Here is a 60,948-nt window from a genome sequence, read left to right as displayed (position 1 = left end):
GATCCACTCCACCGCTCACCACCACACTCTGGCCCCCCTCCGGAACCAGCAGCGGCCGTCGATGCCCGGCTCCGGCGCCCCGATCCGGGCTCATTCGGCCACATCCCTCCCGGTTCTCTCCAGCCTCTCTGCCATCTCTATCCCTCCAATAAACCTCCTTTTTCCACCCAGTTTTGCCTGGTAGTGTGGTTCTCTGCTCGGGTCCGTCCATTGAGTTTGTGACAAATCTTATAAAATAAATACAGAGATAGATGTATGCGGTACAAATTGTATTTATTGATGCCACAGAGGTTTTTAAATAGTACAAGACATAAATGGAGTACAGTAGGACCATGACAACAGAGAGTCTACGGTGAAGTAATAAACAAAATTAACAATTTGAAAAACAGTAGAGAGACATGTATACATACAGACATCATTGTTAGCTTACAGTTGTGTTTTTTTTTGTAATGACAATAAACTCACTATCATCTTGATGGTTACAAAACAGAGAAAGTGAATACAAACACTGTTCAAATACTACTTTTGTTAGCCACAGTCACTTAGTTTAGTTTGGCAACAAATGGTATAGGGATGTCAACCTCCACCTGTCTGTCGCTTACTGTCACATATTGTTCAGCAACTTTGCTTTTTTCCTTCAGGCTCATAATGACATTGTTGTGGAAGGTGTTAACGCATTTTACCATTGAGTCAATCCAGGACTGGATGTCTGCAATGAGCTGTTCACAAGACATGTCGGCCACAATGTTTTGGAATTTAGCTTTCACAGCTTTTAGATATTCCATTACAATGCTGTAGGCTTCTTCAACCTGCTTCAAAACATCAGCCAGGACAGGAGAGTGAACGGCATCGTTGTATACTTCAGTCATAAAGGTGGAGAGCTTCTCTACATTAAATGATTTAAGAGTTTGGAGAAGCTTCTCACATTGTTCAGTGGCAAACTGTGTGAGTGCTGAGAATTTGTTAATGATGTCCTCCAGCTGGATGTTTCCAATTTTCCTCACTGTAACAATCACCTGGTCCTGGAGTTTCCTCAAAGGCACTGACAAGTCATCAAGAATTTCTCTTCCACTGACAATGTAAGTGGAGCCAGGAAGGGTGATTTCAATGGACTGGAAATAATCAATAACTGCTTTAAACATGGAGGTAAAGTACTGTGGAATCTTCTGAACAGCTTCCTCAGATACATCAGCAACAAAAGCACTGAATTTCTGATAGATCTCAAGACCAGACAACCTCTCTTCAAAGCCAGGGATTTGGAAGCTGGTCTCTCTCAGGAATTTAACAACAGCATCAAGAACAATTTTAACCTTCTTTTGGTACTCTTTGAGGATCTCAATGGTCTTGTCTGTGACAGTGGTCATAATATTAGATGGATTAAATGCTTCAAGTTTCTCAGCAGCCGTATTGAACATCTCATTACTTTGCTTTTTAACCTGATCAAAGTGAACCCCAAGATCCCTAACTGCACTGTTGATTTTTTTGTATGCACTAGCAGCAGGATCAGACACCATTTTCATGACTTTGGGCACCTCCTTCTTCATTGTCAGCATCATCTCATATGGCATTTCCATATTCCAGGTTGTTTGGAAGTTCAGCATCTCAGAGTTCTTCACAGACATCTTCAGGGCCATGATGTCAATGTCTGTTGTTGGCTCAGACTATTGAAAAAAGCAAACAGACAAAGATTGATTAGTTTAAAAACACCATTTACACTGAATTCAAAATCTGCTCTGATGAGAAATTAAATTAGTAATTAAATGTTCTCTTACTGGGTAGCGACCATAGAGTCTTGCTTTCACTTGTGCTGGCCGCTTAGCCTGCATCTGGACTGCAATGTGTCCTGCAGATGGAGTGGACATGGAGACAACAAGGCCTTCTTCAGGATTTCCAGTGATCTCCTGGTAGATTTCCATGGTTTCAAGTAGATTGACCTTTGCTGAATTGGTGACAGAGGTTTCTACCCTGTCAGAGTTTAAGAAAATGGTGCTGTCATGCTTTCCCTCTAGCATGGGATGTTCTACAGCAAGGATGGAGGCCATTTTAAATCCATGTGCAGTGTTCATGTTGATGTTGCCTTCAATCTTTCCATTCAGAATTTTAAATAGAGAGGATGAGGAAGCATCAAGTTTGATGCTGACGCCATCCTTATTGAGGATGCTGGCATCAGTTTTGAGTGTGATCACTGCAGTTTTCATGGAGAACTCATAAGTCAGATCACCCATTACTGGGATCTTGATGCTCTGAACTTTGGGCAGAGTGATTTTTGGGAGGGTCAGCTTGCTGAGGGCAGATGGAACATGCAGAGCAGGCATTGTGATTAGGGTGAAGTCAGGCAGGGGAACTGTGAATGTAGACATCTCAATGTTCATCACTGGAACTTTATAGGCAGGGACTGTAATGGTTTTAGGCAACTCAATGCTGTATTTTTCATACTCTGCCTTTGCTTTGTTATAAGATGAAGCAAGGATGTCAGCAGCCTTATCTTTGCCAAGAAGCACTTTTTTGTGCATTGCCCTGATGTTGGTATTAATGGCAGTGATGACTGGATCCATATCGATGTCAATGGTGATCATTTCAGGGTTCTTAGCATACTTCAGGTTGGTGTTCATGTCAAATATCTGCTCAGGTGTGGTCAGGCTGTATATGCTGTGTACGCTGATTTCTGTCTCACCGTTTTCCATTGTAAATTGGTGGGAGTATTTGTACTGGTTGAATCTAGCCTCACCTGTCCAACTAGCTTTCTGCACTTCAGAGTTCAGGGTAAAAGCGATGTCATTCTGGAGGTCCATCTTTCCAGACAGCTTGAATGGAAGGGCGACTTTGACATTTCCTTTGTTCTTGGTATCAAACACAAGCTCCGTAGGTTTGACCGAGGCAAGAGCGGAGTTTGAGAGTGTTCCCTCAATCTGACCAACAAGCTCTGCATTGTGAGAGGCAGTGAAATCAATTGTCATGTCTTCAATCTTCGCCTGAAACTTGACCTCTGCAATACTGTCCTTCATGAAAGGTGTTTCTGTGTCAGCCTTGGCCTCAATAATTACATGGCGGAAAATGCATACATCAACAATAGCATTTTGATTCATTTTAAACTGGTCGCCATCTGTTTTTGCATTGAAGGTCACCTTGGAAGTGTGGAGATCCATGATCACTTCCATTTTACTATTATGTTTTATCTCATCTGAGAAGGTCTGAACTGCAAATTTTTCATTGCCTATATTGTTTATGGTCAAACGTGCAGAACCATCTTCAAGCTGGAAAACTGTCGTTTGATTCATGCTTGCATCACTGAAGGTGTTGAAGGCTGGTATGCTGATGTTGTGTTTATAGCTTGTCTTCACTGTGGCAGAAACTGTATTTTCCATTGTAAAGACTGCTCTGTTGTTCAGCTCTGCAACATAAAGCTCAGTTGTGGCCTTTGCAGTAGTCTCAGCAGAAGCTTGACCTGACAGGCCATAGAGAGTCATGGTGCCCTTGTGGTCAAGTTTAAAGGATGACTGATCAACCTTGATGTTCTCAGTGATGGCCAAATGGCTCATCTCAGGTGCAACAAAATGTGCTTCGGCGTCCACAGTGAAATCCAGGATTTCCGAAGTGGATGTGGCCTTTGAGTTGAAGTTCATTTTGAACTCTGGTGTGACTGATGTAGTTGTGGTGTTTTCCAGGTCAGCGGTGGTCCTGAGATTGTAATGAGGGGAGACTACTCTAAACTCACCATAAAGTTTTCCAAAGCAGGGGATCTTGCTCATTTCCACCACCTTGTCTTTCAGCTCCAAGGTGAATGTGTCATAGTCAAAAGATCTGATATTCTGGATCATTCTCATGAAATAGTTGGTCATGTCATCAATCAGCTGTTTGAAGTCAAATGAATATAGTTCATTCATCAACTCCTGAACAGGTGCCTTAACTTTGTTCAACAAAGGCTGGATGTCAATTGACTTGAGAGCATTAAACACATACTGAATCTTCTCCCTCACTTGATACTGCTTCATAATTTTAACAATCTCATCCATGATGGCCCCGATCATTTTCTCAACCTGATAGCTGGAGATGATCTCCTCCATTTTGGTGTAGATTGCATTGAACTTATTAGAAATGTTATATTTCTTGATCCAAGCCATGATGGTGTCCTTGATAGATTTAAGCAGATTCATGACTTTGTCAGTTGGGAACTTGGCTGTCAGGTTGATCATGTAGTTTTCAATTGAACTGACAAATTTTCTCAAATCTTGGACAAACAGGTTGAAGTCAAAGTTGTCAATGACCTCCTTCAACTCTGCCACCTTGTCCTGAAACTTATCACTGATCTCATACCTGGTGTTTATGTCTTTCAGCATCTCAATGCCACTGTCCATCAGTGTTATCACAGTGGTCTTCATGTTTTCAATTACTTCAGGCAGATGCTCGATGAAGGGGATCTGGATGAAGTGGCTCTCGTCATTCTTGTTGTACTTCACAAAGCCAGAGATGATGTAATCTTGACTGTCATCGCTGAAGAGGGGAGTTGAGACGGTACCTGTCATTTCAATGCCCATTATGTCTTTTTTGTTATAGGCTGTCATATCATGATCAAAGCTATGCTCATTTAATTTAGTTGAAATCTTCATTTTGGCGCTTTGCTCTTCAAGGCTCAGCATGCTGTTTAACTTGTTGTCCATATTGGTCTTGATAGTGGGTCCGCCTTCCAGCTCATGTGTGGTTGAGGTTCTGTACTCAAATGACTGTGTGAACAGCATAGGTTTTGCTTTCAGGAGGAATTTGCTGTACAGTTGACCACTGTGCTGTCCATACTGATGCACTTCACCATCTGAATTGAAAATGGCATCAATGTCCAGTCTGAAGGGTGCAGCTACAGTTTTAACTGTGCTATCCAGACGGAGAGATGGTGAATTGATGGTAGCCTTGTTGTTAAACTTCACGGTCAGACCAGCAACTTCCATTTTACTTGCATGTCTCATGTGAGATCCCAGGAGTTTACCATCAGTCTTGCACTCTGCAGACAGGACCATGTCAACAAATTTGATTTCATAAATGTGTTTCAGCTCTTCCTCTGAGATGGCTCCTATCACTGTACCAGTCAGCTCTATGTTGTAGGGCTCTGCCTTGAACTGGGCATCGTTCACAAATTTAATCATCATCATCTTCAGGTCATTCTTGACATTGACAGAGGCAGTGAAACGCTCCATGTTGACTGTTATCTCATGCATGTAAGAGTTTCTTTCATCAAGGGTGTTGTCAGTCTTGGACTGGAGGTTGAAAGACCTCAGTGAAAGAGACAGAGAATGGGCATTCTCAGTCCTCATTTCTTTGAAAGATCCAATCATGTTGCTAGAGAGGACCAAGCCATCTTGATTCATTTCGAGCTTCACTCTGTTCCTGCCATTGATGTCGAAGAGGCTACCCTCCAGAATGCTGTTGAGATACACTTCAGTGCTTGCAATCTTTCCGTCAACACTGAACTCAGCTTTGTTCTCTTCAATGGCTCCCTTTGTTTTCAGAGACATGGTAGCACCAGACTGGTCAACTCCACCTTGGAAAACATTCTCAAATGTTAGCGGACTGAACTGGGCAGTTGTTGTGCAACTGGTGGTCAGGCCATTCGTGTTCAGGGCCAAGGTTGCTTTGTGAGAGGCAAGGCTCTTAAAGATGTTCAAGGAGGCATCAGCGTTGATCTCAAGACCAGAGGGGTTCAGGGACCCAGTAAGCAAAGAGTAGGCACGGTTTTCTGTATCATCAGCTTGATTCTCAATCCTGAGGCTGGCCTGACCTTCAGAGGCAGAGAACTCCATCTGGCTGCGAAGCATTCTCTCCTCAGCCTTGGTCACTGAGTCGGACTGGACAGTAAGCTTGACATCCTTGTAGGTAAGGCTCATTTTAGTGGTGTGCTTGATGGGGTCGCTGTTCATGTTGGTGGTATACTCAAACAGAAGTCCCTCATCTGCATATGATGCCTTCATCTTGTTTGCAATCTTCAGGATTTCAGAGTTCACCCTCAGTGTGCTCTCCATTTTTGCTTCTTTCTTTGCAGGCTCAACAGAGAAGGTGTGCAGATAGGTGGTGCTAGCAGTCATGGGTCCAATAGTCACACTTCCATCTGTGTTAAGGTCGCCAAAGAGCATGTTTGAGTCTAAGGTGAACTGGGTGGTGATAGTCAGAGAAGTGTCCAGCCCCATAGGGGAATCAGCCTGAATGCTGTAGCGCCCTGTTGAGAGCACACTGTCTGTGAGAGCAACAGTCTCCAGCACACTAAAACCTGTGTTGATGTACAAGTGTTTCAGGGAACTATCAATGGTGAACTCCATAGTTTTATCTGCTGTGTCAGTGACTTTTGAGGCTCCTATAAAACAGACAAACCAACAGAACAAAAATAGTATCAACTTAATGCTTTCTGTTATGTTAAATAACAATTGTACAGTTCTTAAAGAATCTAAATTTAAATACCCTTAGCTGTGAAGATGAGGACTTCGAATTGACTGTCAGTTGAAATCTTGTATTCGGCCACGTAGTGAGGAGAATCTACAGTTTTGTTACCAGCAGATACAGTTGCCTCCCAATTGTAATAGTTGCTGTCAAACTTGGCAGACACCTCCATCAGTCCAACCAGAGGCAGGGTCACATCATATTCAGATGGAATGGTAAACGTTGGGATTCTGATCTCCTGTGGGGCCAACTCCACACCCAGCTGAGGAACAGAAACTTGTGGGGAGGTGATCATTGGAGGAATCCTGAGCTCATCAGATGATTTGCCTCCATAAGGCAGAGGAATGGTAATTGTCAAATGGTCCTTGTTGAACTTGTATGTGAATGTGCTTTCACTGGTGAAATGGCAACAGAACACTTGTTAAACTCAAAGCGCACAATTGAACACAGAATAAATGTGGTGCTGATTTAATAATAACAAAATAAAATGTTTTATTAAAAATGTGTGTTTACACTTACAGGTTCATGAATAGGCTTTCAGGCACAGATGGCATTTCCACCTTTGCTAAGCTGCTCCTCAGAATCTCAACATATGGGACATCAGCGGAGATCTTGTCCATCCAGATGTTGCTGGCCTAAAAAACAGAATACCACGTTTCTCATGATTTAGTCAGAAAAAATAGCACAAGAACTGAGTGTTGTTGTTGCCTGCTAAAATAGTTGCAATTATTGTATTTTATTCACCTCAACTCCCTTGTTGAGGATGTGGCGAAGTTTCATGTCAGTCTTGACAACTCGCTGGTCCATAACATCATCTGCAAACTGCCTGAGCCAGGTCTTGAGAGCATCGGTGTAATGCATTGCAACCTTCATATCAGCCTCCATGTTGGAAGCCAGCTGAACCTCAGCCAGTTCATCACCTGAGATGCAGAAGATGTACCATTTAATTTTCACATTTTAGATGTGTTTGGACAAATTCCTGAATTTTTCAGTGCTATAACACACATACCATATTTGAAGGTGACTGTCTGTAGGGAGGTGATATCTGAGAGCTTGACATCATTCTTGAGCTCCATGGTGAGTCCCTCAGCATTGTTCAGAGTAGCAGTGACGGTGGCATTGGTCCTGAGAGATGGGACTAACAGCTGAACCTGCAGCATGCCATCAGTCATGGCCTGAAGCCTGTGATAAAATAAGAGAAAAATCAGTGCCTGTATATGAAATCATCTGCATTAAAAGTGTTAAATGTGGAGTTAGTAAGATTTTAGCGCCTGGCTTTAATTAAAATACAAGCATGTCAAAAGATAGTACTGGGTTTACTCACTTAGCACGGCCAATCAGAGAGAGCTGGGGCACCTTCTTGTTGGAGATTTCGAAGATGATGGATTTGCCTTTGGCACTGCTGTCGCTCATGCCAATCTTAACGCCGGCCTCAATATCAAAGTCAGGAATCTGGATCTGAGTGGTCAAGACTTTCCTGTTCCTGTTGTACTTCATGGTGGCTGTAGCCTCGGTAGGCTCATCACCTAAAGTCACAGGGTTAGAAAAAAGTATAGCTTTATGATTGATCCACGCAGCTGCCTCCACAAAATGACACAGAAGGTGTAGCTCATGAAAAAACTTAACATTTTCAGAAGCAGCGCTCATACCTTCAGCTTTCAGGATCATTTTCAGAGAATCAACCTTCTGGCGACCGTCCTTTCCTTCGCTGAGGAGTTCATAGGCGATGGTGGCTGTGTACTCGGTGACTTTGTTTGTAGGCTCAATGTCAATAGCAAGCCTACAGTGAAATAAAGAAATAAAAAAATAAATCTTCTGTGATACTGCACTGTGTATCTACAAGGTCATTACAAAAACATCTCTTACATAGTACATGTGCACATAGAAATCCGACAAACAACTCAAGCTCATATTTTCAAAGTTCTTGGCCTAATATCATATTAAATCTGTTAGCATGATGGTGGTGCTCCTTTGGTTATTTATATATAACCCTTCTACTTCTTAGCTGTCTTTCATTATGGTTTTCCAACCAACTGTTAAACTGCTATATGTTACATTTCATAGGCAAGGCTCTATTATTGACATTTCTTTATGACTTCAAGAATGATAATCGTTCTGCAATTATCAATATCATAGCGACAAACACAAAACATTTAAGCTACAACTTACTGAGTCTTTCCAGTCAGGGGCATGTAAGGAGCATCAGTCTTGTCGTCATTGTCGACACTAAGGATTCTGGTGCAGTATTTGACTCCAGTGAAGAGATCGCCGCAGTTTTCTTCAGTTTGGGTGCGTGGGATCAATACAGACTTTCCAGCAACCATAATCATCACAGTATTGCTATTACAAAAAAGAAAAAAGAACATTTTTTGATGTTCTAATAACTCCATTAAGCTTGCTGCTTATAAGAACACAAGTGATAAAATATAGTGTCAATAATAGCATTTTCCATCAAGTGCTGAAACCTTAGCATTTGATGTATTCAACAGAAAATCTGAAAGTGCTTTATTTTATTACCTGATTCTGAAGAACTTGGTTTTGCCCTGGGGAGCAGGGATGGAAAGTTTGACCTGGTTCTTTTCCATGGTTATCCTGGCGTTGAGCGCGCTCTCGTGGTAAAAATTGGTCTGCATCTGAACATCTGAGGCAACAAATTCAGGGATGTGGACTCCCATCTTTGTCTTGAACATTACTCCAGCAGAGGGCATGAACACCATCTCTTTCTGTAAATCAAAACAAGTCACGTTAACAAAAATTTAAAAAAAAATTATATGACAACTGGCACTACAATTACAATGTCAGATTATCACATTTGACATTAATCAGTATCATTTAAATATCACTATTTTTTCGTTTTATGGGGCGTTTTAGACAGAGAAAATTTACCATGTTTGGAGCAAAGCGAATGCCTCCCTTTGCACCAGGAGTGAAGGTACCGGACATAGCAAATGTCAGAGGGAATCCAGTTGCTGTTGGCAAGACGAATTTGTTGTCCATGAAGATGTAATGGGCAAACAGCTCATTGTCGGTTCGTGAGATCAGGTTAGCCATGAACTGTTGGATAGAATCAAAATTTTAATTACTCTCTTGCTATGGAATGGAAGAAGTGTTCATATCACTGGATAAATGGAATACAGAAAGGTACCTTGGCGGGAATGATCTTCATGAAGATGTTTGCATACATCATTGCATTGTCAGCCATAGACTTCAGTTCGGTGCCCTTGATGTAGCCAAGCTCAGCTCCCATGATCCTCAGGTAGGCCATGGCCTCTGGGGACTCCTGGCTCTGCAGATCTTTAACCAGCTTGTTGAAGTTGCGGGTAATTTCCCTCACAAGATTTTCAGGAACCTTCGAAAAGAGCATCATTTTATTAGTTGGTGGAAATCACTCAGGCTTAGAGTGTTTAACGGAAACAGCCCCATACAAAACTTACCTTTTGTCCATCTGATTTCAGGGGGGCAATCCATTTCTCCAGAACCTCTCTGACCTTTGGTGGCATCTTGTCTTCAGCCCAGTACAGAGCCTTGGACACAGTGTCAGGGAAGAAGCCGTTCTTTCCAAACAAAGCCTCGATGGTTGGCTCAAAGCCTTTTCCTTCCACGCCAACCTAAAACCAGAGAGGGTTTTTTTGTTAGAGTTTGAATCTGTTGCCTGTTATTGATAGAAAATGCCTTTGTTTTAGTTTCTAGCAAGTGTAAAACCACAATTTCAAATGACAATAAATGCCTGATTATCGTAACCTGTAATGTGACATACCTCCCAGATATCCATGCTGTATCCAAAGACCTTCAGGGTAGTTTCCAGCAGGACCTCCCTTGGCAACTGGCTGCTGGGATCAAAAATGACGTTGCCCTGAACGCCGCCCTGCATGCTCTCAAGTGCCATGCCCAGCTTGTAGTTGCGAGACTTTGTGGTGTACTCATTGTGGGTTTCGACATCAGTGTCCTGCAGGGCATCCATGATTTTCTGACCGAGGCTAAGGTAAAGATTAAATTGTATGTAAGAAGGTATGTTCTTGAATCAGGGCAGAATTTCACAACATAATGATGCAAAAAGTTTCATTCTTACTTTTTGGTCTCCGAATCAGTAGAGGAAATGATGTTGTAGACGTGGGAGGTCACGAAGGCCTTGACCTGTGCGTTCTGCTCCTGTTTAACCAGCTTCTTCACCATTTCGATGTCACTGTCCGTGGGATTCCTCATCAAGATCAGGTAAGCTGCCAGGCGCTTCTGCACAGCACCCTTGGGGTACTGGCTGACTCTCTGGAGGTTGGAACGAATCTGGACAGAAAAACAGAGGAAACTTTCTTCACATAGGGAAAGTTGTGTGTTGTATTTTGGGAAACTCTACACTATTAAACAGAGGAACCAGAACAATGACCATGTGGAAGGGGAAGTTAGTTACCTCATCAGTCATAGTCATGCGCCTGAAGGCCTGGATGGCAGCCAGCTGCACAGACAGAGTGGTTGCAGGCTGTCTCATGCACTTCAGCAGGGTGGTCTTAATGGTATTGTCAGCGGCCTCCATTGCATCTCCCATATTGCCAACAACCTGGACAGAATAGCACAGGAGATCAGGAAAAGCACAGAACTGGAGGTTGCCACAAAAAATTAGATTCTTTATAAGAGGTGTTTGTTTCCTACCCTCAGAGTCAGGAAGGTCAGGTCTTTCTCTCCAGCACAGTCAGCACCCAGAAGGGAAGCCATGTACTCATAGACAGCAGTGATCTCAGGGGTGTTTCCTTCAGCATTGTACAGTCTGCAGACAAAGATATACAATAGTGATTAGATGCTAATTTACACCACAAAGCACCACTCACCGCTACAAAATGACACAATTTATCAGAGCTCCAAACTGTAAAAAAAAATTGAAAGAATCATTGGATTTTCTTCTATTTGACTATCTTCAAACTACACATGCTGTTCTGTCAGAAAACCTAACCAAAATCTTAAAATCTTGACATTTCACTAAAAGCAATTTATTCCAATGTACATCTTATTCGAAAATTAACCAAACATGAATTGTTTGCTCTAAACTGATTCTGTAAAAATAAATAAAAACTACAAAGTCTGCACCCCTCCACACAAGTCAAAAATTCAGGGACTTTTAATTTGAAATTATTGTAAAAACACAGCTGGATTCTAATAGCAAGGCACTGTTTTTACGGAATTTGTCTAAAGACTGTGAAATGTGGTGGGGGCTTTTTAGAGCTAAAAACAAGAGTCTGCAATAACAGCAGAGTACTGTAAAATTTATGGTGAAAATTGAACAAAAAAATTAAATAAATGACAGCTAAGAAAATTACTTCTGATTGTACACAAATGTCCAGAGTTCAACCTTTTTAATTGTTTGTAAAATCAACTACAGTTTGTCATTTGCTGTGGTCTTTGAATAAATACTGACAATCCACAAAATTATGTTTTTTTAAGGTTGCTTTTTTTTTTAGAGGAGAGTGGAGAGAGAGACAATGTGGGTAGAAGAGTAGGGGAGTGACATGCAGTAAATGGCCACAAACTGAATTTGAACCCATGACCGCTGCATTGGAAACTATAGACCCTGCTCAGTCACCTGAGCGCTCTGGGTGCTGGTGTATGCATTTTTAATGTTAAATACAATTCTCTCTACTTCTAGCCATGGTTGTGCTGTCTCCATAAAGGTGCAGGACTTTATATTGCACAGAAAAATGTGGCTACAGTGAGTAAAAATATGACAGGAGCTAAAAAAAAAAAAAAGTTTTAAAAAATGCACAGAAACTGTAGCCTAGCCACGCTAGACAACCCACGGCAACAAATTTAATTCTCTGCCAGGGTGGGTCTAGTTACCCTCCATAAGGCTTGAGGCTGGATGCTCCTAAAACTGGCCGGACCAATCACCATGAAGTGTAGAGTCAGAAGGCGGGCGTAACTAAGTGACGACAGAGGCGCGACAATTCTGACAGAAACAACCGGCGCACAATAAACAGTTATATTTCGACTCGGCTTTGGCCACAGCCCTTAAAGATTTGAAGCTAAAATTCAACTTGAAAGATAAACAAAGGACGGCACTGAAGTGTTTCATTGAGAAGAAAGATGTATTTGGACTCATGCCGACGGGATATGGCAAATCCTTAATATACCAGTTGGCTCCGCTGGTTGGGAAGCTAATGGGACTTAGCCACAATCCGCCGGCGCTCTAGGAACTACGTCAGCCTATTTGTTGCGCTGATTGGTTGTACACCTACCCAATTGCTGCAGAGGGATTTGAAAGACAACCTTTTAGCCCGCCTCCCTCGCTGTCGAGCGTTCCATAGACCCTTGTGTCTTAAGAGCTGGGTCTAGCGCAGCTAGGCTACAGAAACTGCTCTGCACTCAGAGTGGTTGAAAAAGATAATGTTCACTTACTTCCTGACTGCATTGCTCAAGGCATACATGATGGGTTTGCTCTGCTTGAATTGAGCCATTGCCAGCAAGTCCTTCACCAGCAGACGGGAAGGTTGGGGCAGTAGTCCCAGGGCATAGACAACAGCATCGACCTCAATAGCGTCTTCGTCGAAGGTCCTGAGGATCTTCAGCATGGCGCTGGTGCATTCTGGGGTACCGCACTGAGCCAGAGCCTGCCAGGTCAGAGAGCTGGAGACGTCCATCATCTCCTCAACAGCGGGGGTGAGGATGTCAACCTTCAGTCCACGGAGTTCAGACACCAGCGAGTGGAAGTGGTCTGCACGACGCTCGCCCTTAGTAGTCTGAGACAGAGTGTTCAGCTTCTGCATGGTTTCAATGACATTATCTTTGGTCTGCACAGGAGACTTGTCCTCAACAGCATCCATGGTCAGGTACTTCTTGTTGTCCTCATCTAAGTAGAATTACAGCAGAAACAATGAGAATATCATAGGAATTTTTTACACGCTTTGCGTCACATTCTAAAAACCAAAACACTCACTGTGGTCAAAGACTCTGTCGTTGATCTTGGCGGTCTCTACCAGAGTCACAGTCTGCTTCACCACAGCAGAAATTCCATATTCGTTCCTTTTAGCAGAAGAGAAGAACAAACTAAACTTCCAGCAATGAAATGTTCATATCCAGCACATCATTCACACAAATACAGAAGAAGTCAAACAGTTTCTAGGCATAAAAAACATTCCTAAGTGGAGCATGAAATATGTTTTTTTCTTTTAAAACGTACTTGTGGGAGAGAGGCAGGAAGATGTGTTTCTCTTCGCAGGTTCCTCTGGTCATGTGCTTCTTCTGGTTGTCAAAGTTGTAGCTGCAGGTCTGAGTGCTGCTGATCATCTTGGACAGAGGGAAGTTCTGCAGGAGAAACACAACAAGACAACACTGAAGTTTCATGACACTGAAAGAAAATCTGTAGAAAAACAAAATGCTGAAAATCTGGCAGCAAAGGTACCAGAAACAATACATTAAAAAACAGAGGATAATGTAATGTTCAATAATGGTAAAAACTTTAAAAATAATACTGCACAGTTTTGCTTTTAAAATGACAAATATCTGTATAATAATTACACTTTTAACAGTTAAACTTTTAGATTAATACTGTCCTCTGTGATTTTAGAAGAAAAAGTACAGCAGATTTAGCATTTAAAAAAAACATTAATATGTGGAATTTTCATGTCAAACAATATCGGCAAATTTCTGTAAAATAAATTTTATAAATTTGATGTCATTCACATCTGTAAAAACTACAGATTTTCTTGATGCGGATGTTACTTAGAATTTTAGCCTGTTTTAAAAGGTTAGTATGTAAATACAAATGCTGTGATTTTACTGGTCATTATCTGTAATTTAACAAACAGAGAAAATCTGTAAAATAATAGTAAATTACAGTTCATTTTTACAGTGCAGTTGATGAGGAAAAGCAAAGTAAATCATAAATATGTGTGGTTTCCCATTTCAGATGCCACTAATGTTTGCTTTTTGAGCAAAGCCTCAGTTGTATACCATGAAAACTTAGTAAATGAAATGACTGCAGTAAGATGGTGCTTTTTAATCGTCTTCTACTGAGGAGTGAGTGCTGGTGCTTTGACTTCTGGCTTTAGTTTGACAGTATGAGGTTGTTGTTTGAGCTCTCACCAGGCCAGTGATGAGGGCCAGAGGGCTGGTCTCCTGCCTGCGAGCGGTGAACGAGTCACATCGGTTCAGATCCCTGCTGACGGTTACATGGGTGGCGATGTCCTCTCTGGCCTTGACGGTGAATTCGGTGGCGCAAACTCCGTGCACGGTGGCCTGAAAAATGATGATAGGCCTCATCAACACAAAAGTTGCAAAGTTGCATTTGTGGGAGTCGTGAACCAACTGTCTGTCCTTTAACTTATCTCACGGAATCAGATAATCAATGAACCTGAAAGATTAGGCTCCTATTATGAGGGCAGGTGATGCCAATAACAAGATAAACTTATCAGGGACTTTGCCCTGCAGCAGAAGATTGGCATTGTGAGGACGTGATGTTACAAGAGTGTATTTATCACCTCTGACTGGGGCAGCTTATCTGGTCATTGCGCAACTTGTTTTTCTCTTCGTGACGCTACATCAATGATGGAATTAAGCTCTATTTCTCTGAATTAATTGGCAAATAAAGAAAGTAACAAACAAGCAGGAGAGCTACCATTTCCTTGTTCTTGTCCTCTTCCATCACAGGAACAAGCAGGGCAGACACAATTCCCCTCTTGATGTTGAGGATGTTGACGGGTTCATCGTCCTCTGGGAACAGTATGACATCAGTCTGTCCTTCAACTGTGAACTTCAGAGTGTTCCTGTTGACGTGGACAAATCACCATTTACAACTGGCCATTTAGTTTCATCCGCTTTTTTTTATTAGCTCAAATTAAATAAAGTAATTCCAGGTAACATAATGAGTTGACTTACTTCTCCATGGCAGCTTTGAAGGCCTGGGCTCCGGCAGCAGGCTGAGCCACTGTGTTTCCTGAGTCATCTGTAACGACCTCATCCAGAGAGCAGTCTGTTGTACGGAGGACGAAGCTGCAGGTCTGGGGCACTTCGATCTCAACCTGTAGAGGAGATTAAACATCTTTGTTGTGTTTCATGTTCAGCTCTTATTGTTCAAGTGATGGTCGAGGCTGCTAGACGTACTTTGCAGGAGACTTTGGGGCCGTTCTGGAAGTCGTTAGCTCCATTCACACCGTTATAGCTCTCGGCTTCATAGTTGTAAGCATATCGTCTGAAGTTCTTAAATCTTTTGCCCACTAAAAAGCATCAGTTAGAGCGTTATGTTAATGTTTCAGACACATTCTGATCTATTGTAAAAACAACAAAATATGACAGGTGAGATCATCAGCATAGATTCAAAGACAACTCTTTGTGTTTTGTGGTTTCATCAGGTTGCATCACATCTTATTGAAGGGCGATTCCATGAAAAATCAATCACTGCCTCCATCAGAAGGTTTATTTTTGGACAGCAGATTGGTATATTTACTGAAGCCAGATAGTGCTTTACGAAAACAAGACTTTGGCTTTAGATTGTGACATCTGGAGTGCATGTGACATCGATTTTTTTTTTTTTTTTAAACAGAGCTTAAATGTGTTTTTTTATTGCATTAAATTGCCATTTGGATATATCCTGTATGCATAGACTTAAATTTTAAACATGAATTTGATCAATTTTATGTGAAATTTCAACCCACACTTTAAAATAAATAAATAAATAAATTTCAAAAAACCTGCACAAAATTAACAGCGAAAATCTGGTGACAATGGTGCCAGATAAAAATACGTTTTTTAAAAAAAAGGGGAAATACTGTAATGTTCAAAAACTATATAAACAGTGACAATATTATCAAATATATGTAAAATTATTGCATTTTTAAACAGATTTAACACCATATGTAAAGACATACATTCTGAAGAAAAAAAACTAATTATTATTATGTAAAAATCAGTTTAAAATGCTGTTTTCTGAACTGGATGTTGTTTACAGTTTTATTTCATACTTTATAATTTTAATTTTACTAGATTTTGTCTGAAATTTTACAAAAGAAGGAAAAATCTGTGAAATAACAACTAAAAATAATGGTATTTATTCATCCTTAATATACGCAGTTTTACATCAAAAATATATAGAAAATCTGTAAAATAATATTATTGTAGATTTAAATACAGTACACTTGTTTGTGTTTTTTGTTTTGTTACAGTACAACGATGTAAAAGAAGAAATTTCTACTCAATTTTTTCAATCACAGTTTTGTCCTTTTTTAATGATAGACTTTTTATCTGTGATTTTTCTTAGCTATCTGATATTTGCAAATTAACACAACAGTAAAAATCTGGGAATTTTTCAAAATATTACACTTTAAAACAGTCAAAAAACAAACAAATGCTGAATTTTAACAATGCACCCATATGCACTTTGAGGGCCTATAACTCTTCATAAAATGAAGATAAAATTTAACACGGCTTCATTAAATGTATTTAAGTTATTGTACCAAACCAGCTGAATCAAAGTTTAATCCAATGGTAACCTTTAAGCTTTAACCAGATTTCCAAAATATCCACAGTGATTTATAAAACAACAACAATAAAACATATGACAGAAACTTACATAAGCAAACAGGACCTTGTTCTTCAATACCTCCAAAGTCTTGCTCTGTAAAGGATGAAAAAGAAAATGTTTTCAAATCCACAAATTGTTCTTAAACTCAGTTAAGAAAAATGAAACATTTAAATTGCATACTTTAGTAATTACAAGTATAATTTTGTCCTATTTTAATAGTGTTACAATTGTCACAAATATCTCCAATACAATCTGAGCAGACAAGATCAGATTTTTAAATACTAAGACTCCCAAACTTTTTTCACCATAAATAGACTTAAAACTCCAAGTATGAAACTATATCCTCAGGTTATTTTTCCATCAGTGTCAAAGCAGAATACTTACGGGCTAGTGTGGACGTCGCCACGAGCAGCAAAAGGCAGAGCTTCGTACCCCACATGATGGGTAGAGCTCCTGGAAGCCTTGAGGTAAAGGAGAGCCTTCCTCTTTCTCTGAAGACTAATTCTTGTCTCCTCGCTCTCCGGCTTTTATAGCTCTGCTGTCTTACTGTATGCGATCACTGGGACTTGCAATGTGTTGCCCTGGTTCCAAAGTCTGAGCAGTCCTTGTGGCAGGCCAAAGGTAAAAAGACTTGTCTGTCAGCACTGGGTGTGGGTGGTCAGCGCGATTATGTTCAGTGACTATTGCCTTATTATTTGAGGACTGGGATCATTCTGAGGTTGTTAACAGAGAACGTAAAGCAAACATATGAATATTGTTCAACAACAAAAAAATAAAACCCATGAGACTTTATCTCAAAGAAACGTTTTGTAATCAGATCAATGCCATATAAAGGCTAATATATCATAAATCACTAACCTTGATTGCTTGTTTGTTGCGCTCAAAGGGCAGTAAGCACACAAACTCATTTCGTGTCAGGGGAGTTTTAGTTCAGTCGTCTCAATATTTTTCATTTTAAACATATCGTCTCCACATAAAGTGACTGATAAAGTTTTAAATGTTGTGATTTCACGCTGTTTGACCAGTTTTAACTCCTGGTCGCTCTTCACTGGATGTTTTTACCACAGAGGTGTCACTACAGCGTCTCTTTAAACACGCGCAAATATAAAAAGACCTCTGAGAGACAGTAAAGCTAACCTTTGCCCTCTGACTAAGAAATAATCAGAAAAAGAATCGAAACTTGAGTCACCTGCTGCTTTTGTGCTGCTTGGAGCGTGTTATCAGCCTGTATTAAAGCATGTCTGAAAGCATTCAGGCCTTTTAAGACATACCCATACAGGACACAGATCATCAGAAAGATTCTGCATAACCAACATAACATAAATTCTGACAACAGTAAGTACGTATAGGTGCAACATTATATTAATTATTACTGTGGAATATCTGAATGGAACAAAGCAATCCTTAATATTACAGCTTTTCCTGCTATGACAAGTGAAAATATCTTCACTGATCAAGCCTTTTTACGGCACACACTGTACATTAGAAACTCTATATACAGTAGATACAGCCTATAGTATATATGTGATACATGAGGGACAGTTTTAACTTTTTTTTTACGTCACACATTCATCTTCCTTTTCATTCTTTCGCTTTCTGTTACTGGCAATTCAAAACAACCTACGCCATTTTGGTTCCACAAAATTGTGTTTTTTTTGTTTTCTTTAACTCCAACTAGCCTTTTTCATCAGTTCAGCAAATTTCCTATGATATCTTTGGCGCTACAAAAGGCTTTATATTAGTGACTTTGATTTGTGACATTGGTGATATTCTTCTTTAAAAGACATATTTTAAGGTGCCCATGTGTATGCATTGACTGAAACCCAATAAATGACACTGTTCCACTGTTTAACTGTGTCAGGATCTATTATATAATAGAGATCCAGTAGTTCAATGACTTCAAACACACTATTTTTAGTGTTACAGTCCTCTGAGCAACACATTTTAGGCCAAAAACATTTGAAAAATCCCAAATCATTTCCTTCTAAACAATAGCAACTTTATCTACTATCATAAAAAAAAATAGGATTTATAATTGGTGTCTCATCATTCTTGTCTAACCTTTCACCCCCTAAGAGAAGTGTGTTAGAGCTGTGTGATCAGCATTACAACAGAAGTGAACTCAAGATAAGTTAATCAGGCACAAGAAGACTGCCTGATGTTGCACAAGAGTAGCATCAGCATGGCACCAAATGATTACAGTATGTAGGATTCGTCTCATCGCCGTCGGATCCAATGTACACAGTTAAGGGTTATTTTAATACACAAAAAGTGGAACAATTAAATCCACAATGATAAATCTGGCTTGAACTTTTCTCCGCAGGGGCTGTTTTATCTACCACAGTCAGATTCATCATTAAGTGAGAATGAAAATGTGAAAATGTGACATGTGACATCACTGGACCCCCTGGATGTCTTGCACTGATAATTATCTTTACTTCACTTCTACTGGATGTCTGAGCTCAAGTCAGAGTTCAGCCTGTGAAGCGGACCGTGTGCTGAACTTCAAACACGCTGAGAACTCATCAAATCCATAAGGTTCAGGGTGCATGTGCTGTGTTAATGCACCTACTGTAGCTCTAAAACTAATGTGGGTGTAGTGCTTCTATAATAAGAAGAATAAATAAATAAATATGGGACAGATATGTTGAGGATAAAAAGGGGAAATGGCAGTGATAGACATTTAATGAATAAGTTCAGACAGATTTTACATTTATCAGCACATTTAAGTGAGTTTAAGTAGATCTGATTTGGCCAACTTAGCATGGAAGGAATCCTGAAGTTTGTCAGAGACTGGTTTGCCTTACAGGGTCAGTTGGAACCAGATCCACCATTACTTTTAAAATGCTCAACAAAATCAACTCTTCTCCATGATTGTGGTGAAACATCTCTCTCTCTCTCTCTCTCTCTCTCTCTCTCTCTCTCTCTCTCTCTATATATATATATATATATATATATATATATATATATATATATATATGCAGTTACTGGACTACAGGACGTGGCGCAAGATATGACGACTGAAATACAGAGAACAGCGAAAATTTGGAATATTTTCAAATCACTATCAGGCAGGAATAACTATCATTTGCTGTCAAACACATACATGAACAAATAAAATATTACTGCAGGAAAGCTTGGATTTTTAAAAAAAAAAAATTTGATATTTTTCATTTAACCCTGTAACATTCAGATAATAAATGAAAAAAAATTATATATTTTAAAATATAATTTATTTTTGCTTAGTTTCATTTGGTTTAAATTTTTTTGCGCATTTTTTTTCTAGATTTGGGTTATACATTATTATAATTATTTTTTATTATTAGTGCTTAGTTACATTTTATTGCATTTTTTCTGTTTTTTTTCAATATTTGGATATATACCCCAATTCTCAGACACTGATATGAATAAAATATGTATACAAAGATAGATAGATAGATAGATAGATAGATAGATAGATAGATAGATAGATAGATAGATAGATAGATAGACAGAAAGAAAATAATAATAAAAAAAATGAAAAAGATGTATTTTTGCAACAATGGGTTTTACAGGGTTGAAGGTGAAAATGTGTTTCCATATGCTGCAAATAATGTATTTTTCCAAAGCAGACAATATGTGTTTCATAAAACTGTTGGCTTTTACACAGGGAACTTGCTATAGCTACACCAAGCTAAACCTAACACAGTTTAATACACCACCTATTAAAGATATTCAAGAATTCTATTTTTATTGCTATTCTACACTGAATCATGGTCAATTTATTAGCTTTTTTTATACAAGAATTTACAAAAAAATGCTCTATCATGTCAAAGTGATAACCATGTTCAAATAATTAATGCCAATGATATAAAATGTAAAATAAGTGGTTGTGCAAATATTCCCGTCCTGTAAAGTGACTCCCCTAATTCAACACAGGTGCAGCCAGCTGGTGCTAGAGGTCAGACAATTAGTGAAATGAGGATCATCTCATTGTAGTAAATGTGTCTTAAGTGATTACAGTGTAAAGACGTCTGTATCTGGAAGGTTCAGTCACTGGTGAATCAGTGCACTTGACTGTAATTACACCATAAAGCCACAAAACACTTTGTGAAGAAGTTATTGAAAAATATAAGTCAGGGGATGAGACAAGAAAATGTCCAAGTCACTGAACATCCCTTAGAGTACAGTTAAATTCATCATTAAAAATGCAAGGAATGTGGCACATGGGCAAAAATCTTAGAGTTGGCGCAATCTAAGTGCCTGTATACTAGCGAGGGAGGCCACCAAGACACCAATGAGTCCCCTGAAGGAGTTAAAAACTTCAGCAGCTGGGATGGGACAGATGGTGTGTACAAATGTTGCTGTTCTTCACCTGTCAAAGCTTTAGTGTTACAAAGACAAAGACATTGTTAAAAAAAACATTGATTAGAGTTCACCAGAGGGCATGTAAGAGACTCTGAAATCAATTGAATGAAGGGTTTTTTGTCTGATGGGACAAAAATTAAACTTTCTGAACATCAGACATCAAACATCATCACAAACACACCACACCTACTGGGAAGCATGGTGGTGGCAGCATCATTATGTGGGATTCTACCCCCTGCAGGTCCTAGAAGGCTTGTAAAGATAAAAGGTAAAGTGAACAATTATTTAAATATAACCCTATTCTTGAAAAAAAAGCAACAATACATGATTGATTCAATGCTGAAAAGCAATAAAATGGGAAAACCTCCAAGGGGGATAAACACCTTTTATCAACTGTAGGTTGAATTTATTGATTGATTATTGCAAAACTGAACCTTTTCATCGAATGACAACAGTTGATGTAGTTGTACTAACCATCAGCAAAGATTTTCACCTGTTTCCTTCTAGGTTGGTAGCTAGAAGATGCTAAAATGTTTTATATGCGAACTCTTTACCTGTGAATATGCTTTGTCTTGTTTAATGTATATTTGCATGATAGCATGAGGGAGCATCATAAATAGGGATGTCTGCTGATATTATCGGCCCGATATTGGCATAAAAATGTAATATTGATCAATATTGTTATCGGGGTTTTTGCCTATCATGAAAACTGATAAAATAATGGCTGGATTTCTCCAGCATTTTACTCATAGACTCACAGAGGGAGGGCGAGATGGAAAGTGTGACCTGTTGTTTGAGACAATTAAAAAATAAATAAATATAGCATAAATATGGCATTTTCCCGCATAACTCAAGTTTAAATAGCTTTCTGATTTTGCACAGACTATGTTTACATCTGGAAAGCCTTGTTGCATTTGAGAATGTATCCAGTGGGGCATCACAATAAAATTAGGCATGATGTGTTAATTCCACGACAGGAGATATGTGATGTCACCTAAAATTAGTTAAATAGCCCACATATATCGGTATCGGTTGATATCGGAGTCGGAAATTGAGAGCGGGACAATATCGGCATATCTGTTATTGGCAAAAAAGCAAATATTGGGCATCCCTACTCATAAATGTTCACACCAGATTGTTCCTCGTATAATGAAAACTGTATCTGGGAGACCAACAGATAAAGTCCATGCTTGTAATGCAGAGCTGTTTAAAGTTATAGAATTTGTCGGTTAATGATTTTACTTTGTGTTGTAAGTGGTGAAAAAGAATGTGTAGTTATAAAATCACACAACATGAGGCTACACTCATGACAAAAAAAATACAGGGCCACTTGTTAAAGGAAAGTGTTGCTGGGAAAGTGACCTTCTTGGTGGCGACTTTAAATTTTGTTGATGAATTGCGATTTAATATTGAACAAAAATGTACAAGGTCAAGAATGTACTTTTTAAATTGCCTACAAACCCTTAAGGTCCTTTTATTTTCATAATTAAAGAATTCATACACTTCTTGCAGCTCTCATAACTTGTGTGTCTTCATATTCAGCAGATTTAATTGCTTTAATTGCTTCAGTGTAAAATTTCTCCAGCATGTCGTTGTTAGCGTGGATCATGGAAATATGACATGTGACATTCACTATTCTCTAGCTGGAATCAGGGTTCAACAGTAACATTAACACATCACATGGATTTTGGCCATATGGGACCTCTAAAGCAACTTCATTTGGTTTATCATTTCATGTCTCGCGTTTCATCAGTGTGTGCAGCATGAAAAAGTAGGCCAATTATAAATAGCATCAGGAAGAGAACTACATTTTCATTTATCAAAGGTCTTCTGCAAGAACTACTTCAGTATCTCATTTCTCTTCTTAAATTTAAAACAAATTCTCACCAAATCAGATACAGATCTTGTTTAATTTCTGATTGTATTCCAATACTTTGCACCTTATAAATGAAATAACTAACAGAAAACTTTATGACTTGAATACTTCATCACACCAGCCTATTTACCCTTTTAACTTTATAAGACCCGTTTAAATAAATGTCATAATAATGAATGTTATTAATTATGTTACACTTTTTCTCTGATCATGTGACTTCTTCCAATGACCAACACCAGCAGCACTCATGTATCCCCAAACCATGATACTGCCTCCACCATGCTTGACAGTAGGTGCTGTACATGCTGGAGGTAATGCTTCACCTGGCCTTGTTTCCTCACATTAGCAGGAGGAAAATAAACCTGGAAACTGGACTCATCTGACCACAGAATCTTCTTCCAATTCCTGGCTGCCCAGTTCTTGGGGCTAAACTCTGTCTCTCATTGATCAGGGGCTTCTTGACAGCATGATAGGACCTTAAGCCATGATCTAAAAGCCGGTCATGTTCAGTGTGGGTGGAACACTTGCCACCAGTTTGGTTTGACCACTGCTGCTGAAGCTCCTGATCTCATTCGGTGGTTTTCCCTTCACACGTGAATCAGGATGCGGTCATTTCTTGCTAAAGAAACCCTTGGACATCCAGATTTTGGTTTGCCTTCCAAACGTTTGGTTCGTCTGTATTTCTGCAGAGTGAATCAAACTGCTGCAGTACTGCATCTGCACTTCCTGGCTATCTAGCAGCAGCTGTATCCTTATAGGCTGAGAATCTGTATCTTCAGGCATGTTTACTGCGTTAGGTTCCCTGTTTTAGCCGTTTTTGTCTCTGAACAATTTTCAGATGTGCTGGCTTTATATAAACATGAAGCATGGCAATAAAAATTGTGTCTTTTAATAAAAAGCATGACTTTCATTAGTGGATCACTGGTACCAAAATGAGCCAGTACTCAAAATTTCTTATGTATTCTGATTTTGGCTGTCCCTATACTATAAGAAATTGCACTTAATGCAATATTGCACAAATGCATGTGGTGTCCAAAAACGTTTTCCACCACTGTATTTGGTGTAGACTTCCACCAGAGTTCTAACAATTATTCAATTAGTTGTCAAGTTTTAAAATAATCGTCACCTATTTTGACAATGCATTCATTGATATGAGTTTTTTTTTAATCAAAGGAAATTCAAAATACTCTGATTTCAGCTTCATGAATGTAAAATGTTTCTGCTTTTCTAATCCTCTTTGACTCTGAGGACACACTTTGCTGCTCTGCTATCCACATCCATTTTAGAAGCTGGGAAAATGAAGTTTGAAGTCAACCCAACAAGAGCAGCAGATAAGGCCGCTTTAAGAGAGCATCTTTGCAGCCTCTCTGCTTTGGTAAAGCTGAACTCATGGACGTCGGCTCTGGACGGCTTCTGCAACACCAGTTCAGGGTGTGCGGCAGGTGAAGCCGAATGAAGCCGAGCAGACGTGTTGATTCCTGTCAGCTGATTCATGATTGTAGCTGTTAAATACCCTATTGAGACAGGTGGAGTAATGCATGCACACACACGTGTTTGTCTGTCTGTCACACAGCAGGACTTATGCTGTATGTTGCATAAGAGAGTCTCTGGACGGCTTCTGCAGCACCAGCTCAGGGTCAGCAACAGGTGGAGCTCAGTACAGCTAAGTAGACATGTTAATCCCTGTCAGTTGATGAGTAATTGTATCTATTGAATACTCACAGTAAGCCAGTGAGTACTGTATACTCTACTCTGCAGGCACAGGATCACTTCATGTTTACTTCATCACTACATATTACATAAGAGGAGCTGCTGGTAGTTGCTGCGTCACTTCAGATGTTTCTGAGTTTGCTCAAAAGTAATCTGAGAAAAAAAAATGCTGTTTTCTGCAAGCAGAAACTCTATCCCAGTTGGGCACATGTTATCATACTGTGCTTGTTTAAGAGAGGGCAGCAACCTGGAAAGATTGCCCTACATTTCACTGACTGCTATCTTCTGGTATCTTCGGGAACTACTTGATAACATGTTCTTCTACTGTTAAGGTACAGCAATTATGGATCAAAGATTTCAGCTCCTGATGATGAACCTGAAAAGGTTTATCAAAGGAACAGCAAAAAGACTTTCAGATGAAGTTTAGAAGAAAAAAATGTTTGTATATTGAACCTGTGCCAGCTGTAAATCCCAAAGGTCCAGTTAGTCATTTGCATTTAAAATCAACTGCACAGCTGCTTTGGAATGCTTCTTTTTCATGGTGACAGAAAATACCTCTCAGTCCTGTTTATGATCAATGCACAATAAAGCATTTCTGTCTTTCATTTTCACAGCCTGATATGCTACCATACAATGCATTTATTAAACTTAAAATAAATACTGTGGCCTACTTATCAGCCTCAGCGCTAAGAAATAAAAGCTCTGGTTTAGTCTATTTTTGGCACTGATTGATTCCAGCTCATGTCATTTCTGACAGTCATGTAATAGTAGCATTATTTTATAAAGAAAATGTTTCAGCGTGGCCAGAGTGACTCCCTCTGGCTGCTAGTGGATATTACATTTTTGCATCTGCAGGAATGTTCAGGATAATGATATTGAATGCACAGAGGGACGTGTAGCAGCTTTACAGTTTTAAGACAAAGTGGTCATGCTTTGGTTTCTTGTTCTCATCTGGTGTTGCAATATAAATAGCAGTTATAGGGAAAACACACTGAAATGTGACTTAATGAGTCTCCAAAGTAATTAAAATGTACATGCCAACGTATTTTTATTTTGCAGTATTACCTCAGCATAAATATATACACCTCATATCATTTTAAAACTGTAAAGTTGAAATTACAGAAAATAAAGACAAAGAAGGACCATTTCAGACAGGACACTTGCACTCAATTTAACCGTTTACTCTGAGCGATGGTTTGGAGCAATGCAAGCATGATGCTGAAAGTCTGAGATTCACAACATTTGACTAAATGAGCACAGTATGCACACTAATGCAGGAAAAAGCTGGTGAACTATTCTGTAGAGCTGCAGCAGTGGGCCACAGTAAGAGTGACCGATGTGGAGAGTACAGAGCAAGTGGAATAAACAACACTGCTTCAGTTGTAAAGTGAATTGGCTAGGGTTAATTAGTTGGGACTGTGTGTCTACCTCAACTACCGCAAGGCAGCATTTTTTTTTAAATAAAGTATTTTAATCTTCTGTACTTCTCACCAGTGTGTCTCTTTTACTCACTTATCTCACATGTCACCTGGCAGTCACAGAAAGTAGAGTATATACTGTTCAGAAAAAGATGATGCCACAAATTTAAAGAGAAGTTTCACTGCTAGAAAGTAACATCATAAAACCAGTCTGTTTATATACACAAAGGTACAATTATCCTTTAAAATTAGGATTTTTTTTCTGTATGCATAAAAACATCAATAAAATCAGAATAATAGACAGACTTAACATCCATTATCTATACACCACTTAATCCTCATTAGGGTCGTGGGGGGGCTGGAGCCCATCCCAGCCAACTGAGGGCAAAGGAAGCAGAGTCCCTGGACAGGTCGCCAGTCTATCGCAGGGCTACATAGAGAGACAAGCAGTCACTCTTACATTCACATCTACAGATAATTAAGAGTTTCCAATGAACCTCAGCATATTTTTTTGGACTGTGGGAGGAAGCCGGAGTACCCCAAGGATAACATCCCTGCAAAATTAACATGCTTACTTTAAAACATTAAATGCATAACATTAAACTGCACTGTTAAGAAGATAAAACTGATTTTTTTTGTATAAACAAAGGCTACTGCAATACATTTATTTACATTTTTTTTTTACATTTAAATCACAAAAATTCCTTTTCTTTAAACAGATGAAACTGTTAAAGTTAAATACTGTATTACTATACTGTATGAATTAGAAACAATTACACAGAAAAAGACGTATTGACTAAGTAGTTTTACACAGATGGATTTTATTTATAGAAAATGACAGTATTTTAAAAAGATGGTTGTTTTCAGTGATTTTACAGTATTGTCTCAGATTGATTAATTTATGCCAACCTATCCAAAATCGGGTTCCTGTGCTCATTGCAAGCGATTTTATACATACAAAGGTAAAAAAGGGACTGCAGCTCAGCACCATTCAGTAAATAGGCTTTATTTCACACCACTGATACGTAAACAGAAAATTTTGACATATAACAAATGGTATACAGGTTAATATATGCGATTTAAACATGTAATATTGTGACAATTTGCATTTTTCCCCTCACATGTTTTAAACAAAAATAAAAAAGACAAATAAATGTTGATCTCTTTTTTCCCATTTACTTTGAACCAATGTTGAACAACTATTGAACAACTTACAGATTTTTTTTTAGATGATGATGAGGTGAAATTAAATACTAATCTCCAGCTTTTTACCCTTTAGTTTTAAATAAGACCTATACTGAGCAGGAGCCTGCTGCACATAGTCAGTAACAGTGCTTCTGAGTTGATTCACTGCGGATCTGATACCATTCAGAGTATAGTTGATGTCATTCATATATTCGGTGGTCATAACTAAGTTCAAGCACTCTTTGGCTGTTTTCATTAAGTTTACTTGTTTAACATAGAAAGCATTAATGTAGACAGCAATGGTATCGAGGAAATCAGACTTCAGGCTGTTATCAACAAAGTCTTGAGCTTTGTCAACAAAGGTTTTTAGGACGTCACCCAGCTTTTCCAGAGACATGTCCAAACTCTTCAGATGCTTCAAAATACCCACAACAGGATTAGGCATAGTCTTCAGCCACTCCTTGATTTGTTCGATTATTTTGGCTCCAGCTATGACATCGCCATCAGGCATTGTAACTTCAGTTTTACTGATGATGTCAACCACTGCATTGAAAGCATATTCAACATTAACAGACACCATGTGACTTGGCTTCTCTAGCATGTTGGTAATTCTAGTGGTCAGCTTACTGATCACCTCAATGAGAGGGGTCATCTCTTCAGAGCCGGGCAATTTGACCCGGGTATCTCTCAGGACCCTGATGGCAGCATCCAGGAAGACCTGAACATTCTTCTGGTACTGAGCGACAGTGTTCCTAAAGAGGATGGACACCTGGCTCAGATGCAATTCATGCGTGTTTGCAGAGTTATAGGCCTCCTCAACAGAGTCCATTATGATGTTCTTCAGCAGAGCAGCATGTCCGAATAGTTGATGTTTTTCAGCAAAGCTAGACAAACAAGCAGTGATGGCAGGAACCTTTTCCTGTAATCCGCTGAGCATAATTTCCGGGGCTTCTATGTTGAAGCCCAACTTCAGATTCATTTTTTTGTCTGTCCCCTTGTTGGAAACTCTGATGGTGGCGATATCAACATCTTTCCCAGGATCGGACTGTTTAACAAAGACATAACAAAACAACAAATTAGATGCTAAAACGTTGATTATTATAAATGTGCAAATAATATGAATATGAGGTCCTTACAGCATAACGGCCATAAAGCCTGGCGTTCAACTGCGATGGGATCTTGCCATTGAGCTGAAGACCAAGGAGACCAGTAGATGGAATAGAAATTGTGGCACTGATTCCGTCTTTGCGAATGGCGTAGCGCAAATTCACATCAGTAAAATCAGGGCTGGTTATGTCCACATTCAAGGTGACATGAGAGCCACTGTACAAACAAACAAATATATATATATATATATATATATATATATATATTAACATTACAGAAGGAAAACAGAACAATTTTATAGGGAGCAGTCACGGATGTTATTCATCTTGGTGTATTTTCTAGAAATTAAGTAAAATGGATGTGATCTAGCGAAACTAGTCAAAATATAGCTGTAAAATAATAAATAGGTATGAAAATAACACAGTGTGCTGATTTTATTTTATTTTTTACCTCAATGTATGTGAAAGAATGGGGACAATGTCCATGATAAAATCGTTGTTTCTAAAAACCGTCTTCCCAGTCAGGCCTAGGCCAGCTTGTTCAACGTTTATGGTAGTGGAGGCTGTAGAAAAACATTTAATTTAGTTCAATCTTGCAATGATGGTTTTCAATTAATGTGATTTTATACCATATGCAAAGAAAAAAACTTACATTCCAGGTCATATTCCAAGATGACAATAGGACTGGTAGCAGACGACTTATAGATGATTTTGAAGACAGGAATACTGCCCTCCACCTCAATGACCATGCTTGTGGTGTATACTGGGCTGGCAAACTTAGCATTAGTAGAGATCATCTGTTTGGCAGCTGTCACTTCAGCAACAGTCTTCTCAAAGATAGTGAAGTCACCCAGGCTGGTTGGCTGAGACACGTCAATCTCAACATCAGCAGTCAAGGAAGAGGTTGGTGCAAAGTCAATAGTAGCCTGGGCAATATGTTTTCCCTTGGTATTGAAATTGAACACGTTTGCCTCGTTGTTGCCAGTATACTTTAGCACTGCATACACACGGCTCAGGGAAGCTTCAATGTCCAGATTCTCATTTACATCCATGCCAATGACTTTGATTGCACCAAAGTTAAGCTTGGCGTTAGCAGTAACCTTAGAAGTTGAACGCAAGCCATCACTGTTCAGGTATAGATTTGCCTCATTGTCCAGGACTCCCAAAACTAGATATTCTTCAAACACTGTGCCATCCATGCTTCCTCTGGTAGAGGACTCCATAGAAATATACTCAAAAGTTCCTTCCATCTTCAGATTGTGATCTGCCTCAGCCTTTCCATCATACTTGATCATAGGGATGTTGAAATTACCCTTCACTCTAAAGCTGGAGACAGCATTTGCTTTGGTTTTGGTGTCTGCAACCAGATTTTGGTTTACTTGCATGTTGAGTCTTGGCAGGGCGACCTTTGCAACAGTAGCCACAGACATGTCAGTTTCCCAAGTGTCAGTGCTCACGCTGATGGTGCTGCCATGAGTGCCTTCAATGTGAGGATTTTCGAGGGACAGGGAATTGGCCAGTTTGATTCCTCTCTTGGTGGTCAGACTGGTCGTGCCGTCAAGTTTGGCTTTTAGACCCTCAAACACAGAGGCAGTGGTGGCTCCAAGATGGAACACAAGATCATCTTCGGCATCCATCCCAGCATTGACATTCAGATTAATGATGGCAGACTTGAAAGACAGCTCTGTAATTACGTTGCCCATAGAGGGAATCAAACGAATTTTCTTGGCAAAGGGGTCAGCTTGGCTTTTTTGGTAAACCATCTTAACCTCTGCATCAACACTCTGTTCAGGGGAAATCAAAATGTATTTCAGCCCCATTTGGTCATACAAGTTGAGATTACTAATGGCGGGGGTCTTGAATTCAATGAAAGGCAGGTCAATCTCAGGAATGCTGATGGGCCTCGTCAGGAAATCAAGATTTGCCTTCCCCTCCACGGCAGCAAGAACAGCAAATTCCTTGTCTTTGTTCTCGACAGTGAAATTCCACAACAGCTTGTACTGATTAAGACGGGCCAGAGCCACAGTGTTAAAGTGTTGATTGTCAGGTCTTAAGGTTGCTGAGTAGTCATTCTGCAGATCAATTTTGGCAGTAAGAGCATCATTAAAATTGACCCTTGTATTTCCCTTGTTTTGAAAGTTAAACACAACTTCTGTGGGACAGACAACAACGTAAATCACATTGTTTAAGGGACCGCTGATAAAACCAGTTAGATCTGAACTATGGGTAGCCTTAACCTCGAGCTTTGTGTCATGTAGATTGACATTTACTGATCCCTCTAAAAGGCTCCTTCTGATTGCGGGGCCTTCTGCTTCAGAGCGAACATCAAACTTTAAATTGGTGAACAGGACAAAATCAGCGCTCAGGGTCTGTCTCATCTTTAAAAGGAATGCATCTGTATCAACAGTCAAAGTCACCTTAACTGTATCTGGACTAGCTATGACTTGTAAGTCACTCTTGTGAGTAAGTTGATGAGAATTGTAGGAGGCAATGCCTTGATTTTCAACAGTAAATGTAATAGAGGTACCCTCTTGGTGGGCCACAGATTTTTGAGTAGCAGAAGCCTCACCAGTCACACCAGGAAGGTTGAGTGAGTGTTTATAGGAGGTGTCAACAGATGCAGATAAACCACCTCTGGTGGCTAAGAAAGCTTCATTTAAAAGCTCAGCACTGTAGGGTGCTGTGTTGGCCTTTATTGTGGTTTTAGCTGAAGCCTGAGCTGAGAAGTCAGAAAATGTTACAGATGCTTGGTGGTCCACTGCAAAGAAATCATGAGTGAACTTTAGGGTCTCGCGAGAAGTCATAGGATGCTCTTTGGGAATGTCAATCCGAACATTGGAATCCAGATTGAAATTAAGGATTTCAAATGTTGGAGATGTTCCTTGTGAAGTCAGAAAAGCTGTCAACTGTGGATTGCCATCCACATCAAGTGAGTTCTGGACTTGCGCAGCATTCCAAGCAGTGTAGATGGGGATGTTGATCTTTATCTCATAGCTCAGTTTACCAAATGCTGGAATCAAAAGCGCACTGGGGATTGCTGGCAGCTTCATTGTTGGCATTTCAAGAGGAAAGTTCACAAGTTTGTCTGCTGAAAAATGAGGAAGTGTGAGAAAGGAGAACTCAGGTACTGTAATTTCAGGAAGTGACAACTCAGGCAGGGTGGGAAGGTAGCTTGAAGTCAGGTGTCCAAATGAAGTATCAATGTTAAACATCTCGAGCTCAAGGTTGAGAATTGAATCAATGAAGTCAATGATTCTCTGTTTAATGTCACTGATTGACAGGGTAGTGGCTGGCACAGTGTGAAAGCTCAAGACAGTAAACTCAGGAATGTCCAGTTGTGATGGGATTTCAAAGTGGTGAAGCTTTTTTATGCTGACCGTCATGGAAGGTACAACAAGATCGGTGAGAGGAACTGTGAAGGCTGGTATACTCAGCTCAGCTTCCATGAATCCACAAACAAGCCCTTCGATGATCTGCAGTATCTCCCTGGTGATTTTTTGATCAGCTACACTGGTGAGTATACCAGAGACAAATGCTCTGAATTTTGTGTAGCACTGGCTTGCACACTGGATAAAAGTGTTAATTTCAGCATTCACATCCAGTTTCACAATTTTCTTCTTGAAAATTTCAGAAAATTGCCTCAGATTATTAAACACAATCTTGTCAATGATGTCCTTTGCAGCAATTTTAACTTCTCTCAGTTGGTCTAAAGAATCCCTAACAGAGGATATGATGAAGTTGGCGAAATCTCTTGATGCCTTAAGCTTCTGGGGGATTTCAAGAGATCTGATCGCGTCGTTTACATAAGCAGTGTACTTTGCAATTATTTGATTGAAGTGATCTACAAAGTCATTATAATCAAATGACCTAATTTTTTCCTCAATAATGCCAATATATGCATTCAGCTTGTAAATGATATCCTTAATCTCTATTTCTTTCAAATAGTTAATAACGTCCTGGAAGACTTGCATGAGTTTAGAAGGAATGTCTGCATCTTTCACCATTTTGAATGCAGCACTGATGGTTTCCTCAATCCTGTACTGTTTAATGAGCTCCACAGCCTTCTCCAAGACAGCTTGAACCTTTTTGTCAAACTCAAACTTTACAATCAATTTTCTCATCTTGGCATAGAATGAATTAATGTTATCAACAATGTTGAGATTCTCAATGATTTTCAAAGTATTGTCTATTGCTTCACTGAGAATCTTTGTAGGCATCTCATTGACAAGGTTCTGAATGAAATGGTTAATTTCATGAGAAATGAATCTCACCAAATCACTAACAAACTCTGCCAAGTCAAATCTCTCAATCATTTCTCTAATAAAATTCATAAAATCCTTCAGATTCATCTTGATTTCATACTTGGTATCAATATCATACAGGAATGCAATACTGGTGTCCTTTAGTTTGTCCAGGTCAATCTCATGGACCGTGTCTCTTATGGTGTCAATCACATACACAAGCATACCCTTGATGTCAAACTCCTCATTAATGGCATTTAACATGTCCTGAATCTGCTGAGCAAAGCCCTCTGGGAAGTTGCCACTAAGAATAGTCTCCTTCATCATACTAACAAAGTTCTGGAGGTAAACAGTGAAATCAGCCAGAAGTTTCTCAACTGTAATCTTCAAGTTTCTCAAAGAGGCTTCCACGTCTTCCATGGAGATGACATAGTTTTGGGTTAAATCAGTGAAAGACTGCAGTAGTTGGATTGCCTTTTCTTCAGTATTCATTTGAGCAACAAAGTCACTAAGCTGCTCGGGAAGAGCCTCAAGTTTAGCCCTGACCTCATCATTGTTGATGTAGTCTTGCAGTGCCTCTGCTAAATGCACAACAAATCCTTTGATGTTTTCTAAGAAGGCAGGCAGAATTTCAATCAGAGGGAGCTGAATTATATGGTAGTCTCTGTTCTTGTCATACTTTAAGAAGCCAGAGATGGCGAACTCCTGGTTGTCTGCAGAGACTGAGTTGATGATGTTTGTTAAGATGGTACCAGAAGCCTCAATTCCGGTTCTCTCGGGAGTGTTGTATATATTTATGTCTTGATTAAAGACATGTTCATTCAATTTAGACTTCATTCTAAAACTGGTCTTCTGCTCTTGGAGCGACAGAGCAGTATCCATGTTGTGGTCAAAAATTGTCTCAAGAGACAAACCATTGTTCAGCTGCTGGTTCACTGATGCTCTGCATTCATGTGAGCTGGCAAAAGCCAGAGGTTGTGCTTTCACAAGGAACTTGCCATAGAGCTGGGCACTGTGCTTTCCATACATGGTCATGTCTCCATCAGCATTGAAGATGGCGTCAAGATTGAAATCGAAAGGAACAATGCTGCAACGGATGGTGTGGTCAAAGCGCACTGGCTGTGAGTTGAAGCGGGCATCATTGCTGATCCTAGCTGCCAGACCGATAACTTCGAGTTCAGTGTTGTGGCTCAAGTGAGTCCCAAAGAGTTTTCCAGTGGTGCTGCACTTTGCGTTGCCGCTCATATCGGCATAACTGACCTGATAGGTGTGCTTGATCTCTTCCTCACCATAGATGGCCTTCAGGCTTCCAGTCAGGTCCATCTTGTAAAGTTCTGCCTGCAGTTGTGCCTCATTAATGAAGTTGGCATTCAGAAGTTTGAGGTTATTGTTAACATTTGCAGAGGCACTGTAGGGTTTCAGGTCAAAGGTGACATCATGAGTGTAAGAGGCACACTCACTTGCAGTGGCTTCAGCCTTTGAGGTGAAGTCAAGCCTAGAGAGAGTAATGATCAGAGTGTTGGCATTGTCAACCTTCATATCACCGACTGCTGCCTTGTTGTTAATGGACAGAGAGGCCCTTGTAGAATCAAGCCCAGCATCAAAGGTGTTCTCAAAGAACAGGGGGCTCTGGAGGGTAGTTGTTCCACTTGTGGTCAAACCATCCTTGTTCATTTTCAGAGAAGCCTTGTGAGTAGCCTCGTTCTCAAGAAGATTGACACTGGCATCGCTGTTGACAGCCAGACCATTGACATCAAGAGAAGCAGTCAGCAGAGAGTAAACACGGTTGTCAGAGTGGTCTGCATTTGTTTCCATCTTCATGATCATTTCACCGGCACCAGCAGATGCTTCCGCTTGGTTGCGGATCTTCATACCAAAAGCAAAGGCATTTGCATCACATTTCAGTGACAGCTTGCTGTCTTTGAAGGAAACGTCAGCAACATGAGTGAAGGTGTCTTCAAAGGCATTAGTGTTAGACACAGCTGAGAATTCACCATCGAGAAGTGTTGCAGCAATTGTGTTCTGGGCCTTAACAAAGGTGGAGTCTAACTGAACAGTAGAATCAAACTTTGCTTCTGGTCTGAATGGGAAGATATTGAATGACTGGGTTGAAGTGGTCTTGCCATAGATGGGTCCAACTGCAATCTTCCCCTCAAAGTTATTGTTAGCAGACATTTCTTCAGTGTTGATTCCAAACATGCCATTGTGCTCAAGGACAACACTGAGACCAAGTGGGCTTTTGGCTTCCATCTTGCTGCTAGATTTCAAATTGATTTTATCTGTGATGGTTGCATCCTCAGTGATACTAAAAGTGGCTTCAATGAATTTATGGGTCAAAGAGCTTTTCAGCTGTGCTTTGATGGAATCAGTGGAGACCAACATCCCAGAGCCTAAATACAAGACAAAAGAAGAAAATAAAAATAATTACTGAACTGACAAAAGTTTAAGGTTCATTTGCATTCATAGGATGAACTATCACAATTTTACGCAATCCTCTAGCTTCATGTAGTTTCATTGGAGAACACTGCAACAGTGTATAGGACAGATATAAAGAAACTGAAGACCCTATTTTAGCTTTAACTTTTAGACCTTACTTGATGTTATGTTTGTAATTAAACCATAAATGTCGTTAATTAGCTAAGACTGATTAGCATAACAATGTCCAAAGTGAGCTTTACTACCAGTGGAAAAACAGTAAAAACCATTGCATCACACAGTTTGGCCCTGTCAGGACTGTTATCTTTCTTGATTCCATTGGATTTGTAAGGCCTGTATACCTTTCACTGCTCCTCTGAGTATTATAATTCATATTTAAAACAAAAAGTAGTACAATTTCTGGATTCATTACTATAATTTACTATCAAATACCTTCCATCTTCATGGAGAGGATCTCAATTGGAGAGGTTCCTTTCACATCAAATTTTGCTGAATAGCTTGGTGTTTCCATAACATCTTTGCCAGCAGCCGCTGAAGCCTCGATATTGTATAAGTTGCTCCTCATCGCAGTTAAAACCTCAGCTTTGCCACAAAGAGGAAGGGGAAAGGTAAGGCTCTCAGGGAAAACAAACTCTGGGACTGGAATCTCCACAGAGGAAATTTCCAGTCCAAACTGGGGTAAATATAAGTTAGGTGTAGTTAAAGCTGGTGGAAAGTTAAGATCTTCTGTTGACTTTCCTCCAAGAGGCAGAGGTATAACAATGGTGTAGTGCTCAGGGTTGAAGTGGTAGACAGCCTTGGTCTCACTATGAGAAAAAAATGAAAAATGTAAACATTTTCAATAGTAATTTGTGAAGTTATCGTATTTATCACTAAGTTCTGTCTGACTTACACATTCAGGAATAGTGTCTCTGGCAGTGTAATCTCAGGAAAATCAGGCACTCTGAAGTTCTGAATGTAAGGGTAATCAGCTGTATACATTTGCAAGTGGCTGTTTGTTGCCTATAGAATATGGAAATTGTGTTATATGCTTTGCTGATAAATCAAGAAAATGTGACAAAAATAACTGGATGAAAAATTATTCTTACCTCCACAAATTCCTTGAAGATTTGACGGACCTTCATGTCAATCTCTCCTACCCGCATGTCAAGAAGGTCATTACCATACTTGTTAATCATGTCAGAATGTGGCAGCACATCTAAGATCTGAGAGTCCACATCAGACTTCAATTCAACCTCAATCTTGCTGGCATCTGTAACGGAAAATTTGAGAAGATAGTGTTGGAAAACATTCCTCAATATCCTCTGACTAGGGTTGGGTTTTTTACACTGTTTTTTAAAGAAGTCTTGTCCATTTTATTAGGCCTAAGCTAATGTGACAACAAACAAGTACACAGAGAGTAAATATGCAGAAAGGGAGGAAAGACATGGTTACTGGAAGGATATAGTACCATATTTTATGGTGATTTTCTGTTCAGATGTTGTTTCCATCAATTTGAAGTTGCTCTTAACTTCCAATTCCAACTCTTCATCTCGTTTCATGTTAGCGGTGACAGTGGCATCAGCATTGATTGAGGGGACCAGAAGCTGAACTTGCAGCATACCTTCCTTCATGGCCTTCAGACTAAAAGATGAACCAGTTAGTCAGCTTACTGTGGCTCAAAGGGGCAACTACAGTGTTATTAAAGGAGGGTTTTTAGTTCCTTTCTTACTTGGCACGGCCAACCAGAGAGAGCACAGGGATATTCTTGTTGATGAAATCGAGAGAGATGGAGTGGGTTCCTTTGCCCTTGGTGTTTCCATCAACAACACCCAACCTAAGACCAGCCTCCACATCGTAGTCAGGGATCTGGATGTCGGCTGTGATTGCATTCTTCTTTCTGTTGTATTTCACGACTGCTATGGCTTCAGTGGGATGTGCACCTGTTGTTGACCAACGAAAAGAGTACTGTTAAACAACTCTTATAAAACTTCTCAAAATCGAGGCTGTGGTTTTAGGAAAAAAAAGACATTACCCTCAGCCCTCAGAATGAAGTTCACAGAGTCAATCTTCTGCCGGCCCTCGTCTCCCTCCTTGAGCAGCTTGTATTCAACAGTGGCTGTGTACTCAGTGACTTCACCAGTAGGATGGAACTCCACAGCCAATCTGTTTACGTAATTCAATTGATTAGCAATCCTACTTAAATAATTCATTTTAAAGAGACTTATCTGCTTGTGGTTCAGAGAGTCTTGCTCACTTGCTGTCTCCGGTGAAGGGGAAGAATGGAGCGGTCTCCTGAGAGAAAGCATCAGTGTACTGCAGTTCAGAGCAGTATTTCATTCCAGCGAAGACTGGAGTGCACTCACGAACATCAACCTTGTCCATTACCATAGGAGGGATGGTCTTCACTTCTGATCCTGCCACTGAAACAAGGCTGTTTCTGGTAGGAAAAGTTAAAAGGAAAACAGCACTAGATTGTGATGAAAAATGATACAAAATTTTTTTTAAGAACAAGGTCTCAGATAAAGGTACATAGCTTCACCAAGAATGTTTTATGTGCTATCTTGGTCAACCTTATCTTATACGATGAATCACTTCCTCATATTCTTTACTTCTAGGGTAGTGTAACTGTCTTTAAATACTGTATATCTTGTTTATTTTCAATGACCATCAGTATTCAGTAGTTACTTTGATTCAATAACTGCCCCAGAACCAGAAATGAAAAGTTCATATTATAATTTTCCTCTAGGGGCTCTTGATTTACTGGATGTAAATCTTCTTATGTGTGACTGCTAATAACAACATCTACTTGGCTTACGATATTTTGATGAATTTTGTCGGACTCGTTGGAGCAGGAATGGTCAGCTTGATTTGGTCGTTTCCAACGAGGATCTTGGCATTGAGACCACTCTCATGGAACATGTTTGTGTGCATTTCTAATCCAGAATTGACATATTCTGGGATGTGGGAGCCAATCCGAGTCACAAATTCAATGCCAGCGGAGGGCATGAAGGTCACTTCGCTCTGCGCGGAAACATAGTAGACATTCATGACTTGTGATGAATACAGAAATAGTATTGAGTTCATTGGCTATGATGCACATATATACAAAGAGTTTTTAATATGATTACCATGTCATCACGAGCAATCTTAAGTCCACCCTTGATACCAGGGGTGAAAGTACCAGACAGTGAAACCCTCAGAGGCACACCAGTGACAGTCGGCAGGAAGAACTCATTGTCCATGAAGATGTAATGAGCAAAGATTGTGTTGTCAGCCTTAGTCATCAGTGCCCTCATTACCTGTCAAAGAAATAACACAGATGCAAACAAAGTAACAATTAATGTTACTTTATCAAACATATACATGAAAAGAATAACTTTTCCTTACATCAGCTGGGAAGATCTTAAGCATGCTGTCGATCATCATGGCAGCAGAATAGGCCATTTTCTCCATTTCATTGGTCCTTAGATAACCCAGCTCATTTCCCAAAAGTCTCAGATAAACCATCGCCTCTGGAGACTCAGCAGACTTCAGTTCCCTCACCAGTTTGTTGAGGTTACGTCCGATCTCTCTCATAAAGTTGTGGGAGGTCTACGTATGTACATAAACGTAGTATGTCAAGAAATCCATTGACTTTGTTAAATTCAAGATATTTAATATCTTAATAGATACAAATCTCAGTACTTGTCTCTTCATTCTGTCCCTTTTGTGAGCAGGTATCATGTTCTGCAGGAACTCACTGACTCTCCGGGGCATGTTGTCAGAGACAAAGTACATCGTCTTCAGGGCAGTGTCAGGGAAGAATCCATTCTCTCCAAACAGAGCATCCACTGTTGGCTCAAATCCTTTGCCCTCCATGCCAATCTGCAAAGGTGATACATTTTTTCTTTACTGTTAACTCACTGAAAAAAAATGCCTCACCGCAAAGTTTATATGAAATAATTCCAAAAGTGTACCTCCATCATGTCGATGTCAAAGCCAAATGCCTTCAGTGTCATTTCAAGCATGAGCTCCTTGGGCAGGTAGCTGGTGTCCTCAAAGATCATGTTGCCCTCCAAGGATCCAATCTTGTAGTTGCGAGAGAACTTGGTGGGATCCATAATGGTTCCAATCTCATTATCCTGCAGGGCATCATGGATCTTCTGTCTGAGTCTGTAGAAAAGAAGAAGAAAACACATTTGAACTACTAGTGGAGATTATATCAGGACACATGCACATCATTTAGCAGTGCTTGTCTGCACTTACTCCTGGGTCTCAGGCCCGCTTGAGGACAAAATGTTGGTGATGTGGGAGATGACAAAGCTCTTGACTTGTTGGTCCTGCTCACGGGGCAAGACATTAGCCAGCTGGGTCAGTTCACTTGGGCAGGGGTCCTTCATGAGGACCAGATATGCAGCAATGCGTTTATGCACGGGGTTTGCGCTATTCAAGAGAACCTGCATAAAGACGTCCCTCACCTGTAATCAAGAGAAATCATTGTCATTAAAAGACCATAGAAGCAGCAAGCTCTCCAATAAACAAATTAAACTAGTCGACTTGCCTCCTCAGGGACGGGAGTCAGCCTGAACACCTGGATGGCAGCCTGCTGCACAGCTGGAGAAGCTGCAGGTTGGTTCACACACTGCATCACAGCACCTCTGAGGACAGGACCAGCAGGAATCACAGCTGGAGCCATGTTTCCAATAACCTAGAATCCAATGGCACATTAATATTCTACTTATTGGTGTTGATTATAATTTACATTTTAATCTATAGGGAAATTTACTTACTCTCAGTGTCATGAAAGTGCTATCCTTGTCTCCAGTGCAGTCACCCAACTGGGCAGCCATGAAGTCAGCAACGGAGTAAATCTCAGGGATCAGTTTTTCTTCAGTTTTGTAAAATCTTTCATAGAAACATTTTTGAATTAGAATCTAAACTCTGTCGATTTTTTTTGTGCAACGGGCAAACATTATTATTATTTTTTTAGTAGTAGGAAGTTCTCAGTGGAATAAATTCGGCTCTCTTCACCTACCTCTTGACAACATTGCTGAGGGAATACATGATGGGCTTGCTGCTCTTGTATTTGGCCATCTCCAGCAAGTCATGGATCAGGAGGGCAGAGGGGTTGGACATGATTCCCATCGCGAAAACTGCAGCATCAACCTCGAGCGAGGTGGTGTCGAAGGTTCTCAGGATGTGCATGATGGCGCTGCTGCACTCAGGGGTTCCACACTGAGCCAGAACCTGGTAGGTCAGGACACGGGACACTTCCAGAGCCTCAGGAATGGCAGGAGTCAGGGTCTTGGTCTTCATTCCACGGACCATGGAGACCAGCTTTTGGAAGAGGAGGGCCCTCCTGTCGCCGTCGATCTCGGACAGAGTGGCCAGTTCTCTCAGGAGATTCAGAGCTGCATCTTTATCCTGGACAACACTCTTGTCCTCAACAGCATCCATGTGAAGCTCCTTCATGATATCACCTATAATATGCAAGCGGAGGTTTTGAATTCATTATTGATACTTTCAATTTGTTTTTTAAAAATTAGCCCAAAATGAAAAGAACAGAGGTAAGAAGAAGAGCTTACTGAGGTAAAATACTCTGTCTCTGTGAGGAGAAACCTGAACCAGAGTCAGTTCTTGCTTTCCAATGTTGGCAACTCCATATTCTCCTCTGTGAAGAGAAAATGCAGAGTTAAAAGTGATGTAAAAACCCTTTAATAAGGCATACCAATACATATAGTCACAGAATAGAATATGGTACAACTATAGCCGTAAAGTCTTACTTGTGTGACAAGGGAATGAGGATGTGGTTCTCAGTGCAGGAGCCAGAGGTCATGTGTTTCTTCTCATTGTCAAACTTGTAGTTGCAGGTTTGGGAGCTTCTGATCAGCTGAGCAAGAGGGTAGTGCTGAAAGATAGAAAAAATGTGCATGCTTTGAACACTGCTGTGGAAAATCGATTACACATCCTAAAGACAGAATCATTATAGAGCTGTACTTTTTAAAAAAAATTTTAAGTCCCAAATAGTCTCAACAAACCAGACACACATATCCATTGCTTGAATATCTCACCATGCCAGAGATAAGTGCCAGAGGACTGGTGTGATCTCTTATTGGGTTAAATTTGTCACATCTGGACAGATCCCTCGTGAGGCTGATGTCTGTTGCAATGTCCTCTCTAGCGTTGATGGTGAACTGGCTCTTGCACATACCATGGATAGTGGGCTGAAACAGATGCAAACAGAGATATGAGTGTTCACAGTCACATATGAAGAAGCAGTTCTTGCATGACAAAGTAAGGGTGTTTAAAAAAATGTAGATCCACATTTGAAAATAAGAGAATTACCATGTTCTTGTTCATGTCTTCTTCCACCAGAGGCACAGCCAGGGCGGAGACGATACCTCTTTTGATGTTCAGGGCTGTTGTTGTCTCGCCATCCTCAGTGTACAGTTTCACATTGTACACACCCTCAACCACGACCTTCAGAGGATATCTTCAGAAGAATTTAAGAATTTTATTGTTTATTCCTGCAGTTTTTTCATTGTACAAGGTTCATAAATGCAACTGGGTGTAACATACTTCTCCATTTCAGCAGCAAAGGCATCAGAACTGGGTGAAGGACTGAACACAGGCTTTCCCTCTGGGTCCATGTCGAGCACCTCGCTCAGCTGGCAGCCAGTTGTACGGATGATGAAACTACATGCCCGAGGAACCTCAATTTCAACCTGTTTCAAAACAGTATCACAGCATTTCGTTGTGAGAAATAGTGTAGAAAGACAAGCATGTATATTACATGAGTTTAACAGAGTGTAAAATAATGAAATTTAGCTGTTAAAGCACAGCAACATGTACCTTGCAAGTGACCTTAGGGCCATTCCTGAGATGTGAACCTCCATTGATGGCATTCAAGGATTCAGCTTCATACATGTATTCATATTTGTGGTAGGCTTTGTACCTTTTGTTCACTGTAAATAGAAAACATTTCTTTTTTAAGTAGAGCTCTGCATGACATGAGTATGGTGTGTCAGTAGTACAGCTTAACCCTCTGAATCCCTAAACAAGATGGTCGGCTTAAAAGGCATGTTATTGTTTTTAAAAATAACCAAAATGACAACATTGATCATAGCTAGAAACTGAAAAAGAGAGGAATGCTCTTTAGATTTTCACCTGTCTTTCAGTCTATGAACACATAATTGCAATGTTGTTGGGAAAATCATCCAAATCTAAGCTCACAATCATGGTCTTTCATCAGAATTACTGTATTGTATGTGTCTCATTCACAATTTACCAAAAATAAATTGTTTACTTGGATCAAATCCTGCAAAAACACCGTGAAGCCATGAGTGACAAAGCTGCAAACAGCAGTCATGTGGCATAAATGTATAGCTTTAGGCCAAACCTCAGGCTGTGTTTAGACAGAGCAGATAGGAGGCAAGCATTGAAACAAATTAGATGTGAATATCTGTACAATATAGAGTCACTCTTTTTTCTGGTATTCATAACAAATGCAGGCAAAAACATTTTTACATTTTTGCATTTTTGAAAACAACTAAACTTTTGTTTGTTCTTTTTTGGTCAAGAGTTAGTGGCATTATAAATTTGTCATACTGTAAAGAAGACATTTCTGAGTTCTCTCTACATCTAGCTTTGGTTGTGCTGTTTCCACAGAGGTACAGGACTTTAAACAGTGATAAAAAAAAAGAGCCCACTGGAGGAAAGAAACACCCAGAAACTGTTTAGGGTTGTGAGGATTAACCCATAATGTGCTACAACCAAACTTCAATATACTTCCAAAATATTAACACATCATTTTAACAGACTTACACAGACAAGATGTATCCTCATCTTGGGCATCTGCAAAGACAATCAGAAGACAGCAGATGAAAAACCCCAGTTTTCTCTTTCAAACACAGTATTTCACCTCAAAGAGAGTTATCATCTTGTTTCTTTAAGTACTAGTAAATTACATACATGGGACCCCAGTCAATACATGATGGACTTTAAAACATACTTACAAGTTAAGGCTGGTGTGATAAGGAGTATCACAAGACAAAGTTTCGAGTCCCGCATGGTGGGTCTCCTTTGGTGAGTACTCAGACGAGACTGAGGACTTTACCTCCACCTCGGCCTTTTATACCGAGGGTGCTCTGCATGAAAGCAACATGGGATTTACCTGTACCACCCCAGCTCCAAAGTCCAAACTATATGTGGAGGGACAAAGGCAATTGGTTTCATAAAACCTTCCTTGGATGTGATTTGAGGTTCAGGGTGTCTTTCGTGTTGACTGGATGAAGATCACAAACACATCTGGTTTATTCTAAACATCTAAACATAACAGAATAACTCATATAATCTTCATCATTGCTGATTGATGTCATTCCAGAGTAAATGCTGTGAAAGATGTTGCTTGTGGGTCACCTATAAGTTCACAGTTGTGAGTTTCATCCAGGTTTCCAACAGTCTCAAGACAATGAATCCCAAAGAGACATTTAAATAAAGGTTTATGTCAAAACTGCATTTGCACCAGAACATTGCCTTCATCTACGAAGTCAAATGAAGGTGTTTTTCATCTCTTGCATGAAAGGATTTGCAGACATATAATATTATGACTTCTACAAATTATTTCCTAGTTTAATATACTTAAAATGTCTCTATTCTGTATACATATTTACATATTTGAGGATTTTTATTTAATTTGTGTATAGTATGCCTTTTTCTATCTTTTATCTATAGCTGGGAGCCTCCAATTGAAATTTTGCTGTGTAGAAATACAGTGAAAATATAGATTTTTGATTCTTGCCTAGAAGCCAAGATCTAGAATTTAAAACATTCCCCACATTTTCAGTTTCTCAGTTTTCCTTGGGGTGTGAAGTTGAGAGCCACGTATTACATAACCCACACTGCTGCAGCGCTTGAACGCACTGAACCTGGTCAGGTTGTTATCATTGGACTCCAGTCTCTGCTCGCTGCGCAGACATGATCTTTTGCACATGAAATTACATTTTACACTCTCAGAACTGGTTATCTCCTTATTGATGAAAATACACTTATCTGAAAGCACCGGTCAAACCTAAGACATTGTGAAATCATCTTGAGGTGCAGCTGACTCACAGATATCAATAATGTACAAGCCATGACCCAGATTTTGCAAAGCTAATAGCGGGGCAACTTAGAGCCACAGCTTCAATGAATAGCAGGCCTGCAGGAGCACACAGTCTTCTGCCAAATGGAGGACAGATTGGATGATTTTATTTTTATTTCTCCTTACTAGTTAAGACATTGTGCAACATTTAAATGTGCTGGTTGCTTGCTCATGTTACCAGGTCACATCTGATCAAACCATATCTTAACAGCACTGAAGAAGGACACTATTTTGAAAATTCTGCTCCTAATGAACAATAAAGATATTTTTAACTCAATCTTTATCTTTGGCTGTTGCTTATTAGGCTATGAGAATTTATTGTTATGCAAAAGCTGTATAAAGTTCAGTTTTCACAGGCTTTAGGAATGATACCCACTTCATATTAGTGTCAGTATCATCAGCACAGCTATTTTCTAGATTGAGCCATAAACCTGAGTACGCAATTGCAATGAAAATAATTTTTTTAAAATATTCAAGGCCCTTACTTAACTAAATAAAGATAAAGTCTATACAGCATTACACAGTGAATCATGCATTATGTATTTCAAACTGACAAATAGTGACAGTAAAGTTATTATAGTTCAAAATGTGTGTATATATATATATATATATATATATATATATATATATATATATATATATATATATATATCGCCTGCAGTTTATTACTTAGAAGACATGAAAGCTGTAAATATCTAGTTCATTGTGGTTTGACAAATCTCAGTTTAAACCAGTAGATGGCATTACAAACAACATTTAGTACAAGTGTGTCTGCTCTATTCTGAAAGCATGTCAAGCTTTGTCAAGTACTCAGACACAGTTACTATACATTATACATTATACTTTGGTCTTTGCATTTCTGGTGTATCTGAGAAGCCCCACCTTCCCAGAATGAGCAACGTTATGTCTTCCATCCACTCAATATGTCCGTTTTATCCTCATGGTCAAGGAGGAACTGAAGTCTGGCCAAGCTGATATTAGGTGAAAAGCAGAATACACATGAACTCACATATATTTACTCACCTATTTAACATGCATGTTTTCCGTAGAAGGAAACTGGAACATTTGGAGAAAACCTAGAGGGAGGACATACAAACTCTACATAAAAAAGCCCCTTCAATTCAATTCATTTCATTCATCCATCCATTCTCTATACACCGTTTTATCCTCACTAGGGTCCCAGATTCAATTCAATTCAATTCAATTCAATTCAATTCATATAGTGGCAATTACAATTCTACTTTACAATTCTATACTTTTTTCAATAAGAGCGTACTGTTAATATTAAGATATAAGACATTTTCCAATTATTTTATTTAATGGTTACTCCTTATCCCAAAAAACTGGAAGCGATCTAAAATGTAAGCCCAATCAGAGCTTGGATCTCAAGAGGTTAAATATACTGTATGTACAGGTGGTAAGCAAGATGCAAACAGTGCATAGATGAGCATATCAAGTATAGTATGGTCAAGGCAGAGTAGATTGGTGGAAATGTGCAGCTGGAAGCAGTGGGCTGGAGGAAAGTCAACAGCAACACCCTACAGTGGACATGATGAAGACTCAACCAGTTGGTGGGACAGCAACCACAGATCAGAAGCAAGTGTCTGATCTGTGGTTGCCCGGGGCCCATCCAGCTCTGGGACCAGGGACACTAGGAGAAAGGACACAGGGGGACACAAAGTGAATGTACAGTAATGCAATAGTGGTAAATACAGTAAATACACTGGTAATGAGAGAAAGGCTCAGTGCATCCAGAGAGGTGCCCCAGCAGCCTAGGTCTATAGCAGCGTAACTGGGGGTATGACTAAGGGATGCTGAAGAAGAAGCCAGTTGTGCTTAAAAATAGAGAGGGTGTCTGCCTCCCAAACCCAAACTGGGAGCTGGTTCCACAGGAGAGGCACCTGATAGCTGAAGGCTCTGCCTCCCATTCTACTTTTAGAAATTCTAGGAACAACAAGTAAGAATGCAGTCTGAGAGCGAAGAGTTCTGCTAGGATGATATGGCACAATAAGGCTGATGGAGATTGGTCGTTCAGAAAGAAGAGATTATAAATCCTATTCGGAATTTCATAGGAAGCCAATGAAGAAACCAATGGGTTTGAACCTGCTGTGAGGCAATATTACTAACCACTCCAGCACCATGCCACTCAATATTACATGTGTTCTAACACTATTACAAAGGTTTTTGTATATCACCTTTCAATACCAGTGCTGCAAAGTGCTTTGTACATAGCAAACAAAAAAGGCAGAGATATGAAAAGCACATAAACAGTGATAGTAATATGAATACACAAAGTGAAATGATGGTAAGTCTTGACAGGAAAAATCCTGTTATACATTGATTGATAGAGGTAGAGTGACTGTAAAGCACATTCTGTGGCCTGGCTATGAAGCCTAAAAGCATAATTTTAAGATGAATCCTAAAACAAATCGGTAACCATTGCATTGCGGCTGAAAATGGCATGATGTCATGTTTTCTTTTAGTTAAACATCCAATAGCTGCATTCTGTGCTAGCTGGAGTGAGCTGAGTGGTTTGTGATTTACACCTGTTAAAAGTCCATCACAGTAGTCTAAAAACTACTGAATTCAGTTGTTTCATATATATAGCTCCAATTCACAACAGTCATCTCTTAGCACTTCACATAGTAAGGTAAAGACCTTGCAAATTTTGAACAGACAAAATCCAAAGTTCCTTTAAGAACCAAAAAACACAAACCCACCCTTATTTGGGAGAGGAAAAACGACCGATAGAGCCAGGATGGTCATCTGCTCGACTGGTCGGAGTGAGAGAGGAGATGAAGTGGGGGTTTGGGACAAACAATACACAGAGAACAATGAACATTTTGAGGCCAAAAACTACAAATCAGAGACGTGTAGCCAGATCCAGAGAGAACAAACACAGAACTCTGGGAAAGAAAAAAGTTAGTGACATGTAATGGTGATATATAACTGGATGGAAAAGTGAGAGAGAGGAGAGTAGGGGAGAGGAGCCCAGTGCATCATGGGAATCCCCCAGCAGTCTAAACCTATAGCAGCAGTGATCCTGAGCAGCCCTAACTGTAAGCTTTATCAAAGAGGAAGGTTTTAAGCCTAATCCTAAAAGTAGAGAGGGTGTCTGCCTCCCAAACCCAAACTAGGAGCTGATTTCACAGCAGAGGAGCTGATAACTGAAGACTCTGCCTCCCATTCTGCTTCTGGAAGATCTAAGAACCACAAGTAAATCTGCAGTCTGCAAGCAAAGGGCTCTGTTAGGATGATATTGTAAGATAAAGTCTTGAAGATAAGATGAAGCTTTGTCATTAAAAGTTTTATGTGTGAGAAATAGGATTGTAAATTCTCTCCTGGATTTTACAGTGAGCCGATGAAGAGAAGCTAATAAGAGAGAAATATGATCTCTGTTACTGGTTCCTGTCAGAACTCTGGCTGCAGCATTTTGTATCAGCTGGAGGTCTTTAAGAGAATTATTAGGACATATTGATAATAAGGAATTATAACTTGAGCAAGGTGTTTTAGCTAACTATAGCCCTATATCCAACCTCTCATTTCTCTCTAAAATTCTTGAAAGAATGCCTGCAAATCAGTTTTTTGAACGTTTACAAAGGAATAGCTTGTTTGAAGAGTTTCAGTCAGGCTTCAGAATGCATCATAGCACAGAAACTGCTCTGGTGAAAGTCACTAATGACCTTCTCATAGCATCAGATAATGGACTGGTCTCTAGACCTCAGAGCAGCGTTTGACACCGTCAACCACAAACTTTTATAACACTGACTAGAACATTCTATTGGCATTATAGGCAGCACTGGAGTAGTTTAAATCTTATCAGAGAGGTTCCAGTTTGTGCATGTCAGCAATGACTCTTCTAAGCACACTAAGGTTAATCATGAGTTCCTGTTCACATTGTACATGTTTCTCTTAGGCAATATTATTAGGAAGCACTGTATTAATTTCTACTGTTATGTGGACGACACCCAGTTGTGTTTATTTATGAAGCCAGATGAAACTAATCAGCTAGCTAGATTGTCTTTAGGATATAAAGACCTGGATGACCTGTAATTTAATACTACTAAATTCAGACAAGCCTGAAGTCGTTGTATTTGGCCCTAATGCAAGAAATTCAAAGCATATAATTACTCTGGATGGCATTATATTTGCCTCCAGTACTACTGTGAGGAACCTCTGAGATATCTTTGACCAGGACACATCAGACTCACACATAAAACAAATCTGTAGGACTTCTTTTTTTCAAATGAGAAATATTGTAAAAAAATCAGGAACATCCTGTCTCAGAGTGATGCAGAAAAACTAGTCCATGCATTTGTTACTTCCAGGCTTGACTATTGCAATCCGTTACTATCAGGATGTCTCAATAGCTCCCTAAAAACTTAGTTGCTCCAAAACGTAACTCTTCAGCAAGAGTCCTGACGGAAGTTAGCAGGAGAGATTATATTTCTTCTATACTGGTTTCTCTTCATTGGCTTCCTGTGAAACCTGGAATAGAATTTAAAATCCTTCTCCTGACATACAAAGTTCTTAATGACCAATCTCCATCATATCTTAAAGACCTTATAGTACCACATCATCCTAGCAGAACTCTTTGCTTTCAGACTGCCGGCTTACTTGTGGTTCTCAGAATTTCTAAAAGTAGAATGGGAGGCAGAGCCTTCAGTTATCTGGCGCCTCTCCGGTGGAACCAGCTCCCAGTTTGGGTTCGAGAGGGGGACACCCTCTCTATTTTTAACACCAGGCTTAAAATCTTCCTTTTTGACAAATCTTATAGTTACGGACGGTTGACTCGGGTGACCCTGAGTCTGTCAGTTAGAGACTGCATATACGGGGCACAACTGACTTCTTCTTCAACATCCCTTACTTTTGCTGCTTTACTCTGAGGCTGCTGGGGGACCTCTCTGGATGCACTGAGCCCTTCTCTTATTATCTACGTATGCACTATATATATATATATCATTATCGTACGGCATTCACTTTGTGTCCCTGGTCTCAGAGCTGGATGCTTCTGATCTGTGGTTGCTGTTTCACCAGCTGCCTTCTTCTGTATATCCCCCATCACTCTGTGTTCTCTATGCATCACTTTGTATGTATCATCTATCCATTCAAGCATGCCAATGTGTGTTATGTTTCCTTTTCCATCACTCCCCTCTTTTCTTGAATTGAACTGAACTTTGGTACATTTAGGATATGAAACTCTCCAAATCATGGAACTATTTTCTAAATGGTAAAAACATCTTGATGACAAGCATGGGACATCTAAATGAGTCCTTGGTTTAGGATGATTTGAAAGATCAAATTGATTAATGAAGCAATCAGTGATTATTATTTAACAACTAAAGGTAAACTGAGGGGGAAGTGAATGCTTTTACAAACGAATAAAATTAGCAATGAGTACAAATAGCATACAGGATTTCATATGTGTGTATTTTAAACATACTGGAGTGAATGCAGTCAATGTTGAATATGAGGTACTTGAGTTGATTAAGCTACCAAACCCATCCTCTGTCTTACCCTCCAACATTAGAACACCTCTTGCATGTTATATCTGGACACTATCAAAAGATTACTGTAGCTTCACATTTCAGTGTGAATGTGGCATCTTACTATACAAAGTTTTTAGATTACACAAAATGTTTCATTTGGGAACATTAGTTTGAATAATCAGCATCAAAAGACACATCAAGCGTTCTTTAAAAGAACGTTTATTAATATAGAGCCTTTCACGAGTCATCTGCTACAAATTGTCACTTCAATCAGCAATTTCAAAAATTGATGTAACCACAACACACATAAAACACTCCTCAACGACATGAGAAAAAAATAAGTAAAAAAAATCAGATGGCCAGGGACACTAGAGGGTTTCTCGGTTTCAGCAACAATCCATGCATAATTGAATCTCTAGAAATGCCACGTGGCGTTTGGTTATAGGCAGCCATGTTGATTTTAGGCCTGAAAACATCAAAAATGTCAACTATGATATCTCATAAGTATGTTACAAAAAGTCCAAAAAGTATATTGACTCAACAACAAATGATGATCTGGCTTTCACATTTCTTTTTCTACTTACACTGTGGCATAAAGATTGTGACACACAAACTGCATTCGCAAAATAAAAATAATGCTTGGAAATATCCTGCCTTTTAAACCTGAGGGAATAGCTAGAAAACTATCAGCTGACAAAGGAAATGTACAACACATTGTTGGTCAGGAACGGAATGCTTCAGAAGTGGCCTTAAAAGCATCATATTTTTAATATTTCCTCAGTGTGAAGTAATCCAATGTGAATAATATGGAGAAATTTAAAAGCCAATTAGGTGTACGTAACTCTTTTTGGAGGTAAACAAATACAGATGAAAAACAAGTGCAAGTTCCTAAATCCACAGTAACATCCATCCATCCTCTATACACCGCTTTATCCTCACTAGGGTCTCGGGGGGTGCTGGAGTCTATCCCAGCTGACTCGGGCGAAGGCAGGGGACACCCTAGACAGTCTGCCATAGGGCTACATATACAGACAAACAATCACACTCACATTCACACCTACGGACAATTTAGAGTAACCAATTAACCTCAGCATAGTTTTTGGACTGTGGGAGGAAGGCAAAGTGCCCAAAGAAAACCCACACATGCACAGGGAGAACATGCAAACTCCATGCAGAAAGATCCCAGGCCCAGTCCGGGATTTGAACCGAGGATCTTCTTGCTGCAAGGCAAAAGTGCTAACCACTATGTCACTGTGCAGCCCCACAGTAACATTATACATCCAATTTCTTGTTAATGTTTGCATCTATTTTTTAGTTAACATACCACTTTCCAAAATATTTGTGGAAGTAAAAAAAACAAAACAGAAACAACAGTTAAAAGAAAAAGTAAAATGCCCTTCTAAAAGATTCGGCACACTCGAATTGAGTGTGCAGTCTGACACAAATGTAATCCAGATATTTTTAGAGCCATCTCACACAGTGTTACGTGATAAATACACACAATAGTTGTTGAAGTGCAGTCTCCAGGTGGTTTTAAATTTGAAAACTCTATTTTTAACCTCTCCAAATCTTTACAAAATCATAAAGGCTGTGCTGCAGACAGATTCCCCCCCCCCCCCCCCCCCCCCCGCTCACTTATATTAGGCTTCTAATATAAGTGAGCTCTCATGTGGACAGCAAAAAAAACTAATAATTAAAAATTCTCCTTCATGTGTTGCCAGAGTCCAGTTGTTCACCTGTGCGGATTTTCATGTGGTCTTCCAGGTCAGCGCTACTACTGAAAGTGTCCCCGCATGTTTTACAAGAAGACAGCTCCTCGCTTGTGTGGTTTCTCATGTGGGAAGTCAAATGACAACTTTGGACAAAATTTTTCCCACAAATTTTGCAAGAATATGGCTTCTCACCTGTGTGGATTCTCATGTGGACTTTCAAGGAAGTTGTGTATCTAAAATTGTTCCCACATATTTTGCAGGAATATGGTTTCTCACCTGTGTGGATTCTCATATGGGCTCTCAAGTCACTCCTATAGCTGAATATCTTCCCACATGTTTTACAGGAACACGGCTTCTCACCCGTGTGGATTTCCATGTGGACTTTTAGGTCGGCACTGTTACTGAAACTTTCATCACAGGTTTTGCAAGAAAACAGCTTGTCACTTGTGTGAGTTCTCATGTGTGCAGTCAGATGACAAGTTTGGTTAAAACTCTTCCCACAAGCTTTGCATGAATACGGCTTCTCGCCTGTGTGGATTCTCATGTGGACTTTCAAGGAATTGCTATTACTGAATCCCTTTCCACATGTTTTGCAAGAATACGGCTTCTCACCTGTGTGGATTCTCATGTGAACTTTCAGGTGAGAACTGTGGATGAAATTTTTCTCGCATATATCGCAAAAATACGGCTTCTCGCCCGTGTGGGTTCGCATGTGGATTTTCACGTCGGCGCTGTTGACGAAGCCTTTTCCACATGTTTGGCAGGAATACAGCTTCTCACCTGTGTGAGTTCTTACGTGGGAAGTCAAATGGCAACTTTGACTGAAACTTTTCCCACACATTTTGCAGGTGTAAGGCTTCTCACCTGTGTGGACTCTGGTGTGAACTGTCAGGGAAGTGCTATTGTTGAAACTTTTCCCACATATTTTGCAAGAGTACGGCTTTTCACTTGTGTGGATTCGCATGTGGACTTTCAAGGAAGTGCTATGAGTGAAACTTCTCCCACATGTTTTGCAGGGGTACAGCTTCTCACCCGTGTGAGTCCGGCTATGTTTCTGCATTTGGGACTTCTTCTGAAAGGCTTTTCCACAAAAGTCACAGTGAAAAGAATTTTTCCCTGCGTCAGGACTTTCTGACAGAGAGTGATGTACATTATTACTGTGACTTTCGTTTGTGTGAGGTTTGTCATTTGGCTCTGAATTTGCAGCCGACTCTAGCTGTACAAGTTTGTGTCCTTCCTCAGTTTGGCTGTCAGGTAGAGGAGAATTGTCAAAAAGGAGCTGTTCACTGTCGGGTTCTGGTTCACTGTATTTACTTTCCTCATAAGTCTGAGTAACCATAATGATATCAGTCTCCTCCTTCAGTAGAAGCTGCTCTCCTGCCTGGCTGGTGCACAGTTCCTCCTGTTCCTCTTTAATCCGTGGGGGATCTGGTTCCTCCTGCGCCAGACTGGAGTTCGCCTCCTGATAACAAAGTTGTTGGTCAGTGAGATCCTCCTCCTCTTCCTCCTCCTTACAAACACGTTGTTGAGGGAGGTCTGAAGGCACAACGCATACAAGAGAAAGTGGGGAAATATGATTAATTGTTTGGGTGCACCGGTAAATGACTCAAAGTGTGACGAATGCTCAGTGTACGCAACACTCAGGGAGCTGATTTACAATTTAAATCAGAGCTGATCATCACTGTGGTCAGCTATAACGAAAAAGCAGGATAAATGCTCACACTATGCTTATAGCAGGAGATGATGTGAAGAGATTCATGTTTTTGTTATTCTAATCTAGTGTTATTTTTGGTGCAGGTTTGTTTTATAAATAACTGAATTTAAAACCCAATTCACAGGCTTGATGAGACATCAGATGAAAAACATGTTTATCCTTAAAATAATGTTAATATAACCATAATTGTGGCATGTCTTCATACACCCTACAGTGAAGATGGCAAATAATAAATATTGCCAACAACAAATAATGTCTAATAATTCTTTCCAAAAGTTTTGATCAGTCAGGAAGAGACAGCATTTAAAATAATGATAGATATTTAACGACAAGATGTTTATAATAATTCAGTAGATGTTTACAGTTGAGCTGGCAGAGTAACTTTAGCAAATTCCGACCACTGAATATGATGAAATAATTTCATTTAAATGTGTCACAGGTCATAAAATTTGTCTTTATAAGGCCAAAAATAATTACGAATAGATGCATTTAAGATATTTCTTTCTGGCAAATTAACTGCAGCAGTTTTGTGACGCTACAAAGAAATGTCACGTAAAGCCCTCCTAGGACCCTACATGAGCAGTATTCATTTGTTTGGTCGTTTCTACCCAATACTAGCTCTACATACCTATTCGGAGTAACTTTATCTCGGGTTTCCAGGTGATGTCCAACAGTGTGCGCTGCCGAGCGAGCTCCTCCTCGTACTGGAGGACAGTTTTTTCAAAGACCTGAAATATTTCCTCAGCAGCAGCCGTCAGTCGTCCGCTGATAAAGTCCCTCAAACACTGAGCTGAAGTCATTGTTCCTTCGACGACTGAAATATCCATTTGTGCTACGACTACACAACTGACTTCCTGCGAATTCCACAAATTCACAAAGCTAACACTGCAAGCTTCTCTTCCCAGCTCTACTCCACCATCATTCTTCTTCTTCTGCAGCTGCTGCTACTGATTCTTCTTCTTCTTCTACAGTCACGGCTTCTTCTTCGTCTTCTTCCTGTTTAATGGCGAATCACCACCATTCGAAGCAGCACCGCCACCAGCTGTTAAACTACATTGTTCTTAAATTCTCGCTATTGAAGATATGTTTGGTACCTAAGTTAAGGTGACCAAACATCCTGTTTTCCCAGTACATGTCCTGTTTTCGCGTCCTGTCCTGGCCGCCCTGGTTGTTTGTTAATTAAGTGATGAAAATATCCTGGTTTTCATTGCTTTTTCATTTGCCACTATATTTTTTGTTAAGCAACAAAAAACTTGCTGGGAAAGTATGGAAACCCATTTCTGCCCCTTGAAAAAAAGTCACATGCTATCTCATAATTATGAGATATAAAGTCATAATTTGGACTTAATATCTCATAATTCTGACTTGCTATGTCATAATTATGACTTAATTGTGAGATACAAAGTCATAATTTTGACTCACTATGTGACTTTTTTTTTTTCAAGTGACGGAAATGTGCTTCCATAGTAAGATCAGCTCTACAGCCAAATATAGATGGGCAAACAAGGAGGGTGAGAAAGAAAAACAGGATGAAAGTATTACTAAAGGTATAGATTTTTTTGTTAGTTCCTTTTTTATAGATTTGTGAGAGGTATTTTTGTTAAAGTTGGCTTGCTAAAATAACAGAGGTTTTCCATCCATCCATTCTCTATACACCGCTTTATCCTCACTAGGGTCGCTGGAGCCTACCAGCTGACTCAGGCGAAGACAGGGGACACCCTGGACAGGTCGCCAGTCTGTCGCAGGGCTACATACACAGATGAACAAGAACACTCACATTCACACCTACGGGCAATTTAGAGTACTCAGTTAACCTCAGCATATTTTTGGACAGTGGGAGGAAGCCGGAGTGCCCGGAGAAAACCCACACATGCTCAGGGAGAACATGCAAACTCCATGCAGAAAGATCCCGGGCCCAGGCCGGGATTTGAACCAGGGATCTTCTTGCTGCAAGGCGAAAGTGCTAACCACTACCCTACTGAGCAGCCCCTAACAGAGGTTTTCTTAAAACTTATTTTTCTAATACAGAAGAGACATTATTTCTATCATTATTTCATTCATTATTTTTAAAACTTGTCATAATAAAACATGTCGAGTAGCCTCTGAGAAGCCTATCTATATATATAGATAGTTTTTGGTAATAGAACAATTTTCTATCCATACAGAGGAGACATCTTTGACGAACCTTCAAGTATCATTTGAGTATCTCATTGCTGGTTTTTACTAATCAAAATATGGTCACCCTAACCTGAGTGAAGAAATCAAAGAAAAAAAACATTCAGAGAAGCAGTGTATTCATATCCATGGGTCCAAACCGCTACATTAAAATTGTACAGCTGTTGTTGTCTTGTATTTAATTTGACACCATGAAAAAAAGTTTGGATGTAAATTTCAATCAAAAAACGCCATGACACCATGAATTGTATTGATGGACTTTATTGATGCTTTGCACACTCTTTGCTGGAAGGTGAATTTCAGTAAAATGTTAAATGTTCAATCTTTGTACACAATAAACCATCTAAATTACAATGATAAAACAGGGGTTTCTTTAAATGCATTGCTATAAATACTGTTAAAGAGCTAAACGTCCATACCATTTCCAAGCATGTGTTCTGAACAGGTGGTAGTGTTTCATATGGACTTAGGCTTCAGTCTGTGAGGGCTCCTCACTGTTGGAAGGGAAATGGAAGGTCAATCTCAAGCTTTCCATTTGTAACTTTAATGTAGGCTTCAGCTTGATGTGAGCCTTGTTGCAGAAAACCAGAAACAGCTTCATTGAACTGGAATATTACAAAGATTAAGCTGTTTATGACACGCTCACATGCTCTGCTCAGCGACTCTGTACTGATTTCGGGGAATAGCTCAGTTGTTTCCATAATGGCTGTTACAAGGCTACGATAGAACTCATTGATCTTCATAAACACTGCATCTAAATAGTCAGACTTGATAGAGTCAACAAACTCTTGAGTTTTGTCAACAATTGCTTTCAGAGTCTCACCAATCTTCTCTAGCATTGTGTCAAGACTTTCCATATTTTTTACAAAATCCACCAGTCCAGCAGAGATTTGTTTGAAAGCTGACTTGACCTGATCAATGATCTGTCCTCCACTGATTGCATCCCCAACTGGCATGCGCACTTTCATGTTGCTGATGCTCTCAACAAAAGAGTTATAGTAAATCTCCATATTGTCAAAGATAATTTGGAGGGTTGCATCAAGCATACCGGCAATGCTGCTGGTCAACTGCTTTAGGACTTCAGGGAGAGTGGTGAGCTCATCAGACCCAGGCAGTTTAAACTTGGTCTCCCTCAAAACTTTGATGGCAGCATCCAGGAAGACCTGAACAGTTTTCTGATACTGGACAATGATGTTTCTGAAGAAAACTGACAGCTGGCTCAATTGATCATCATAATTGATTGCAACAGTATAGGCATCGTTGAATTGTGTAGTGACAAAGTCTTTCACGGTCTCCACGCCATCTGTGATGTGGTACTTGTTAGCAAATGCAGTGAATGTGTAGAAGATGGAGGGGAGTTTCATCTTGAGCTCAGAGAGCATTGCTTTGGGTGCCTCCATATTGTAGTTAATCTGCACGCTCATCTTATCAGCATCCTTAGGAGATGATCTAACAACCAAGATGTCGACATCAACGTCTGGAGTGGACTAGATGAAGGAGGAAAAAAAGATAATTTTAGCTATATTTTGATTACTGAATATAATTTTACATCATCTCAGAAAGGTCACGGTAGTAATACTCACAGGATAACGGCCATAGAATCTTGCACTCATCTGAGATGGGACTCTACCACTGAAGTGAAGGCCTAGAAAGCCACTGGATGGAGTAGATACTGAGGCACTGGTACCATCTCTGCGTGCAGCATAATGAAGGCTCACATCAGTGAAAGTAGGACTGATGATGTCCACATTCAGTGTATGGGCAGAGGAACTGGAGGAGAAAGAGGATTTCAAATGAAAATCTGTGATTGCTTCTCAGCATGTCATTTAACGCAAAGGAATTTGATTTATGCATGATAAGATATGAACATGCACAAGAAACATTGAATATTTACCTGTCGTCAGCTTGGCTCCTAAAATGTGAAGAGAAAGAGTTAGTTGCTGAAAGATGTAAATATTAGCAGCAACTGTTTAACATACTGTAAAACACAGAATATATTACCCAAAAGCTTGAGTGATGACATGGTTGACACCCATGGTCAGGTCAGCATGTTTCAGGACAGCCTTGTTATTCATACTGAAAATGTCATCCTCAAAGTTTGTAGTAGTAAAAGCTGAAAGAAATTATTGTGTGAGATTTGATGTTCAACAGTGCTTGCAACATAAACCAGAAAGTAACGTTTAGGGGGTTTTCATCAACTCACCATCCAGGTCGTATTCCAAGATGACAATAGGACTGGTAGCAGACAACTTATAGATGATTTTGAAGACAGGAACACTGCCCTCCACCTCAATGACCATGTTTGTGGTGTACACTGGGCTGGCAAACTTAACATTAGTAGAGATCTTCTGTTTGGCGCCTGTCACTTCAGCAACAGTCTTCTCATAGAGAGCGAAGTCACCCAGGCTGGTTTGCTGAGACATGTCAGTCTCAATATCAGCAGTCAAGGAAGAGGTTGGTGCAAAGTCAATAGTAGCCTGGGCAATATGTTTTCCCTTGGTATTGAAATTGAACACGTTTGCCTCATTGTTGCCAGTATACTTCAGCACTGCATACACACGGCTCAGGGAAGCTTCAATTTCCAGATTCTCATTTACATCCATGCCAATAACTTTGGTTGTACCAGAGTTAAGCTTGGCATCAGCAATAACCTTGGAAGTGGAACGCAGGCCATCCCTGTTCAGGTATAGATTTGCCTCATTGTCCAAGATTCCCAAAACTAGATACTCTTCAAACACTTTGCCATCCGTGTTTCCTTTGGTGGAGAAGTCCATGGAAACATACTCAAAAGTTCCTTCTATCTTCAGATTATGATTTATCTCAACCTTTCCAGCAGCTGTGATCATAGGAATGTTGAAATCACTCTTCACATTAAATTCAGAGACAGCATTTGCTTTGGTTTTGGTGTCTGCAACCAGATTTTGGTTTACTTCCATGTTGAGTATTGACAGAGCGACCTTTGCAACAGTAGCCACAGACATGTCAGTTTCCCAAGTGTCAGTGCTCACGCTGATGGTGCTGCCATGAGTGCCTTTAATGTGAGGATTTTCGAGGGACAGGGAATTGGCCAGTTTGATTCCTCTCTTGGTGGTCAGACTGGTGGTGCCATCAAGTTTGGCTTTTAGACTCTCAAACACAGAGGCAGTGGTGGCTCCAAGACGGAACACAAGATCATCTTCGGCATCCATCCCAGCATTGACATTCAGATTAATGATGGCAGACTTGAGAGACAGCTCTGTAATCAGGTTGCCCACTGAGGGAATCTGGACGAGACCCATCATATCAACAAGTGGGGCAGAACGGCTTTTCTTGTAAACAATCTTGGCATTCACATCAACAGTCTGCTCAGTGGTAGTCAAAATGTTCTCCATTCCAATCTGCTCATACAAATTCAGATCACTGATAGCTGGAGTATGGAAGTCAACATAAGGCAGATCAATCTCAGGAATGCTGATAGGGTATTTCAGGAAGTCCAGATTGGCTTCACCGTCCATGGCAACAAAGATGCCAGCTTCATTTACGTTATTGTCAAGAGTGAAGTTGCAGAACGCTTTGTACTGGTTTAAGCGAGCCAGGATGATTGTGTTTATCTGTTGGCTGTCAAGACTGAAGCTGGCTGAGTAATCATTCTGCAGCTCAATCTTAGCAGTTAGAGATTCAAAAATGCTGACCTTGGCATTTGCCTTGTTTTGGAATTCAGAGACAAACTCAAGTAGGTGTCCTTTGAAGGTGATTGAATTGGACAGGTCTCCGCTGACTGCACCAGACATTTCTGTGTCATGGTTTGCTTTCAGTTCAACCTTCATATCAGGAAGGCTGACATGTCCATTTGCCACAAGAAGGCTGTTCTTGATGAAGGGTGCTTCTGCCTCGTTGCGGACATTAAACTTGAAGTAGGTAAAGGTGCCAAGTTCGGCACCAATAAGCTGTTTCATCTTCAGGATGCTAGAGTCTGTGTCACCAGAGAAAGTTAGGGTGGAAATGCTGGGGGTAAATGACAAATGCAGCTTGCTGTTGTGGTTGCCAGTATGGTCATTAATCTTTCCATTGCCTGAATTGTCAGCTGTTAGAGTGAGGGTGTTGCCATCTTGGCGAGCTACTGACTTCTGGGTCATTGTGGCCTCACTTCTGACACTGGCAAATGGAAGGTCCACGACATGATTGTAAGTTGTGTCAAGAGAAGCTGACATTCCTCCTACCATACCAATATAGGCTGTGTTCTCAAAGTTGGCAGTGTAAGGTGCTGTTGTAACCTTAACTGAAGTCTTGGCTTGGGCTTGAGCTGATAGGCCATAGACTGTTACAGATCCCTGATGTTCAACTCCAACACTTTGATGGTTAAACTTCAAAGTTTCTGCAAGGACCATACGACTCCTTTTTGCGATTGCAAAGCGACCAGTGGACTCAAGTTTGTAACTGAGAATTTCGAAACTTGGAGATGTGCCCTGGGAGGTGAAGAAACCCGTGAACTGAGGTGTCGTTTGTTTCTCAGTGGAGTTCTGAAGCTCTGCAGTTGTCTTGAGGGTGTAGATGGGAGTGTGAAATTTCAGCTCGCCATAGAGTTTACCAAAGGATGGGACCATGATCTCACTTGGAATGCTTGGAAGTTTGATCTCAGGAACCTGAAGAGACTTCACAAGCTTTTCTACAGGAACTTGTGGAATGGTGGGGAATGAGAACTCAGGAAGAGTGATCTCAGGGATTGCAATTTCAGGCATGGAAGGAAGATAGTCCAAAGTCAGTTCTCCAAAGAAGGCATCCACATCATACATATTGATCTCAAAGTTTAGAATAAAATCAATTAGCTCAATTATTTTCTGTTTGATATCATCAACGGAAACTGTGGTGGCTTTCACAGTGTAGCCCAGGATAGTGAACTCAGGGATGTCAAACTGTGTTGGGATTTCAAATTCTTGCAGCTTATTCATGGTAAATGTCATGGAAGGCACAACAAGATCTGTAAAAGGAATGGTGAAGGATGGCAGGATAATTTCAGCTCTCTTAAGCTCAGTCAGGAGCCCTTCCATGATCTGCTGAATCTCACTGATGATTTTTTGGTCTGGTACCACACTCTTCATGATATCAAGATTAAGGAGGATTATGCCACTGAAGACTGACATTACCCTTCTGTAGTATTTTGACACACATTCCAGATAGGAGGAAATTTCAGCTTTGACATCCAAATTTGTAATTTTCTCTTTTAGGAATTGAGCAAGTGCCTTGAAGTTATCAAACACAACTTGGCTGCTGATTTCCTTTACAGATTTAAGAATTTCTGCAACTTTGATTTCTCTCAGGTGTTCCATAAAGCTACGAACAGAGGACAAAATCAGGTTGACAAAATCTCGTGTTGCCTGCAGTTTCTGGGGAATTTCGAGAGTCCTGATCATCTCATTAACGTAAGTTGTATACTCAGAAATAACTTGATTGCTATAATCCACAAAGTCATTATATTCCAGTGAATTTAGTTTTTGCACAGTACTTTCAATATACCTGTTCACATGTTGAATTATAT

General features: G+C 40.0%; 4 protein-coding genes across 4 annotated transcripts in view; all 4 read right to left on the bottom strand.

The window, feature by feature from the left end:
- Positions 1-256: 256 nt before the first annotated feature.
- On the bottom strand, positions 257-17,441 carry LOC110948046 (apolipoprotein B-100-like). Its single transcript, XM_022189421.2, has 26 exons — positions 17,306-17,441; positions 16,970-17,014; positions 15,505-15,617; positions 15,280-15,422; positions 15,020-15,167; positions 14,488-14,640; positions 13,583-13,707; positions 13,340-13,425; positions 12,802-13,252; positions 11,065-11,179; positions 10,826-10,972; positions 10,490-10,701; positions 10,178-10,397; positions 9,855-10,028; positions 9,566-9,769; positions 9,307-9,474; positions 8,938-9,143; positions 8,590-8,760; positions 8,070-8,200; positions 7,745-7,946; positions 7,430-7,602; positions 7,165-7,340; positions 6,940-7,055; positions 6,442-6,815; positions 1,773-6,337; positions 257-1,661 (listed from the first exon to the last, which is right to left on the bottom strand). The coding sequence occupies exons 1-26, from the start codon at positions 17,358-17,360 to the stop codon at positions 543-545; spliced, it is 9,792 nt and encodes a 3,263-aa protein (XP_022045113.1). The 5' UTR covers positions 17,361-17,441; the 3' UTR covers positions 257-542.
- A 9,721-nt stretch (positions 17,442-27,162) lies between these two features.
- On the bottom strand, positions 27,163-43,518 carry LOC110948023 (apolipoprotein B-100-like). Its single transcript, XM_051936759.1, has 28 exons — positions 43,217-43,518; positions 43,026-43,055; positions 42,054-42,166; positions 41,781-41,926; positions 41,547-41,694; positions 41,273-41,425; positions 40,985-41,109; positions 40,787-40,872; positions 40,237-40,681; positions 39,992-40,106; positions 39,763-39,909; positions 39,468-39,679; positions 39,179-39,374; positions 38,907-39,086; positions 38,610-38,813; positions 38,351-38,521; positions 38,038-38,243; positions 37,477-37,659; positions 37,255-37,385; positions 36,952-37,162; positions 36,691-36,863; positions 36,329-36,492; positions 36,133-36,242; positions 35,673-36,046; positions 29,216-35,194; positions 29,015-29,126; positions 28,594-28,780; positions 27,163-28,502 (listed from the first exon to the last, which is right to left on the bottom strand). Exons 1-28 carry the CDS (start codon positions 43,269-43,271, stop codon positions 27,519-27,521), a joined length of 11,340 nt encoding a protein of 3,779 aa, XP_051792719.1. The 5' UTR covers positions 43,272-43,518; the 3' UTR covers positions 27,163-27,518.
- Positions 43,519-51,450: 7,932 nt separating this feature from the next.
- On the bottom strand, positions 51,451-54,237 carry LOC110948047 (gastrula zinc finger protein XlCGF57.1-like). Its single transcript, XM_022189422.2, has 2 exons — positions 53,887-54,237; positions 51,451-53,080 (listed from the first exon to the last, which is right to left on the bottom strand). The coding sequence occupies exons 1-2, from the start codon at positions 54,083-54,085 to the stop codon at positions 51,540-51,542; spliced, it is 1,740 nt and encodes a 579-aa protein (XP_022045114.1). The 5' UTR covers positions 54,086-54,237; the 3' UTR covers positions 51,451-51,539.
- Positions 54,238-55,678: 1,441 nt separating this feature from the next.
- Positions 55,679-60,948, bottom strand: part of apobb.1 (apolipoprotein Bb, tandem duplicate 1) — an 18,708-nt gene continuing 13,438 nt past the window's right edge. The window contains exons 26-30 of the mRNA XM_051936750.1: positions 57,637-60,948; positions 57,435-57,546; positions 57,328-57,345; positions 57,017-57,203; positions 55,679-56,920 (exon numbers count right to left, since the gene is read on the bottom strand). The exon at positions 57,637-60,948 is cut by the window's right edge and continues 2,712 nt beyond it. Of these exons, the coding sequence (XP_051792710.1) occupies positions 55,925-56,920; positions 57,017-57,203; positions 57,328-57,345; positions 57,435-57,546; positions 57,637-60,948 (4,625 nt within the window). The 3' untranslated portion in view covers positions 55,679-55,924. The remainder of the gene's footprint in view (positions 56,921-57,016; positions 57,204-57,327; positions 57,346-57,434; positions 57,547-57,636) is intronic.

This window comes from Acanthochromis polyacanthus, chromosome 16 (assembly GCF_021347895.1).
Source record: "Acanthochromis polyacanthus isolate Apoly-LR-REF ecotype Palm Island chromosome 16, KAUST_Apoly_ChrSc, whole genome shotgun sequence".
NCBI classification, from domain to species: Eukaryota; Metazoa; Chordata; class Actinopteri; family Pomacentridae; genus Acanthochromis; species Acanthochromis polyacanthus.
This window is presented reverse-complemented; position numbering and strand designations above follow the sequence as displayed.

What these genes read in the sequence shown, in the direction of transcription:
- LOC110948046 (XM_022189421.2), bottom strand. Translation starts at nt 17,360, where the DNA reads ATGTGGGGTACGAAGCTCTGCCTTTTGCTGCTCGTGGCGACGTCCACA. An exon ending in AGGACAAGAACAAGGAAATG is followed by an intron (nt 14,641 to 15,019) that starts GTAGCTCTCCTG and finishes ATCATTTTTCAG; the next exon opens with GCCACCGTGCACGGAGTTTG. An exon ending in TGAAGATCATTCCCGCCAAG is followed by an intron (nt 9,475 to 9,565) that starts GTACCTTTCTGT and finishes TCTATCCAACAG; the next exon opens with TTCATGGCTAACCTGATCTC.
- LOC110948023 (XM_051936759.1), bottom strand. Translation starts at nt 43,271, where the DNA reads ATGCGGGACTCGAAACTTTGTCTTGTGATACTCCTTATCACACCAGCC. An exon ending in TTTGCTGCTGAAATGGAGAA is followed by an intron (nt 41,695 to 41,780) that starts GTATGTTACACC and finishes ATTCTTCTGAAG; the next exon opens with ATATCCTCTGAAGGTCGTGG. An exon ending in AGATTGCTCGTGATGACATG is followed by an intron (nt 38,244 to 38,350) that starts GTAATCATATTA and finishes GTTTCCGCGCAG; the next exon opens with AGCGAAGTGACCTTCATGCC.
- LOC110948047 (XM_022189422.2), bottom strand. Translation starts at nt 54,085, where the DNA reads ATGGATATTTCAGTCGTCGAAGGAACAATGACTTCAGCTCAGTGTTTG. An exon ending in GATAAAGTTACTCCGAATAG is followed by an intron (nt 53,081 to 53,886) that starts GTATGTAGAGCT and finishes TTGTGCCTTCAG; the next exon opens with ACCTCCCTCAACAACGTGTT.